At 40.9% G+C, this 72,089-nt stretch overlaps 1 long non-coding RNA gene across 1 annotated transcript; it reads right to left on the bottom strand.

Moving 5' to 3' along the window:
• Positions 1 to 40,535: 40,535 nt before the first annotated feature.
• LOC142070800 (uncharacterized) lies at positions 40,536 to 41,865 on the bottom strand. The gene is made up of 2 exons (XR_012666730.1): positions 41,762 to 41,865; positions 40,536 to 41,179 (listed from the first exon to the last, which is right to left on the bottom strand). It is a non-coding gene; the product is annotated as an uncharacterized LOC142070800 (long non-coding RNA).
• Between the last annotated feature and the right edge of the window lie 30,224 nt (positions 41,866 to 72,089).

Here is a 72,089-nt window from a genome sequence, read left to right as displayed (position 1 = left end):
TTTTCCATTTTCCCCTTCACCAATGAGCAGCTACCACTGATCACATGTAAAAACTCAGATTAGTTAACTATGGTAAGTAATGTCTGCAGTGTTGGTCTTAGGTTTTGAGAGACAAGGTGGGTGAGGTAATATTTTTTATTAGACCATCGTCTGTTGGTGGAAGAGACAAACCTTTTGAGCTACACAAAGCTCCTCTTCGGATCTGGAAAAAGTACTCAGAGTGTCACAGCTAAATACAAACTGGGACCGATTATTAAGGGATTAATACATATTGCAGGAGACCAGTTAAAATAAAGTGGGAAATTAGCACCCCTGCAGTCATAGAACAAAGGAGGGGAGTAGGTTACAAATGGTTGTGATAAGCCATAAAGCCAGTGTTTTTGTTGAGCCCGTGGTTTGGTGTCTAGCAGAGTTAAGTATTTAAGTTCCCAGGCTTGCCTGTGAAAGTGGTGTGCGGGTTTCCTTTCAGGACAAGGATTAAGCGATCCAGCAAGTCGTGACTGCTTTGTGAAAAGTGTTCACCCAGAGGTGATGGGGTGTTTTTGTCTTTTATCATTTTCTGTGAGTGCATCTGAGAGTGTCTGGTTTCACCCACATAGGCTATGGCTACATTGGCACTTTACAGCGCTGCAGCTTTCCCAGAAAAACCCGCCCCCCTGAGCACGGCAAGGGACAGCGCTGTAAGGGGCCAGCGTAAGCAGTAATCCCCTCCTGGAGGTGGAGTACCAGGAGCTCTCCCAGCGCCGGCGCGTGACCACGCTCGCACTTCACAGTGTTGCTGCGGGAGCGCTCCCGCAGCAGCGTTTTGAGGTTTCGAGTGCAGCCATACCCTGAGTTGTTGTTGAGGCATTTAGTGCACTGGATGAGGCACACCTCATATTGTGATAGACATGTGTAGGAGCCATGGATCGTGGGCGGCGAGTGACTTGGCCACTGGAGGAACCCCTGGCCCCGCCCCCTCCCTCTTCTGCTGTCTCCCCGCCCCGCTGCAGAAGCCCAGCACGCACGCACGCACCCACAGCCCCCGACCCCAGCCCAGCACTGGGTGGCGTGGCCACAGCTCCCACAGCCCTGGTGCACCAGGCAGCTGGGCAGTGCAGTCCAAGTGCCAACTGCCCTGAGTCCCTGCGAGAGGCAGGCTGGCCAGCCCCAGCCCCAGCCCCAGCCCCAGCCAGCCTGGGCCAGAACAGAGCACCAGGAACTGCAGGAGGGGGTCTGGGAGCGGAGCACGGGCAGGGCCACGCCAGGCTGTTTGGGCAGGCACGGCCTCCCCCAAGACTATGATACCCGCTACCCATGCCATGGATCTTGAAAGGTGTGTTGTGTGGGGGGTATTGATCATCACAGCAGAGGTGACACTTCTGCAGGTTTTGCAACTGTAGTTACGGCAGGGTCTGGTGCCACTTTGAACTGGTGTGTCCTGGTCTGTGGGGACCTTGCTTCTGATGATGAGCTTGCCAAAGTTGTTGGAAGGCCAGACGAGGGGGTTCAGAAAAGATTTATTTCAGGGTGTGGTCCCTTTCGAGTCGGAGTTGTAATTGTTTGATGATACCCAGTATGGGTTCCAGCGTGGGATGGTAAGTAATGTTATCTCAAGATTTTAGGTATCCCCATTAGTAACAACACAACAGGGAGAGTTAGGTAATGCTGTAAGTCCTGAATTAGCATCTATTTAAGTAAGGCAAAATGAGCATGTTTATGAGGCTGAATACTGTTGATTTTTATTCAATTTGAGAGCCACATGTGAATTACTATTATAAAAGCTAGTTTGGTATACATTAAACAAGTCACCCTTCACTATTTACTTCCTTGATCACTTCATTAAAAATGCACTGCAGCTTGACCGAAGGTAGGCCTATTTCAAAAAGACTGGCCTTTTAATAGGAACTTAAAATGTCACATCTGAACCCTCAGATTGGCATATGGGAACATACATTGCCATTTTATGGAGCTACATGCCAGTTTGTCCATCCAAAAAAGACTTGCACATTCACTTACAACCTTCCCTTGGAAATTGTACTAAGAAGGTAAGAAACAAGTTGTGCAGCACCCGTGGAACGGAGGAAGAACGGTGCCTATAAATCAGATTTTCATTCCCCTGATTCTGGGCTGAAGTTGGAGCAGCTTCAGAGTGGCCAACTTACACAGGTTAGAGTAGTTCTGAGAGGACTGCTTCATCAGCCAGCAATCTGCTCTCTCACATTCCTGGCCTGCACAGGAATACCCCTACAGCTATGTCGGCTTTACATCACCTGGCCATTCCCCCGTGTTAGAAGAATCCCCAGCTGCCATGTTAGGACAGGTATCTCCATTCCCTTGGTGTGATCAGATCATCAAAAAAACGACAGCGCTGGGGTCACAATTAGGCCCATAATCTTCCTGAAGAAACCAGTTATGATTTAGAGAAGGGCAAAGCCACAAAGTTCAAATCCAGATTTGAATTTTCCCCAAGTTTGGGTGTTGGGAATGGGATTGTAGGTTTGGTTTGCATCTCACTACAGTCTGTGGTGGTGATGGGTTCAGAGGTGAGGTTTCGGTTCAGGCCCTCCCTAAATTCATAGTCCAGAGTTCACAGTGTCTACAAAACGGGGCCATTATCTGTTGGAGATACATGGTACTGTATGCTGCATATTGTGCTGTATAACTCTCAATCTCAACTGGCCTAAATCATCAAAGAGCACTTAAGTTTTAAAATGAATTACATTAAAAAAAAAGGATTTCTGAGTAACATTATGCCAATGTAAACAACTGAATACCGAGATGTAGAGCAAAGTCACTCCTCTGAGGATTCAACTCCTTGCCTGTTTTACTTTGGTGAAAATCTGTGCACTTGTATGAACTTTTCCAACTGAAGGTTACATTAACATTACACAGAGAGAGTAAATTAATTTAGCAAATTATCAATTTGTGGAGTTTCTCGAAAATGCAGTAACATGCACACAAAGCAGCTCTTTGTGAGCCAGCAGCTGTCCCATTCTCAGTTCACAGCTTCATTAATCATGGGCTCTGCATGTTATTGTCTAAATTGCAGTGCCATTTGAGAAAGGGAAAACATTGGGAAAGAAATGTTGCTTATTCCGTGCAAACTGGTACAGATTACAGTTGACAGTAGGGCTAGAAATAGTTTATTGAATCAGTACAGCTAAGGTTTTATTGTATTTTTTAATGGCTTTATAATTCCCCAATTGAAAAATCTTTTTGGGGGTTGCTTTACAGATTTCAGTACCAGATGAGTTATAGGTGAATACAAGTGTACACAATATTGTGAGACCAGTTCACCAAAGGAAAACTGAGATTTGACATAGTCACATTCTGAAGTAGCTTGTATGACCAAGGTCTGGAAAGGAGAATGTCTGACCTATGTCAGTGGAAACACACACATCCACACACACTTCAAAAATATGCATTAAAATGTAAATGACAATAAAAGTGCTACTGCATTACTAGGATTACATTCAGGTTGTTATGACATAGCACACACTATTGCACTAAACCTAAACCCGTGCTGTATGGGACTCTACTGCAGACTCCATGTGATGTTTGAGGTGTGTGGTGTGGAGTAAGGGTTTGTCCACTTGGAAACTTAGTGCATGGCAAGCTAGCATGTAAATCTATAATGCAGTAGCGTGCTACACACTAAATCTCCATGTGGACCACAATAAAAGTTCAATCAGCAGTATGTCAAAGAGCTCTACAGAACTTTTAATGTGCGGTAGCAGGGTCCTCATGGCGATTGAGCTATGAGCTATTGAGCGACAGGCTAGCGTGCTGTAGATTTACACCTTGGCCTGCCGGGCACGAAATCTCCATGTAAAAATGCCCTAGGAGTATGGGCCTAATCCTACTTCCAATGAAGTGGGCTTTGGTGGCCATCTTTGCATCAAGGACTCCTGGACAAAGTGAAGCTCAGCTAGGCAAAAGCATTAGTTCATGCTGATTTTCACCATATTTGTGTACCAATGATTGTTGGTGCCAACTTTGTTCTCCATTTCCATACACTGGATACATTGGAAAACATAATCCCAATTATACATACAAAATGATGGGATCTAAATTAGCTGTTACCACTCAAGAAAAACATTGTGGATAGGTCCCTGAAAACATCTCCTTCAATTGCTGCAGCAGTGAAAAAAGCTAATTGAATGTTAGGAACCATTAGGAAAGGGATAGCTAATAAGACAGAAAAGATCATAATGCCACTATATAAATCCATGGTATGCCCACACCCTGAATACTGTGTGCAGGTCTGGTTGCCTCATCTCAAAAACGATATATTGGAATTGGAAAAGGTACAGAGAAGGGCAACAAAAATGATCCGGGGTACGGAACAGCTTCCATATGAGGAGAGATTAAAAAGACTGGGACTTTTCTGCTGGGAAAAGAAATGACTAAGGGAGGGGAGATACGATAGAGGTCTATAAAATCATGACTGGTGTAGAGAAAGTGAATGGGGAAGTGTTATTTACCCCTTCACTAGCACAAGAACCAGGGGTCACCCAAAGAAAATAATAAGCAACAGGTTAAAAAACAAATATGAGGAAGTATTTCTTCACACAACGCACAGTCAACCTCTGGAATTTGTTGCCAGGGGATGTTGTGAAGGCCAAAAGTATAACTGGGTTCAAAAAAGAACTGGATAAGTTCATGGAGGATAAGTCCATCAATGGCTATTAGCCAAGATGGTCGGGGCGCAACGCCAGGCTCTGAGTGTCCCTAGAAGCTGAGACGGGATGACAGGGGATAGATCACTTGATAATTGACCTGTTCTGTTCAATCTCTCTGAAGCACCTGGCATTGGCCACTGTTAGCCAATTGGCCACCTGGAAGACAGGATACTGGGCTGGATGAACCATTGGTCTGATCCAGTATAGCCATTTTTACTTTCTTATGTTATATTCACAAATAAATCAAAACATGACAGGCAGGTATAAAATGTGATATTACATACATGCATATGTGCGTTTGTTTGTAAACAAACAAACAGTGACATCCAGGGATACTTTCCCTTTATTTATGCAACTAGGTGATAAAACTGAGCTTATTCTGCATCTTTGTCTCACCTGCCCATATCAGGAATACATCTAACATTGTAAACCTCTGCGGTTTTCATTACAGCTTCCATTTTGTAATGAGGAGCTCATAGAAAATTGTCCTCTTGCACCATAACATGGCCTAAGGTAAAAAGCAAGGATTTAAAATTATATTTACTATATGTGGCCATTGTCAACTGAGGATGTTAAGGTCCAGTACTATCTAAATTGCCAATGTTAGAAATATCTGATATCTTCTTGGACAACTGTCATTCCAAGCTTTTTGCTCATATGAAGCATCTGAAGCCAGCCTTGGCAGTTTGCAAGATGATAGGTTTTCAGTGTGAGATATCCTGATTAATAAATATTGGAGATAACTCAGATAGGGTTGCCGATGAAGTCTATATATATATATATCGATCTAGCTCTTTAGATTTTTTCCCTATGATGTTGCTTTATCGTTACATGTTACGGTATCACAGACATTGCAATAAGCTTTTAAATAAACAAAATGTTCTCTTGAACTTGATAGACTCATAACCTTAGGACAACTAAAGCTAGTGGACAAAAGTAAGCACTTAGTCCTTCATTTGGGTCCCCATCCTTTTTTCTTCTCTCCATAGATCGACACTGATTAAAAAAAAAAAAGAAATGAAATGAAATAAAAACACTCATTGGAACTAAAACCAGGGCTGTGCAAAGAATTCCAGACAGAACGTGAAACCAGTGAAATGCATCTCAATGAGTACTCAATCAGAAAAAATAGTCCCAGAGGGTATATGAAGGCACTTTTAAAGTGAAAGTTGACTGCAACAAATCTAACATTGTCCATGTACAACAATAGTCCAGCTAGTTTTCTCCTGATTGATCATTATCAAACTATCACTGACTGAATCAAGCTGATTGAAATAATTATGCTCCACCACACTCAGCATTTTGCACAGAGTGGAGAGAGAGAATTGCAGCTATTGAGGAAGACTGGAATGAAATCAAGATGCCAGCCTGCATTTTGACTCCTGAGGAAGCCTGATGTATTTTGTGGGTGTCTCAATCTGATTATTTCACTCTGAGATGGAGGAAAAACTTAACATGGGTTGCAGTCACACTGGTACTTAGACTGGATGGGTATTTTTGCTGTGAAAATGCTGCTATCATGTATTAGTACTGCAGAAACACTGTTATTAGTTATTACAAAGAAACAGCCCTTAGTGCAACATTATTAGATTTCGATCCATTTTTTGTTTCTTTTGCTGTCAGTCAACCAAGATTGTTTCGCTTGCTGCATTCAGAGCCAGTGAAATATACAGAAAAGTGGCCATACATTTTCTTTTTTAAGTGCTGTGTATTCTGTACAGTGATTTACAGATAAATCCAGTACACAGTATGGGCCAGATTTCTTTTAAAATGGCAATTAGTTTTGCAGTAACCCTTTTACAACCTCAAACAGTTGAAGGGGCACAAAAATGAAGAATGATGGCCCCGATCCTAAACTGGGACTTATGGTGGTGTATCCCTTTGACAGCACAGAGTTTCACTGAAGTCAATATGGACGCCCATCTGTGAGCAACATATTGGCTAAAGACTAGCATTCCCCAGACTGGCATTACAACTCAGATTACATAGTATTAATCTAATCCATATTCCTACTTTCTCATATTTTATATAATCTCATTATAACTATAAGAGGGGGAGGTTGGAGGTGATGAAAGATAGAAGGTGTTAAATGTTGCTATACTCTGTTGAGAGCTGCACCTCAATCCCTGGGGTGGGTAGGATAGATGCAAATTATTGCATCTCTGTGACCACAGTGTTCTGTAACAGCCACCAAGGCACTTTATACAAACCAAATATCTCCTGAGTGCCTTAAATTCCTTCTCCCCGCATGCCACTGGCAGAAGCCAAGGATTATGGAGCGGGGATGGGGTGTACCTCATGTTGAGGAAATCTCCATCTTATTGTTAGGATAGCTTTGTCATAAACCAAGATCTAGCTCAAGATGTTCTGATGGATAAGGAGAACCTTAGAAATATGTGGATACTTACTTCAATGAGAGCAAATGTTTTGAAGTTTAAGCAGGTCTATGTCCAAATTGCTGATTGACCCACTCCTTGCAGTCATTAGGTCTCTCTTTCTCTTCCATGGCAATAGATCAGGTAATGAAAAAAATAAAGACTGAAAATTTGATTTGATGGTAATGGGTGTTACTCATAGCCTGCACTGGGATAAGAGGGCCCCAGGACATTGAATGTTATTTTATAAGTGGCAATTCCACACATTCTCTTCAGGTCCATGGATTTAGTTGCAGCTGTATCCGATTCTGAAACTGTGTTATGAGATACAGCATGTACAGTAAAATAGAACTCTCTACAGAGCAGGTTTCTATTATGGGATTAAAAAATTGTGCCTACACTGTAAAAAATTGCCAACAACTAAGAAAGGCAAATCTCCACAAAGCAGTATGGTAATTAAACTAAATCACAGACAAACAAAAATGACCTAAAATCAGCAAAAATATGTATATAAATGAAAAAAATATTGCACAGAAATGTATCTGCACCAAAATGTGTAAATTATTAAAATAAGAAATAACAAAACAAAAATTCAACGACTTGTTCCCATATGCACTATGTTTCTGCAACTGTTAATGGCTGTTGGATTGTAAAACTGCATGTAACGTGTGTATATTCATGAATTGCATATTAAAAAAAAATCTTCAGCTAAACCAGAAGAGGCATTGATGATTACTGACTGAAGTTGAAGGGTTATTTTAATATTAATGCTAACCTGCGTAGTCTAATGTGGTCTCTTCGGTTACTACAATATTACTCAGCCCATTTAAGGAACACAAACCTGAAAAAAAATTAAGTTCATTCACTTCCAAACCCATGCCAGGCCATTAATTTAATTAATCGTCAACAGGTGTGGAAAGACTAATCCCATTTAAAAAGAAGACAATTGTCATAGTACGGCCTACTCTTTGTTAACGGTATCAACCAGATATCAAGCTTTGCAGGAGAGGATAAATTCAACAACATACTGCAATAAAAAGTGCTCTACTGGTTATCCGCTCAAAAATTATTTTCACTTAAAGTATTCTCCCTTGCCCTCTCTTATTTCTAGGATCTTGACATACAGTCATCAGCATTCACACTGTAAGATTAGGTTTAACATGTTTCTAAAGACTCCCATTAACCTTTCAGAAAGTCTGACATTTCCTGATTCACCAGACAACTAAGTCTTTTTCTATCAGGGTAGACAGTCTCTTCTTAAATCACTTACATGTGTCAATAATGACTCCTTTCTTCACTGGAGAGCTAAATGAGACCTGGGCCCCTGCTTGCTATACTAAAGGGGTTTGTTTTCTGAACTGCTTATGTACAAGTGGAATTTAGAGGAGAAAGAGATGATGTTAGACACTCAAAGTTAATCCCCTGAATCTAAATCTCATGCAGCTAATATCAAATAAAGAGAGAGATGAATTCAATATTGAAAAACATTTTAAAAGAGACCCAGAGAGATCTAGAGCTTCAAGATATATATGACTGTTACAAAGACGACTCTCATTTTTGTGCTTCTACTCTGGCTGAGCCAGCATCTGTTTGTATTTTTTCTTTTTAAGACAAGCAGACCTTCTCACTTTGCATGTGATATTTCATCTGTTCTCCATATAGGTCAAATGAATTGACATCATTGGGAATTTGCTTGGCTTCAGGCCTCAGGATTTGGCTTTGTATACCCATACAATTAACTGGATCCCTTTTTGCAGACTCAGGCCAAAGTGTTCAAACCTCAGTCCCTAAGGTTAGGGTTTTTTAATTCATATATCGGCATCTAAATAATAGTAGCTAAATTTTCAAGGATGCTGAGTACATACAGATCCCTTTGACTTAAGTGGGTACATGGTACTTGTGAAAATCAGGTCACTCCCTTTTATTTAGATGCCTAAATGTTGATTCAAGAGCCTAACTTTAGGCACCCAGGTTGGAAAATGCTGGCCAATATATTTTCTGTGTCATTCAGCAGCAGAGGTTAAATTAAAAAACGAAATGTCAGGCAAGTCTTTAAAATTGGCAACAGTACAAGGTTATCTTTGGAACAGATTAAGGAAATAGTCCCTGTGTTGTCATATATTATGAGGCTGTGGTGGAAGTGACACCCAAGCCTCCTCCATATTAGACTTGAGGGGAATGGAAGAAGAACTCGGATCTTTTAAGCTCCATTTTTTCCTTTCCCAAGCCCAAGACAATTCTCAGGCAAATAAACTTTTAAGCTTTTTCTCTGTCATAGGATCAGCTACGGTAGCATATAAACTATATGAAGCACAAAATATGCTATCACGAATGCGAAGATCTCACAGGCAGACAAAAGCTGGCACTTTTGTATTTGTACGGGAGGTTACCCACAGGTTTTTCATAGGAAGACAGTTGCACCTTGACCATTGCAAACAAATGTAGCCACCTCTCCTTACATCATTCCCAATGTCTGGCCTAAGTTTATGCCTGCCCAACAGATGTGATACTGACATTGCTCTGCTGGCATAACTCCACGGGAGAGATGCAGCCTACACCAATGGAAGGGATTTTCCTGTCTGTTTGGGAATACCACCTCCCCAAATGTGGATAGACAGCAGCATTCATCCATTGACATAGCTGCACCCACACCTTTTCTTAGCATACGCACAATGTGCCTCAGGTGGCATGTGACCAGGATTCATCACCACATTTGGGCTGCTCTTTGGGTCATTACCTTCCCTGAGCTGGGCACTGACGGGGAGTGTGACATGAATGCTGATCCATGCCCCTCTTTATCCACACAGGGGGTTGGGTCAACAAAGCTATGATGCTCAGGCATGTATATTTTTCACACCCCTGACTGATATAGCTATGTCAACTTCACTTTAGACTGGGCCTTAGTAACAAGAGAAACTGAAGCATGAATCTGACATGTTGCAGCTTCACCTTTTCTTTTCTTTTCTTTTTTCAAGTGAGATGTGGAACATTAGATATACTACACAAAGTCCTCTCTCCAGAACAATGTCACTGGTACTGATAACACACTCTGAATGCACTGAAGATCATCGGTGGCTGTTGAAAACAACATCCAAAACATCTTTAACTAATTCTTTTCAAGCAAACATTTTTTCCAGACTTCAGACCTTGTAAAATATCAGATTTCAGCCCAAATGCCATTGTTCTGGCTGAAAAATAACTCCTCCAAAAGAAGGGTTAAAACGATAAAGCAAAATGCTCACAGACTTTTATTAGTTGTCCAATACCCAGCAATGTTAAATCTTTTTTTTCATAGATTATATTTTGCCCCATTACTTCTCAGAATGTTCCTAAATATAGTTATACAATATAGCCAAGAGAGTAATGCTAAAGCCATCAACTAAAGTAAAATGGGTAGCCATGAGATGAATCATCTACAAATCAATGCAATACTGTTTTCCCCCCTTGGTTTACTAATAAATCATGTCCAAGGCAGGCATGATGGCTTTTCTGATCTCTCAGTGCTACAAATTCTATTTGACGTTTTAGAGCAGATTGCATGGAATGGATATGGAGTCAAATTCTGATCTCAGTTACGCTGGTGTAAATCCACAATAAATCCACTGACAGCAGTGGAGTTTTCTACATGTGCATCAGTGTAATTTCGGCACAGGACACGACCCTAAGATAATCACAGACTACATATGCAAAATACAGTTATGCCTACTCAAAGGGCAAACACAAACTTCTATTGCTGAAAAGAAAACCACCAGACTGATTTGGGGATTTCCATTTAGGAACCATAAATGTGAATGAAAAATTGACAGTAGAAAATTTCTGAAATGTAGCTGCAAAATGTAGGAAGTACCACATCCCAGACGGGATGATATAGGAAGGAAGCATGCCATCTCCTGGAAATATACTAATAGCTTTGTGGGAATTCTGGGGACGACTCCCCTCCATTGTTGTATAATGCTCGGTTGGACCACTGTAAAAACTTTGCACAACAAAACTATATACAGCTTATATTATGCTGTATATCCTCCTCCCTGACCTTTCTTTAAACATTTTAGATAAAATAACACAATGTGACAAACTATTTGGTAAAAGTCAGAATTAACAATGACCACATAATTAGATGTTATCCAGCTCCCATTTAAATAGGACAAGAAGAAGTGTTGAAAGAAAATATACTACCGGTCATTGAATATAAACAGAAAAAAAACCAGTAAATTGGAATAAACTCCCAATCTCTCAGACAGGAAAAGTGGGAATAATCAAGAAAGTGATTCTGTTTTAACTGATATAAATTAAATGTGCCCTTATGACTCCCAAATACCTTCAAAAATTAATCTGAAGTGGTGAAATATCACACATTAAACATTCAACTTTAGTACCTCTGTACCAAATAGGGGCCTGGTTTCCTCCTAATATAAACAATCATATATTACAATACGGTGTGGATCCCACAGAGGGTCCCAACATGTAAAACAAGATTAAGTGCATGGTCATAATGAAATAGTTTGTTGGAATAAAATGGGTTGATGGGCTGGCTCACATAGTGAGGAATAAATTATAGATATGGCATTTTGGTGTAAAGCCTAACATGGGAAATGCCTCTATGAGATAATTTATGCATGAGTAGCACATACTTTCATTATTGATTAGCTAAAGGGATAACATTGCTACTACAAATGCATGAAAACTATCTTACTGGGCCAAATTCCATTTTAGTTTAATTTTGATAAAGTCATTTGGGTTAGACCAGGAATTTATTTGGCACATCAATCCATTTTATCACTTGTACCTGGATGAATCAGGTCCAAATCAAGATGGTGACCAATTTACAAATACCTTCAGATTAAAATTGTTCTGAGCCAGGCTAAGTATCCTCAAGAAAAGAATGATAGAGTTAATGAACAAAAACAGAGTACCCACAACAAGACGACTTAACAAGTCTATAAATCATTAACGAAACCTAAACTGGATTGTGATTCAGGGAACATTCTGATAAAAAAAACTGATGATGAAGACATTGGAAGCCAAATGCAAGAGAAAGGATAGCACACAGATTGTGTGCAAACATATCATTCTAAATGTCAAGTGTAGCTTGATATACTATAAAAGCTTACACAAAGATGACATGACTCCATGCAAACATCACCGACTTGAGGCAAACAGTTTGCCAGATGCCTCTAGATGTTGGCTGGTGCTTAATTGTATCAATACATCCGCTGTGAGCATGTCCCCATTTTAAAAAAATACTGGCCCATGATTATTAGTCCAACTGTTTAAGAAGCTCTAGTGAGAATCACCTCAAAATGACTATGCACAAACACTACGGAAGTTGGTCAAAACTCATGAAATATTTGGAGGAAGAAAGGTTGTGTAGGCCAACAATGAGTGCTTTCGTTTTATTGTAAATTAGGGGTTGGGTTTTCAAATGTACTCAGCAAAATCTTCAGTGGGATTAGAGTCCGGCCAGTGCAAAGCACTTTTGAAAAGTCCATGCTAGAGATATAAACATCATAGTCAGAGGTGCCCATGAGGTGCGTATTTCAGTTCCAGATCAGGATCGGAACTTTCCCAAATTTTGAGACTGTTGCAGTCTGGGAATTTGATTTTGGCCCATCTCTTATTACAGTGGAATAATCTAGGCCCTTTGGTTTTGGTTTTTACTTTGTTTTAAATTCCCAGGAATTTATCAGTGTTTCTTACAATTTTTTTTTTAAACAGGTAAAATAAGTCCAAAAAATTAACTTCATATTTTTCTGGGTAAATATTGGGGTTAATATTGGCAGATAGGAGGAGAGAAACAAAAGCCTCAAATAGAGAAAAGTCTGAGTATTGAAAGTAAAAACAGTTTTGTACATTTACAGTATGGACACGTATGCAAATGAATGAGTGCGTGCTTGCGTATCTCCCACTACATTATCTTACTTTAACAGACAGCTTCACATTTGCACTTAGACTAATTTATTATTAACACAAATACATCTATCTAATCTAATGTATTGGATTTTCTTAACATAATCAGTATTTTCATGTACTTGGGTGATCTAATATTTGGGTGAAAAATCAGTAAAAAAACAAATTACTTCTGTAAAACCTGGGGATTTTCAGTAGAAAACAGTAAGTGAAAATGAAGGCCTTAATTGTAACAGTCTGTAAAATATATACACAGTGGATATAATTTTCAAAAGCATCTTAGTGATTTAGCAGAGCCTAAATTCCACAGATTTTATTGGCTCCTAAATGCCTAAATCACTTTTGAAAATGGGACTTAGGTGCACAAGTCATTCAGATGCCATCGAAAATTTTACTTATGCTATGTAATGCTGAAATTATTGTTGACAGCTCATACCCAAACAAATCAAACCATTATTTTTAGCAAAAATGAAACACATATCCATCGAATCTATTTATTTTAGTTTCTATACCATGCCTCCCATCATATCTAAGCACCTTACAGAACATAAGTAAGCTTTGTGAGGGGTTTTGTCCATCAGTCTACCTAAGTAATTACACAATCCTCATCTTCATAGTATATGGGTGCCTACTAGGAATTTAAAAACACAAACAACAACCTCTCTTTCGTCCTTCCAGCAAGAAAAATAGGTTGGTTAGTTTATCAGAATTTTTTCATTGGCATAAGTGCGTGTCATGGATATGCTGTGTATGTGCAATAATGACATAATTTTTCACTTCTCTCTTTCTGTTCAGAGGCAAGGGTGAGTGGAATTTCATTTCTCTCATATTTTCATGTCCTGCCAATGCACCCTCTCTTGGACAATATGCTACTGGGAAAGAGGGGAAAGTGATACATATGGAAATGGAGTGTCTCAGAAACGAAAAAATGGCACCATCCCGTGAACTTTCATTTCAATGCAGAGCAGAAAGATAGAGGGAGAGATTTCATATAAATGTTTCATATAAACATTTTATATAAATGTTTATTGGTTACAAGTAGATCTTTCTAGGTAATTTCTCTACCTGGAAATTACATGGAGGGTAGAATAGATATTTGTTGAAGATATGGTATTATTGTTAATAATACTTATTGGAAAGAAGACAATACTGACTAAAGGATGTTCACCAGGGTTTTTACAGGGTTTTTCTTTCTTTCTTTCTTTCTTTCTTTCTTTCTTTCTTTCTTTCTTTCTTTCTTTCTTTCTTTCTTTCTTTTTGGCACTACAGAGATGAAACAAAAATAGGAACAAATGGTTGTTATTAGTTTGGATAGCTGCCAAGTCTCCATCTTTTGCACAGAGAAACCAGATGACTGAAAATAAGAAGTGGAGAAAAAGAGAGTCTACAATTAAAGAGTGGGAAAGGGAGATTGGGGATCAAGGCATCTGTTGCCACCACAAAATATGTGGCAGTTTTTCTCTTCACATAAGATTTCATTATTCAAGTCCCTAATGTGACCTAACTTTAAAAATTCTATTTCAGGTTGTGAAGCCTGTGAAATTATATTTCTTATATTCCAATTTTGTTTTCTAAAAAAGGAAAACAAATCATTGCAAGTAACCAGCACTCAGGAACAACCCTACAACAACAAACAAAAGCAATAAACTCAATCTAACTCAAACTGGGTTGGACCCTGCGTGCACAAGGTGAAAGAAAATAAAACATTAAAGACACTGATTTCAGTTTCAAGATTCTACGGTTCCGTTAAAAGCAATAGAGCAAATTTTAAAATAAAGGAAAAATACATTGATAGTATTCATTTCAGATAAAACATTTAAAAGAAGGGGGTATGAGAATTCTAATTCCTGTCTCCTTAGCTGTCTCTGTCTGAAATCCCTCACAGGACACCTCGCTGCGCAGAAATAATATTAGACATTGTCTAGCTGGTTAAATTAGCTACTACTAGTATCGGGATTTCTCTCTTTAAAAAAACCACTAAATGTTTGTATTTTGTAAGATGTTCTTTGATGATATTGAAAGCTTGCTAAAAGTGGTAACAATTACTCAATCCAAGCCTTGATATTATGCATTACTTTTCTGTGGTTTTTTATTTAATTATCCCCTTTGTAAGCTCCATTATTAAAGAAAATAAGTACTATCCTTCAAACAGAGCTAGGATGGCAGCAAGGGATGGGGGATCTCTTTAGCATTCATTTTAATAAGCCTTTCGCTCTTAAGCCTTGACCTTAATTTATAAGATAAAAATATGTTTGAAGCTGGGGGTCTCCCTGAGTTACTAGTAGCCAACTTATTCTTCCTCCCTCAGTCCTAATATTTTAAGATACGTTCAGATGAGTTATATGACCATTCTGTGCAGTTCTTGGAGCATTGCATGTAATTTACTGTTGTATTCTAAATGCAATTTTTAAAATGCTATATCATTTATTTTCTGCTATAGAGAGGTAAAGATTCTACATTATCCTCTAAGGCCAACCAGAATAGATATTATTCAGGTTCATATTCACAGAACAAAGACGAAAACTAGTGGACACCATTTCTCTCTTGATCTGCTTTGGGCTCCCAGTGCCATTCTGTTTGTACCATTCCTTTGGCCAGGCATCCACCACCCACACTGACAGTTATACACAACCATAGCACTTTTGTTTCTGGCCTAGTTAGTACTGTCGTCTGATACAAAGCCAAGAGCATGATGAGCCTATTGTCTTGCTATCAACAGTTGTTTCTTCATAATTTATTCAGCTTTCTGCAGAGAAAGTGAAGGTCAAAAAAACAGAACGAGCAGCCAAGATGGCACTTGGATTTGGGGCCCTGAACAAAACCTTAGAACTGTCCTAATCCTGTTCCTGTACACTTTGAGGTGTACGGCAATTGCACCGCCTATAAGGATAAATAAACAGAGGAAGGAAGGCCCAGCAGTTACAATGCTAGCCTGGATCTCGGGAGACCCTGATTCAATTACCTGCTCTGACACACCGTGGGCAAGTCACTCTCACTCTCTGTACCTCAGCTCCCCATCCGTAAAGTAAGGAACATAGTACTTCCCTGTTTCAAAATGGTGTTATAAGGTGCTTAGATACTCCAGTAATGGATGGCATATAAGTACCTTAGATAGATAACTGAGAGGTCCTGGATAAATAAAGAGGGGTTTAGATTGCTGTAGGAGCAGTTCAGTCGATTTGCTCTACAATATTTCCATTCATTGTGAGAAACTGAAAAGGGAAGAGAGAAAAACAAAACACACAGATTTTGAATATTAGGTCTTTGTAAAGACACTTGCGTGAAAGTCACTTGGAATTCTGCCTGGAATAATAACTCTATCTATAAAGGATCCCCTACTATTTGCTCCAGTACACACACACTATTTTCCTATTAAAACTCTTCAGCTATAGCCCAATACAGGGCTGCTACACTCTGCCCCCTAAATCCACTTAAGAGATTCACAATGACTTGTAGCTGGAGCTGCAACATATACCCGCGATAAGGCTCTGAAGACAAGTGACTAAAACACTGAAATCTGTTACAAACAAGCTACACAAACATTTTTCTTGTAATCAGTTAGACAGATCTGTTGCAGTTCCTGAAGGTGACCTCTGGAGCAGAAAATAGGTTTCATTGCAATAAACCTGTACATAGCAACATGGTACCGTAGATAGAGAAAAATATGGACCAACATTAACTAATTAAATTCACCAGAAACAGTAATTAAATCACTTCAGATTAAATTTGATCTGCATATTCTAGTTTTCATGTAAACCTCAGACTATTCTCACTGCCGATCAGGAGAGATATCACACTGAGGTACCTCATGAAACTAAAAGACATCCCTTTGAAAGATCATACAAGCATTGCTTGAGGGCTAGCGCTTTAGTTTCATTCAGTCTTTACTAAAGAGTTATTTATATATCAGTCTTTTCCATTAAGCTATTTGCAGCCACTAAACATCCCTGGACACATTTGTAAGATTATTATTATTGTTGTTTGTATTATAGTAGAGTTCAGAGGCCCAAATGGAGACCGGGGTCCCATTTTGCTAGGTTTGTGCATCTAGTTAGGGACAGTCCTTGGCCTAGAGAGTACAGACAACACAGACTAAGGGAGGGAGAGAGACAGGAATTTTTATTTTCATTTTACAGATCAGAAGCACCAAGAGATTAAGGGACTTGACTGAGGTAGAAATGGAGAGTCTGTGATGGTGCTGGGAAATGAATCCAAAGTCCCTGAGTTGCCTGAACCACAGGAACACCTTTCCACTCTGAGAAAGGGTGTTGTTAACCCATGCTTTGGCTAAACTGCATGGGTGTATCATACCACTGATCTCTGGACAGAGCTCTCCCATTAAAATCACTTGTCAATAAGACCCCCATTTTGGGTGATTACCTTCTGCCTTCCTGCAAATAGCTGCAAATACTAAAAAAGATTCTCTTTTTGTGCTGCAGTCTTGGTAGTGATGCTGTTAAACCGCTGCCCCGTTTCACTTCTAGTAATTTGATATTATTTAAAATTTTCAAAGGCCCATATAAAGATGTTGGATGGCAATGCTTGTTTTCTTATCCAAGTTAAACTGCTGACCTAGCAATGGTAGCAGGAGACATTAAAGCCGTTGCTGAAGTATGTCATCCATGAGGGGCTGTGCTGTTGCTGATCACCTGCTCCCTGATTCGCATACAATATAAAGTGTCACCATAAACGATGGCAGCCCCCCCGCCCTGATGCAGTAGTAACTGAACTATTCATTGCCCAGTGTGGCTCAGAGTCACTTCATCACTCCTTCCCACTACACCTGCCTGACCAGTACAAAGAGGGAATTCAATCATTTTGACTTGGCTTGCTTACCACTATATCTCCCAGTAAAGATATGTGTATCAGCGATAACACTTGTAATTTCTCTAGTATAATGTCTTTGTCTTTAATTCTATTTTCTAACCCACCCACCAGAGAGACTACGTTTTGTAGGGGACAATAATTCAGTCTCTGTTTCAGTTAGCTCCAAGCTCTTATGTTTTTTTTTTAAGGTGATTATAATCTATTAGGGACAGAAATGAAACTAACAAGTATATTTCACTTTGGACCTCAGGCTGAACTTGAATCATGGTCCTGGGTGAAAAAGAATAGCAGGATGCATTGCAGTAGTAGAACTCACACTTCCCCTTTGAGTAAGAATGCTTTGCCTGGACTCAGCAACATCCTAGCAAACGCAGTGCAAACATCTGGCATTTACCAATTTTATATGATAAAACATCACCTGCAAAAATCTTTTCTGGGGAAGAGAATTTTCCCAAAAGTTAGGATTTGCAAGTTTTATTCAGGGAGTTATCTTAAATGTTCCTTCACTTTTATTAACATTTACATTCCCATGGAAACAGTACATCCTCTGAATATTCTCCAGTGTCATTTGTCTTTCATCCCATTCCCTTCTTAATAGAGATAGCAATTTCAGCTTTGTTTGTACCAGTCCTTTGTACTATCTTGGCTTCTATGATTTGGGGATATTACCTTTCAATCGCCACGCTGCTTGGTTGGTATTTGAAATGATACATTTAACATTTACACTGGAGCAGTTGTCTAGAGGTCTCACTGAAGTCAGGGCCCCTTGCGCTAGGCACTGTACAAAGACAGTGAATGACAGTCTCTGACCCAAGGAAAATATATGGTTTGCTGTTGCAAGATGCTGAATGTCCTTAGTTCCCAGTGAGTGGAAGGTGCTCAGCAGGAGTTGCTGCTTAGCACCTTGCAGGATCAAACTCTTATAGTATAACTTCTCTCTCAGTGGCACAGGACCTGATCACACACTGCCTTGCACATTATATATTTGTTTAAACCAGTGAAAAAAGATGGCAAGGTGGGTATAAAGTGCTACCACTACAGAGAGAGCTGCTTTGCATTCACGGTACACAGGGTTAAATAAGCACATAATACACAAGGCACTGGAGAACCAGGCCAATAGTGGTCATGGGTTTGGGGTTTTTTTTTACTTGAAAGTGAAATCAGAAGACAAGTATTTATTTGTCTATGGTGAATTTAAGAGTCCAACATATCGTATAATGTGTGTGGGTGAAATACTAAGGACCTTACACAAATCAACTACATGTACTCAGGCACTGATGAAAATGGGATTTGCTAGAGTTAAAATGGCGTAAGGACTTCAGGGTCTGGCCCTGTGTGTGCAGTGCCTAGGGGAGACTGCTTGTCAGCATTTGGGCCAAGCCAACAAATTCTGTCTGCTTAAAATAAAGTCATTATTCTGAAACCCACAGCAGTGCCTGCTTCTGATGCAGTCTTTGATTGAAACCAGAATTAGGATAAGCTATTCTTGGTTCTTGCTTCTCATTTAGCTTCCCAGCCTTGTTATTTCTGACTGTTAACATTTTACTTTTCTGCATTGAGAGACAGTTCAAAGTTTTCAGCTGATTGGACCCAAATAAGTTTTTGGCAAAGAGCCTGCTCTACCTCATGATCTTGCAGATAATTGGGCCTGCCCTGTATTCTTTTCATTATTGAAGAGCACCAGAGAAAATGCTCTAGACGCATTTTTAGGGGTAATCACGGGGCAACCTGTCTCAGGATACTTTATCTGTTATATTTTACTTAATATTTACATTAGGATAATATCCAGAGGCCCCAGCAAAAATCAGAACTGTCACTGTACTAGGCATTGTGCAAACACAGAGGTTTACATGTTCCTTTCCCCAAAGAGCTAGCAATCTAAGAAGAGCTTATACAAGTGAGAATAATAAACCTGGATAGTGGTAAAGTCATGACTGCAGTGGGTAATCTTATTTGCTTGCATTTAACTTACTTTATTAATATCTCTAACCAGGAATATCTAGGTATATATCTACTAAGTTAGCATAGAAATGGATATTTTCTGTGCAAAACTCACAGGGGAGCCCTAACAAGATCACTTTTTGCAATGATTTTGGAAAGCCTGCTAAAATGATTAGTGCTTTAAATAAATGAGATCACCTACTGAATAAAAACACAACCAAACTACACTCTCATAACATGATCTCATATGGGCTTAGCTTCATGAAAGTCCCTCCGGGGAGTTCTATAAAATTGTTCATCCAATTGTTGCATGCAACCTCTGTTCAGAAAGGAAGTGTGGCTGACACAATCAACCTAAAAGGTCCCACAGATGCCAAAAATAATACACACACACACACACACACACACACACACACACACACATACATATATATTAAAAAAGTGTTTGTACCTGGGTACCTTAAAATATACTGTTGTGACACAGAGTCCCCTTGGCAAAGGTTCCCTCATTTTTTGCCAACAATTCTAGTCTCAGACCTGACAAACTCACTCCACCAAAACCCATGTTTTAGGGTATTTATGTATAAAAGATAGCACATAAGGTATTTACAGAAAACTCGTAACTTATCAAGGCTTATAATCATTGTGAGATGTGTGTATGGGCAATATTTAAGTATGCTTTATGGTCTTGGAGTAAAAGTTAGTCACCAGGGGATAATATGCCTGGGTGATGGCCCATTCAAGCAGCAAGGAGTTGCCACCCCTCCCTGGTTAAATGGTGATGTCATGTAAGGCTCAGTTGTCTGGAGGCACTAAAGGAGACAGAAAGTTACACAGACATGACTTTCTGGGACACAGCAGAGCAGTCCTACTCCCAGTCTGACAGCCTCTGTGCTGTTGAGGAGGATGAAACTTTTGGGGAAGGAGAACATCAAACTGGAGCAGACAGAAACAATCCCATAGTCCAGACTCTCCTTCCAGATGATGTTATGGTCTCCTCTCCCATGGAGGATACCCCTCCAGGGGAGGGAACTCCAATTATTAGGAAGAGACTGGTAATAGTAATGGAGGATTAGATCATTAGAAATATAGATAGATGGCTTTGTGATGACTGGAGAACTGCATGGTGAATTGCCTGCTGGGTGTGAAGCTTGTAAATCTCTCAAGGGATCTAGACAGACTTATGTGCAGTGCTGAGGAGGAGCCAGTGGTTGTGATACGTGTAGGTACCAATGACACAGGGAAAGGTAGGAGAGAGGTCCTGAAGGCCAAATTTAGGCTGTTAGGTAAGAGACTAAAGTCTAGGACCTCCATGGTGGCATTCTTTGAAATGCTTCCAGTTCCACGTGCAGGGCCAGTTAGACAGGCAGAACTGAAGGGTCTCAATGCATGGATGAGACGATGGTGTAGGAAGGTGGATTTTAGATTTATTAGGAACTGGGGAACCTTTTGGGAAAGGAGGACCCTATATAGGAAGGATGGGCTCCACCTAAACCAAAACAGAAGCAGATTGCTGGCATGTAAAATTAAAAAGTTTTTAGAGGAGTTTTCAAACTAAGGTCTGGGAGAAAGCAGAGGAGTATACAGCAGAGGAGTATACAGTATACAGGGACATCCCTTTGGGGAGGATCTCTTAACAGAAATACTCTATATCCTAGTAAAGAGAAGAGGATAGAAGTTGATTAAATACAAGTAGTAACTGAAGATATACAGTCATATGAAAAAGTGTCTGATTTAATTACATCACATGAAGGCAGACAACTAAATATTGACAAATTTTATAAGGGCTTGTATACAAATGCTAGGAGTCTAAATAATAAGATGGGTGAACTAGTAGCAAGTGCTGCTATTCAATGAGGATATTGATATAATAGGCAACAGAGAAACTTGGTGGAATGCTAATAATGAAGGGGACGTGATAATACCAGGATACAAAATATACAGTAATGACAGAACAGGTTGTGCTGGTGGGGGAGTGTCACTATATGTGAAAGACAGCAGAGAGTCAAAGATAGTAAAAATCTTAAATTAAGCAAACTGTATCATAGAATCTCTATGGATTGAAATTCCATGCTTGAGTATTAAGAGTATAACAGTAGGAATATACTACCTGACCAGGATGGTGATGGTGATTGTGAAATGCTCAAGGAGATTAGAGAGGCTATACAAAGAGAAAACTCAGTAGTAAAGGGGGATTTCAACCATCCGCATATGGACTGGGCACACGTCACCTCAGGATGGAGTGCAGCGGTACATGTCTTAAGCCCTAACCCCAAAGATAGAACATTCTATCTATGCTATGTGTATGACCCCTGTTACTGTACTATCTGAGCTCCTCACAGCCTAATAAATTTACCCTCACCACATCCCTGTGAGATAGGGAAGTGCTATTATTCTCTTTTTACAAATGGGGAATTTAGGCACATAAATACCAAGGGCCAGAGATGTAAAGTATTAAGGTTCCAAAAGATGCAGATAGGCTCCTAAAGGCATTTTCAAAAGTGCCTGTCTGCATTTGTAGGTGACTAAAAACCTTTAAAAATTTAGGCCTGAGTGACTTGCTCAAGGTATCCCAGGAAGTCTGTGGCAGATAAAGAATTTGAACTGGATTTTCAGTATCCCAGGCTAGTGCTTTAACCACTGGACCATCCTTCCTCTCATTTTTTACAGCTGAACCCAGGTACCACACAGCATTGACCTTCTGTCTATTTTGAGGAAAACTTTAATTCCTGTAACTGGCCATTTTCACCTGGGCAGTTCATTGCACCATGTTGTCACATTGCCAAAACCTTTCCGAAGTTAAAGACAAAACTCATCTGCTCAAGACAAAGTGAAGCAGTAAAGATATTGTTGCGTCTGGGAACAACAACAAGCAAGAATAATAAGAAGAAAAAAAAGCATGCCTGTGTATTTGGGGTAGAGGGAATGGGGGCACTAGCTTTGTACCCTGAGTTTTGAAAGCCTTTCAGCAGTTTGTCTCCAGAAGTGACATTTCAATAGGTAAGGAAAGAGTTGGCCAAGATGCTGCTGTAATATGCAACATATTTCATTCTGTAATGGATTTTTAGCAAGCCCATTGGAAACTCTCTTACTGTTTCAGCAGTAGATCAGCTCTATAAACTGTTTACTACCAGCCTAGTGGAGTTGTGAGCTACTGGCTTGTTTGCACAAAATACAATCAGATGACACTGTCTATCTAAAGTAAACAAATGAGTTTTTATTCTGCTCAATATTCTCCTAAACAAAATTAATCTAACCCATATTCCCTGCTGCAAATCCTCAGTGAATTACGTTGTCTCCCAATCTGCCTTTATGCTTGCTGACAGCATCACTGGCTTTTTAAAGGTCTCTTTTGTATTTCTGCTCCGTAGATTACATATTGCAGTAGCAATGCCAACCAGGAGCTCTCACACATTTCATATGCACCTATCATATGGGAGGCATAGCACCTGAAAATGCATGTACCTGAAAATGACAAAATGACATCTCTCACTCCAGTACTCATAACTAACAGCAAACGCATCAGGATCTTGTTGATTTCCCCAATATGCTGCAACCTGCCACAGCGGTATGCATTTGCTATGCACAATCACAGAACAGGTGGCAGAAGAGTGAACCTGCATGTTCTGCGTACTAATCCATGGAGGGATTTCTGCTAACAAAAGCACTGAACTGGGTTTGGATGATTTTCATTCTGTACCAGATGGTATGAAAATAAATGTTGGTTGTATGTGGTTTCAGCAGATATCTGTGTGTGTGTGTGTGTGTGTGAGAGAGAGAGAGAGAGAGAGAGAGAGAGAAAGTTGGTTTATATTTGACTTGACTGGAACAGAATCACCATTTTCTGTTCTATTCCACTCATTTAGACACTCACTACATTCAGCTCATACACCAGATCCTCAGGTGTAAACAGACGTCATTCCATGGAAGTAAGTGAAGTAAATTGGCATCAGGGAGAAAAGAAAATTTGGCCAAGGGCACTTGTGAAACCTCTACTTTTTAAAACTGTTCTGGAGTCTAACATCCATGCAGAGCAAACAGGAGGTCCCATTTTTTATCATTAATACATTTTACCCAGCTGACCCAATAGAAAAAAGAACAAACATGGTAAGACAGATATTCAGCCTGACTAAGTCCATTTGACTTAATATCACAGCTGAGAATCTTTCCTGATAGCCATCCTACGCTAGCTCTATGCCACCTGCTCCCATTGCCCCTTCATGGAGGAGACATACTGGAGGGAGGGAAGAGAAAAGAGAGGATGTGGCAAAGCAGAAGGACCATTGTAGCCAGTGTAGTTTAGAGCAGCCCTTAGGTGCCTTTAAGTTAAGCTAGAAGCAGTTTCAGCCCCTGGTTAGCCCTGGCATGGAGAGCAGAAAAGTGGCTTCAAGCCAACTCTTTCTCTAACCCCTGTTTTCCTCAGCTGCCTTGAATCCAAACATGGCACAGCTGAGAATCTGACCCCATTTTATTAATTTAGTCAAGTAAAGCTATAATTTAGTTATGAGCAGATTCAAAAATATATGAATGCCTGCAAACCTGAGAGTTGTTCAAACACATGCCGTGAGTGTCGTTATTTTACTACTTGTACATCCCCGGTCCACTGACACCTATTTGCTGTCACATGGTTTCAAATACAGAAGGTGGATATGAAAGTTAAAACCCACCTAAGCTGGTGTGGGATAGACCTGGGTAAACAGCGCAAAACATATTTGGGAACTTTTATTGTATTAAAACCTGAAAATTTGCTTTGATGGTAGCAGTGACACCCATTTTATTTATGAGTTAGTTTTTGCTCACAAGAATGTTTGCAGAAAGAGAGTGAAAACTTCCCATAAAGGTATTCAGAAGTGTTCAGACTGGATTTGTTTAGCTATATATAATTTGATGTATGTGTTGTTAGTCAATACATATATATTAGGTGTAGTGCATACTACATGGGGGCAGTTATGTTAATATAATTTGGTTATGTCTTTCCCACAAAGCTGTTTACTTTTGTTCACTCATGTTCACCCACAATACCCTGCAAAGCTGAAGTCAGCTTTGACACAAGTGAATACAAAACCTTGTCAAAGACAAGATACATGAATGTTCTGCCCTGGTACAAGCTAGGAAGTACCTTCACAGGCAATTGGTTTGGACTCTAGTGTCCAAAACAGATAAGAAAAGGTACAGCATGGCATCACAAAAACAAGTGAAAAACCTGATTGGTAAATGTTGGTCTTGGGTGACATACAGAGTGCTTTTAACAGCTATGATAGAAATATAGGTAATTTTGGAGGCCTGCTTCAGAGCACTCCTTCTCCGTAAGGTGTATTGTGCGCTGAGAGAAACAGCTTTCTGGAGGGAGTGGTATGTATAACTACTGTTCATATTTTATTTCTTTGTCTTTAGACAATAAATTGACTAAGTTTGGTTATTTAGTCTTTTGAACGTTTTTAATATTGAACCGCAAATGTAGTCCAAATAAGTTGGTTATACTTCAACATTATTGTGTATAAATGTGCACACACACAAGGGCAGGGTGGACTGAAATGATCTGGCAAGATTCCAAACCTGGCTGAAAGCAACTGTGTTCTAGCTGCCAGCCAAAGCTGAACTTAGGATGCGTCTTCACTACAGAAAGAGCATGGGCTCAGCTAACTTGGGCTTGCCTAGGCCCAGGTGGACCATCCCCATTGCAAAGTCACACCTGTGACAGACTCACGTAGCTGCCTGCACACTAGTGCTGCGTGTTGGGCTGGACTTTTGGCAGGATATCCTAAGACTCTTGGCTCCTGCACTAAGCTGGGCCACTCTATGAATTCACTTATCGTGTATTGTGGGAGAATTTGTCTGTCGTCCCTGAGCCCGTGTGCAAGTGCTCTCCGCCTGCCAACTCAATAAAATTAAGTCCTGGTGACAGGGCATGAATCTTATTTTGGCTGATTAACTGTTCCAGATGTTGTAAATGCAAGTCACATTTTGGAAAAAAAGAGGCAGACACCGGGTATGAGACACTGTGGAAAGCATTTTGGCAGCGGCTCATCACCCTGAGAAAGTGGCATAGTGCCTTGCTAAGTACATACAGGCTGTATGCAGACATGGAGCAGCGAAGACAGCTGATGCAAATTTGGGGTTGGCAGACAACAGCATCACAATGCAAACGCTGACTAGATCATTCCCTCACAAAGGAAAACCCATCAGGGCCAGCTCTGGTGAAGGAAGTTTCTGGGAGTCTTCCTCTTTGCTTTTTCCAGTGTATTAGATACATGCTCAGAGATTAGACCTCCTGTTTTCTCTCATGCCTGTGGAAGAGGCCACAAGGCCTGCCCACAAGTATAAAAAATTCCAGAGAACCCTCAATAAGTGAAGGGTCATTTCACGGGGAACCTGTGTTTCCACAGCTGCTCTGGCACTTAACAAGCCCCCACTTTCCTTCCTGTGAGTTTTGCCTAGTATCTGCTGTTCCTGCAAACATTTCTCCCTGTAAACTTGTTTAGTGGAGAATTCCAAGAGTGAATACAAAAGGGTCACAACCATAGCCAAAACAAACTCATTTATTCACGTAAGCCAATATTTGCAGACTATTTTTTAAATGGGATTTGCAAAACTCCAATTTTATTTCTGTACCCGGTGCAAAAGTAACTATGGAGTCAGTGCCTTGTTGACACCCGGTAACATAACAGGATGTGCTGCATCAACAAATTAATGCTGGAGAAAAAACTACCTAGGCCTAATCCTTCAAGATTCTGTGTACCTCCTGCATGGCTCAAGTCGTCAATGGGGGTTAAAGGACTTTGCAGGAGGCACTCAGCACCTCGCTGAGATAGTCCCTGAGCACTTGGTTTAGTAAATTCCACATGGCATGCCTGTGAGCTTTGGAATGCAATTCCCTCCCTTTAAAAAACAAACAAACAAAATTACCAAAATCATTCTGAAAAGAGTTCTTCAGCAATGCTAAAGCAGTTTAGATATGCCCTGCCCAAGAGGATCAGGTTTTAGGTTAAATATCTGCTGCATAGATTCCTGGTTGAAGTCTGAGTTCCATTCTCTAGGTTAGCAGTTGGGCATGCAGGGCAGGCTGGCACAGAGGAGAGAACAGGTTGGTTTTCACTCTTGACCCTGTATCTAGAGGTTGGTGTACCAAGCTTGACCACTGCTTTGCAGTATCACTCAACAAAAAATTCACCCCCCACAATGATGATTTCTACCTGCCAACGTTAAGCAGCTTGTGGAGTCCTTAGTGTGTATTAAAGGTACAATTTCAGAACAACGGTGTGAGTGTCCAAGACTGAGTCAGTCTGAAAAATAATTTCCTTCTTATGTAAAGCAGGATTTTTCCTTTACTTATCCCTCCTGCAAATATCATTGCTTTTCTTATGGACATGGTTCCAAAAAATAAGCCTGCTAAACCAGTGTCTAATGAGTCCCAAGGTAAGAATCAACTTCTACTTGTTATGGAAAGCTTTACGCAAGTCTGTGTAAAGTAAATGGCTCCTTAAGTATGAGCATTTTAGTAGAAACAAAGGAAATGCTCTCTCTCAGAAATGCCCCCAACGATTTCTTTTGAGAAAATAAACACAGAAAACATTCCATGCCTGTAATGTCTCAGCTAAAATCCTGTACGAAGCTCTGCTGTGGCAAAAGTTTATCATTCTTCCCACCACTCCCTCCTCCCGTTTTGGTCTGAGGTTTAAATAGATGCCTTAGAGAATATTGCAGGTTGTTTAGTGCATACGATTGCTGCCAAATGCTCTTCATGACTTGGCAAGCAGACGTGGGGTGAGGAGGGGAAAGATACTCTTTCAGTGACATGCCTCTTCCTCCAAAAATTCAATAGTAGGTGGCCTAAATTGTGCCAAGATAATTTACATGAAAAGCCCATCAGCTGTGTGGACTAATAGCACGTATGCACACCTAATCGACAATTGTATGGCTACCCATTGCACATATTTAGTAACTAGTTACAAATTGACACAAATGTGAGTGTTAGCATGCAAAAAGTTCACATGTTCATGGGTATATTCTAGACACCCTTTTCTGAACAATCTGGTCTTTAAGGAACCAGATCTGCTTTAAAAAAAAATATTATTGTTATTTAACTCCTTCATTTAATGATCATTTTCAGGTATTGTAAGGCGTCATAGTGAACCTCAAAAGATCATGAACTTTAGTTTGAATAACCACCCAAAAGTCACAAGGTCCAAGGGTTGTTGCGAAGCTTATCCAAACAATTTGTGATATTCTTGGGGCTGCAAAACAGAGTTAAGAAGTTTTCTGCACAAAAAGGTATTTTCAAGAAATTCCCTACTTAGGAACTTCCAGTCCCAGACACAACCTGGAAGTGCAGAAGATGATGTTGAAGAATAATTCTTAGAAAGTTAAATGAACTTTTCAAACCTCAAAAAATGTTCACTTTAGGTAAAGTTAAACTTTTAGGTGAAAATTCAGGCGGTTGGTTATTTATTTATTTACTTTATTGGGTTTGGGGCAGGGTGGCAGTCAATATTTTGTTACCGTCTTACTCCAGGAGTGGTCCTATTAACTTTGAGTAACATATCAAAAATTTGGCCCTTTTAATTCCTCCCGCCCCAAATTAGCCCATCCATCAATAATCACACGCAGATGGTCTAACTAATGGCTACCCACTTTTCCTCAGTTAAGAGTTCCCTCATTGTTTCAGTAGCTTGATTTGTTCAAGGGCACCTGGTCGTGTGGCTTTTTAAGAATGGAAGGAAAGTACTCCCACAATATAAAAGTTGAATAAAATTTGTAAAAGCGGAAACACAAAACCTTTGGTAGGACTCCAGCCTTCTTTAATAATCGCTGGTTTCAGAGTAACAGCCGTGTTAGTCTGTATTCACAAAAAGAAAAGGAGTACTTGTGGCATCTTAGAGACTAACCAATTTATTCGAGCATAAGCTTTCGTGAGCTACAGCTCACTTCATCGGATGCATACTGTGGAAAATACAGAAGATGTTTTTATACACACAAACCATGAAAAAATGGGTCTTTATCACTACAAAAGGTTTTCTCTCCCCCCACCCTACTCTCCTGCTGGTAATAGCTTATCTAAAGTGATCACTCTCCTTACAATGTGTATGATAATCAAGGTGGGCCATTTCCAGCACAAATCCAGGTTTTCTTTCCCCCCCCTTCCCCCCACAACAAACCCACTCTCCTGTTGGTAATAGCTTATCTAAAGTGATCACTCTTCCTACAATGTGCATGATAATCAAGGTGGGCCATTTCCAGCACAAATCCAGGGTCTAACAAGAACATCCGAGGAACAGTGGGGTGTGTGTGTGTGTGTGTGTAATAAACAAGGGGAAATAGGTTACTTTTTATAATGACTCAACCATTCCCAGTCTCTATTCAAGCCTAAGTTAATTGTATCCAATTTGCAAATTAATTCCAATTCAGCAGTCTCTCATTGGAGTCTTTTTTCGAAGTTTTTTTGTTGAAGGATAGTCACTTTGAGATCAGAAATCGAGCGACCAGAGAGATTGAAGTGTTCTCTGACTGGTTTTTCAATGTTATAATTCTTGACATCTGATTTGTGTCCATTTATTCTTTTACGTAGAGACTGTCCAGTTTGCCCAATGTACATGGCAGAGGGGCATTGCTGGCACATGATGGCATATATCACATTGGTGGATGTGCAGGTGAACGAGCCTTTGATAGTGTGGCTGATGTTATTAGGCCCTGTGATGGTGTCCCCTGAATAGATATGTGGGCACAGTTGGCAACGGGCTTTGTTGCAAGGATAGGTTCCTGGGTTAGTGGTTCTGTTGTGTGGTATGTGGTTGCTGGTGAGTATTCGCTTCAGGTTGGGAGGCTGTCTGTAGGCAAGGACTGGCCTGTCTCCCAAGATTTGTGAGAGTGTTGGGTCATCCTTCAGGATAGGTTGTAGATCCTTGATAATGCGTTGTGTCTGAGCTTCTCTTTGTGCAGATAGCAATAAAGGAAGCTGCATATGCGAATGAAGATGCCTTTTTGTGACAGAGAGACTAATGGCATCAAATTCATGACTTTTACAAGTGATTAATATCCTTTTCAAACTTTCAACAACAGAGGGATTGATAGTCACACAATATTAATTATAATAATAATAATAGAATAATAATTTACAAACCTTATTTCTAACAAATTGTGGAATATAGGATATAGGAAAGTATTATATAAGATATAGGGAAAATATTGCAAGATAACAGAGGCAGATGAGTATTTCTCATATAGGAATATACAACACTAACAACCACAATGAGTTCAAAAAGCCCCAGGTCGTGAACAAAACAATAAAATGCTCTGAAAGCAATAAATCCACAAGGTTATTAGTACAAGAACAATGATATAAATGGTTTCAAGTCCCAGTTGGCCTGGAGCATTTCCCAGTAGGTCACTGGTTCAAATAAGAGCTGGACAAACACTGCAGACAATCTTCTGCAAATATTGGTTTAAAATTTTTAATGGATTCTCTTTGGTTATGTTTGTTTCTCCATCAATATTCTAGCACAGTGGTTCTCAACCTTTTCCGTACTGCAACCCTATCTTTCCAGGGAAAACATCTAGCTAAAAAGAAAGGGAGGGTGGACTTGACCCCGAGGCTGAAAACTCATGCTGTAACAAACGAGATTTGTGGCAGAAACCTTCATAGAAATAATTCATCTTAAATTAATCTTGGCAAATAGTCAACAAAATCCAAATTGGATTTCTTTAACAGGGGTAATTGCAGCACGACATTTCAAGCTAAGAATAATGCGCATCCAAGCACGAAACATACCATGTGACCAGTGTGTCCCATCAAAACTAAACCACAGGACTTGAATTTCAAATATGAAATAAATAAAAATATAAAAAAAGTTTGTAAACAATGTCTAGACCAAAAATAATTCACAGATTTGGTGGTGGTGGTGGTGGGGAATTGGATGTAATATTAAATAAGTGAGGTAACTGTAATGTACTCTCAAATGATTTATGATAAGAAAGGGATGTTAATTTCTAACATCAGGAAATATATTTATTTGCCTAGTTTTGGTTCAAAGATAGCCCAAGTCTGCAGAACCTGGTGATCTGATGGCTATTGGCTAATGTGAAATTAAGTGGTGATTTCAGCTCAGCCTCTACTGGACAGTATCTGTCTCACAAAAACCAGCAATACAATCCACACTTATTAGCAGAGAAGCCGAGGAGAAAAGCTGAAGCCTATTTAAATATTTACGCCCTCTTCCACATGGCTACTAAATAATATACTGTTAAAATAGTCATTTTTAAATATGAGTTGAGAAGCCAGGAAATGTAGGTAGGAGTAATCTTGTGGCACTGTTATAGACTACATTTAAATACGGATGCAGTCCATAAAGGGTACTGCCAGATTGTGATGTAATACATTCTTTACTTTTCTTGAGCAGGGGAGTTCCAATCCAGTTTCAAGTTTAAATAGATCCAAAATTACCACCAGGCTTTGTTCCACCACCTGAATCATGGATTCTCACCCAACCAGTTTCCCTTTGGAATATCAGCTTTTACTGCCTGTCCTTCTCAGCATGGTTAAGTTGTCATTGCAAGTGGGATCTTTCCATGGCTGGAAAAAAAATGGTCGTAAAGCTGCTGTTAAAATAAATCTGGCTGTAGGCTATGAGTGCTGGAGGACGGACAGACTAATATCTAATTGTGGCCAAGATCCTGGGGGCACATAGCGGCAATACAACTGCAAGGAATATCCGGATAGCTATAACTTATATCATAAAATTTTAGTCAGGCCTTGGAAGCCGAAACAGCAATGGAACCAACCTTTTCGTAATTGTGAGTGGCCTGGTCATCATACTGGCTAAGGCAGGACTTTCATTACTGTTCTGAGAGCTAGTTGTGGTCCAAACGTTTCTTTTAAAGGTCACTTCCTATTGCCAAAAGATTGATTTTACCAAAATGGAAATCTATGTCCCAGCCTGTACAATAGTGGCTGTGTGGACTTGCCAGTATTGAAAGAATAATTTTTCAGAATAATGAGAGATTTCACGATTGCCATATCATCTGCTCAGTCTACTTGGAGATTGCATTGTTATTAATCACCAGGCAGCTATGTTCAGTATTTGCAGTGTAACTAACACGCTTACCCTTCCTTGTAAAAATAATGCTGTTTCCTGAAATCATAAAAAAAAATCCTTCAAATCTTAGGCGATGTCTACACCACAGAGTTAAGTTGACTTAAGTCGACAATCATAAATTACTGTGATTACAAAAAACACTTAAAAACACAATTTGGGGATTTTATTACTGTTAATTTTAGAGGAATGGAATTAAATGCTCTATTTACCATTTAAAAATATAATCATCTTCTTGAAGTGGCCTCTCTGCCACTTGACTATAGTGCAGCTTTGACTATAGACAAAACTCTAACTTGGATCCTTTATCTGGAAGATGGAAATGTTGAGTGAGCTGTTAATTTAATAGCTCTGAGTGTTGCATAGAATTGAGATTAAGCTAATTTTATTGTACTTCCCATTTCTCATTGTGGGACAATGGCCCAGCACCAAAGCTTCCCCTAATAATAAGGCACAGGGGACCTGTAGACCTGAGCGGCATTTTCATCGTTCCTTTCACAACCCCTCCCCTATGCTCCTGTGCCATGTTAACTTGGATCCAGCAGACCTTGAGACTCCTGTTGTCAGTAGCTACTATTTCATGTATTTTAGGTGTGGACACCTGTTTAAATCTCTCTAGAGCTATTGCTATAAAAATACCTGCATGTATAACAGATGGGCAGGTGCCCTTCAGGGTGAATGGGCTGTGGACATAGTGCTGTCATCACCTCTCTCATAACAGGAATTCTACATGCTCAAGTGGTGTAATACTGTGGCGGCTTGCCAGTTTTTTGGCCAGAGGTATGAAGCTCGTATTGCTCCCTTTCTTTATAGAGTTTAAATCTCTCTCCTGTCACCATTGCCCTCTTTTTTCTTTTTTCCAGGACTGTCAAATACTATGGGACAGATTCTCTGCTGCATTGAGATACACTCAGCACAGGTTCTCAAGCAGTTCCCTGATTCTCAGTGGCAGCTGCTTTGGCCCCAACATAAAAGTGAGCAGCTGAGCCTCTGTCCTCCAACCATCACTCCCCCTTTTCCGAGTTGGGTGGGGTGGTTGGTGTAGAAGCTGGCTTCACTGGCTTTCCACCAGGAATTCTCGGCGAGGCAGCTGCAGTCGGATTCTGGGCCCTTTGCTTCCCCACAATGATCCTTGTTAATGTGCTATGACTAGAGCTGAAGTCCTTAATAACTAATAAGTAAAGCTGGACAGAAAATGGTTCCCCCTCCCACCCCAAATGGAAAATTGCAACAATGACAACAAAACATTTTGTATTTATCTAAGTTTTCCACAGAAAAATCAATTTTTTCTTCAGAAAACTAAAGTCTAAAATCCACAAATTTTCAGTTGAAAACTGAAATTCATTTCACAGTTTAAAGACAATTTTCAAGATTTCTGTTTTCAATCTAAAAACCAGAAATTTTTTGAGGAAAGCAGACACTTTTCATGGAAATTTTTGGGTTTTTTTGAAAAAAACAGTTTTCTACTGAAGAAGACTTTAAACAGAAAATTATTATTTAGCATTTATGGTATTTTTTATTTGCTGCACTGGCTCTTCTATGTACCTTAAGTAACCCAAACCTGCTTTATTACCCAGGCCTTGGAATCTCTTGAAAAGAAATGCCAAATGCATAGCTTAAAGCTTCATAAGAAGTTTTCTGCCAAAAATTTGTTGATGAAAAGTTGTTTTCAACTAAGTTAATATTTTAATGAAAAGCATTTGCTTTCCATGGAAAATGTTAACTTTTGAGCAAAAAAACCCAAACACCCAGAAAACTAAAAGTTTTGGTTTCTGGCAGAAAAACTCCCAAACATCCCCAGAAATCTTTTACTGAAAACTGAAAGTTCTGAATTGGAACTGCCATGGCAGTGCCTCATAGGAGTTGTTGTTCAGGTGCCTCAAACCCACAGTCTCTTCTGTGGGTTAGGCTCTCTAACCAGACTACATTTCCCATGATGCACTGTGGGAACTCAGAAGGCATGGGACTGTATTGTATCCTGTGTAATGTAATGATGCCATGGAGCCTCCCCCACAGAGGAGACTAGAGGGAGGAGGCACCCAAAACTATACCTCCCATGAGACAATGCAGTAGTTTCCTAAACTGAAAATTTTAGGTTTGGATTGTCTGCCAAAAAATCAAATTTGCCTGTGAAAGATGTTCCTTAAAATAAATTTCTCATTTTTGCAAATTTTCCTGTAGCAAAATATCCAATTTTTACAAACAGCAAGGTTTTTGCACCAAAACTGATTTATTGGTATGAATGTAAAAGAGTAACTCCTGGAGTATGAGTGACATGTCTATCAATGTGTTATGGAGGGGAAAATCTTGTCTTCTCTGATTTGAGTCTGAATTTCTATAAGTAAATAGCTGAGTTGGTGCAGAGCAGAATATGTTTAGATTGACATTAATGGAATTAATCAACTATGAATTATTTAAAATCTGTTTATGAGCACTTCAAGAACATCAACATGTCATTGCTGTACCGCACACGAGAAGACTTCAGAAAGGTTTTTTTTATAGCTAGTAAAAAAAATGACACATTTTCATAGAAAAATTGATTATATACATTCAGTAACTCCTCAAAGTAGCTTAACACCCAAGTTTTCATAACTGGGAGCTATAAGAATCTTGTGTTAAAGAAAATAATTTTTAAGAGTCTGATATTCTTTGCTGGAAATATTTTTGTAACTTCCACTGATCCTAATAGATGGGTATCTATGGAAAAGACTCAAGGAGTGAGATAGCTTTAAAAAAATCAAAGGTTTTGACAAAGCAGTCAGAAAAAAACAGATTTGTATTGGTGAAATTTACAAAAATGGGAAAAACAACAGAAGGAAATGGAGAAAAGTATTCACAAACTGAAGAACAGATCCCCAAAAGAGAAAATAGTTATAGAACAAGGTTATGTGTTCATCTGTTCATCATTCCTCCAAAACTAGTCCTCAAAATACCTTCAGTGGACCACAGACCTTGAGGTGATCTTTGTACAAAGGTGAGATTCAACACCAGTGTGTAGCATAGAGCACAATTCTGTCAAGTCTCCATATGCCACAAGTGCCTAAGCCGGGGAGGGCTGGAGAATCCATCACTACAAATGTCCTCTGTTTCTCCCCTGGGGCAGAGGTACATTGCTACCACTAGGGATGGGTCACTATGAATATCTCCTATGAACATGAAGAATCAAAATATAGGGCCAGATCCTCAATTTGTATAAATTAGCTTAATTCCTTTGATGTCAAAGGAAAGCTCTACCAATTTACTGAGTATATAGTGGGTAGGTCTTACCAATCCCTGTGCAAGCACCTCAGAAACACAGCTAACTTTCTGAAATATTACCCCATCCTTGTCGTACAAAATCTACCCACTTCACTCCAATAATTCCATTGATTCACTTAGTTTCTGTCCTTGCCTTTTTCTTCCCTACTCCCCAAGTTACCTGACTTGTGTTAAATCTTGTTAATTCCCTTTTCTCTTTGTTATGCCTAATTATATAGTTGTCAATCTGAAAACACACAAAAGAGGGAAATTTGAAAACATTCTTGGATTTGTATTATACTACTGAATGAACTGTTGTTTTTCCTACTGCAGGAAAGAGACCACTTTAAATGAACTTTTCACAGACAAAAAATGGATGAGTCTTTAATAGGAAAGAGAAGAATTGACAGGTGTATAATTATTGTAGTGCATCTACCTTTGTTACTTTCCTTCCCTACTGTCAGCCTTCAGCCACTCCCCAACCTGGTTAAAATATTTTTTTAGTTAAGGACCCTTTTATCATGACAGCCGACTGCATGGGAAAAATAAATCATATTGGCTTTCTTTGCAACCAACCGCAAGTTAGCTCAGGACTGAATCCTGCACTGAGCACAAGTGAATGAACACTGCTGCGTGATGTTCTTCAAAATCTCAGAGGCCTTTCATCAGAAGTGTCACCAATTAATACAGGGGAATCACCAAAGGCATGTGTAGGGAGCTCCCTCTGACCAAGATTACTAGCCAATAACTATGAATTAATGGGCAATACAGCAGAAGCTAGTTTGAAAAAAAAAATAAAGAAGCAAGTATGAAACAATCAAACAACAGATAAAAACCTTCCAGCATTGCTGGAGGAGGCAATTGAAGAAGAGAACTTGTATTTACCTGTTCTCTTCTACTACTGTCATATCTGAGTAACTTCTAAGGTCCTCAGATGCCACTACAATGAATACAGTATAATAGAAAGTGAATATGAATGTATATAATGGCGTCAAAAACTGTAAACTGCACCAATCTGCCCTTCAAATCTACATGAACCTGCAATGTGTGTAGCAATTAGTAGATGTGGTTTTAATAAGGGTGGACAATCCATTTAAAGAGGTAATGTTCACTCTAATGCTGCGAAAGCATCATCTTTACAAGTCCAGGAGCCCCAAAAATACAACAGACTTCCTGTAACTACAGCAAATAGCTCTGATGCAAGAGATCTTGATTATACATAGCACAGATACACAGGCAGCTGATTGGATCGTCTGAAGCCGAGAGACAGACAGTACAAGTGTGGGATATTGAGAATGCAGCCTTGAATCCTAGGAGCAACAAGTTATAACAAATGAAACAAATCAAAGATGTACGGGAAAGAGAAGCTCAGCTGACTCAAAGGTAAGCATGTACACTAAAATATATACACATCATATCCAAAAGTGCTTCACGTTAGTTTAGACAATAGTACAGTATTATTTCTGCTGAGCTAATGCATTACTGTCTGCTCTGATACGTATGTTTTAAAAATGCAATGGATAATTATATTAATCAAATCATTTCAGCAGCACAATTAAATGAGCAGTAATCCTATCTCAAATAGAGATCTGCCCCCATTCGCTTGGAAAAACCTGAACACCGCACATGGCTTTCATCCCAATGGGTACAAGATACCACTATTGAATAAAGCCACTATGACAAATTCATCTTAAAACTGGTTGCTGGTATATGACAGGAGTGCCAAGAGCTCTCCATGGATCCCACACTTGCTTTGAAAACATTTCTGATGGATGGGACAGGGAGTGAGGAGTTGAGTTCATGCATGCTATTTTTTAATTTATTTATTTATTTGCTATCAGAAGAAATACAAGACAAGATTTATCTATATACATTTACACAGTACAGAGTACACAAATCCTATTGTGTAAAATCAATCTATAACTAACACACTTTATAATATAGACTAGCAATTGATTCCTTACAACTTGTATATACAGTGGTGTTTATAAACATCCTCTAGTCTCACAGAAACAGAAAGAGAAAAAAGGAAAGGGAAGTTTGTAGAAGCATTATGGTACTATATTTAAAGAATGCTTACCTAGCATTATCTAACGTTCCATATTTATCCTGAGTATGTATCTATGTAAGCCAAACAGAGTACTTTTGTGGAATTCACTCTTTTGGACTGCAAAGAAAGATTTGGCAAAAGGCAGCCATATCTGATGGCATGCTGCTCATGTGTATGGCAACTGGGGATGGGCAAACTGGTCACTATGGCCCACTGAAATCAACGGATCTCAAGCACATGCTTAAGTGCTTTGCTGAATCAGGGAGTACAAGAGCTATCTCCAATCCTACACTTTTCTCAGAGGCAAAAAGGAAGACAAACTTCTATCATGGATTCTCCCTGTGCTTAACACTGGGTCAGTAAGTAGTTAGATATGGGTTAGTGATTGGAGCAGCAGACAAGTGTCAAGATGAATGTTTTCTATTCCTACCTCTTCCAGTAATTTGGTGGGCATGATTAAATTTCTTAAATTTTCCAATGGCCCAAGATGAAGGAAATCTATGAAAAGCCAGCTCATCTCTAAAATTTTCAGACTTAAGGGATCCAGCCTTTCTGGAGTATTTCAGTGAGATTTCCAGCCTACCTGGGCAAGTAAAGTTCCGTTCAAGTCAGAAAAAGGATAAGGTATCAAGAGGGGGGCAGAGAGAGGATATATGAGGGGGATAGTGATGGCATTGCACCTCTGGTGCCACACTAATTTGTCTGATAGTAAAGCCCTTCCGAGAATTGTTAACACTAGAGACCAGATTCTCATTTATACAAAGTCTCTTTACACCGCCAGAATAGTATGAAAGGGGCCTTAAAATAGGCATAAGTTATATTTGCACCACTTTGAGGGACTTTTACACTGCCAGAAGGTCAAAGAAAATCAGGCCCCATGTCACCAAACTACTCCAATAGTTATTTGGGGGTTCCCACCTTTGCTCCTCTCTTTGCCTGGTAAGGATAACCAAGATACAGAATGGAAGCTGTCTCACCTTTTAAAAGGAGCGATTTTTGGTTTATAGCTGCTTATTTCTTCCCAAAGTATTTATTTGTTTAAAAAAATCTTTGATTTGATACTATTTAAAAACACCAGGCTTGTGTTTGCTGCGGGATTTGTGGTTTTTAGGGATGGGGAGAGAGTAGTTTAAGTTGATTAAATCCCATGTTCACTCCTCAGATTTGAAACTGTTAAAACCAGTTTTAAATAAAGAATAATTATTGGAAAAGAAACGATATCTTCAAGTCCTGCACTGAGTTTTTCCAGCACACAAAAAGGGAGGTAAATTCTAAGAAATACATGACTCAGAGAAATCAATCTCTTCTGTTTGGATCAGTTGTACTGAGTTTACAATACAGTGAAGTGAATTGTGTGCAGCACTCCAGCTTTGTGCAGATGTCTACACTACAAAATTAGGTCAAATTTATAGAAGTCGGTTTTGTAGAAAGCGGTTTTATACAGTCGATTGTGTGTGGCCCCACACAAGTGCTCTAAGTGCATGTAGTCGGCGGAGTGTGTCCACAGTACTGAGGCAACCGTCGACTTCCGGAGCGTTGCACTGTGGGTAGCTATCCTGCAGTCTCCACCGCCCGTTTGAATTCTGGGTAGAAATCCCAGTTCCTGATGGGGCTAAAACATTTGTCACAGGTGGTTCTGGGTACATATCGTCAGGCCCCCCTTCCCTCCCTCCTTCTGTGAAAGCAAGGGCAGACAATCGTTTTGCGCCTTTTTCCTTGAGTTACCTGTGCGGACGCCATACCACGGCAAGCATGGCGCCCGCTCAGCTCACTGTCACTGTATGTCTCCTGGGTGCTGGCAGATGTGGGACTGCATTGCTACACAGCAGCAGTTTATTGCCTTTTGGCAGCAGACAGTGCAGTATGACTGGTAGCCTTCATCGACGTAGTCCTGGGTGCTCTTTTAACTGACCTTGATGAGGGAAGGGGCGCCTGGGCAAACATGGGAGTGCCTCAGTCAGGTCATTTCCCTTTTAAGTTTCGTCTCATGGCGATTGAGTCCTACTGGCAGTGAACTGTCTTTTAATCAGCAGCCAGCAGAAGATGATGGCCAGCAGTCATACTGCACCGTCTTCTGCTGAGCACCCAGGAGATGACGATGGCTAGCGGTCATACTGCACAGGCTGTTGCCAGCAAGATGTATAAAGATAGATGAAGTGGCTCAAAACAAGAAATAGACCAGATTTGTTTTGTATTCATTTTCTCCTCCCTCCCCCTGTGAAATCAACAGCCTGCTAAACCCAGTTTTGAGTTCTATCCTTGAGGTTTTGAGTTCTATCCTTGAGGGGGGCATTCAGTTTCTCACAAAGCCACCCCCTGTGTTGATTTTAATTCCCTGAAAGCCAACCCTGTAAGCCATGTCGTCAGTCGCCCCTCCCTCCGTCAGGGCAACGGCAGACAATCGTTCCGCACCTTTTTTCTGTGCAGACGCCATACCAGGGCAAGCATGGAGCCCGCTCAGATCACTTTGGCAATTAGGAGCACATTAAACACCACACACATTATCCAGAAGTGTATGCAGCACCAGACCCTGGCAAAGCGAAACTGGGCGAGTAGGTGACATCAGCAAGAACTGCTGATATCAAGGGTAGTGATCCTGGGAAATGTGCAGGTCATAGTGGATGACTTTGCTGCAATGGGATTCCCTAACTGTGGTGGGGCCATAGATGGAACCCATATCCCTATCTTGGCACCAGAGCACCAAGCCGGCGAGTACACAAACCGCAAGGGGTACTTTTCAATAGTGCTGCAAGCACTGGTGGATCACAAGGGATGTTTCACCAACATCAACGTGGGATGGCCGGGAAAGGTACATGATGCTCGCATCTTCAGGAACTCTGGTCTGTTTCAAAAGCTGCAGCAAGGGACTTTATTCCCAGACCAGAAAATAACTGTTGGGGATGTTGAAGTGCCTATAGTTATCCTTGGGGAACCCAACCTACCCCTTAATGCCATGGCTCATGAAGCCGTACACAGGCAGCCTGGACAGTAGTCAGTAGCTGTTCAACTACAGGCTGAGCAAGTGCAGAATGGTGGTAGAATGTGCATTTGGACTTTTAAAAGCGTGCTGGCGCAGTTTACTGACTCGGTTAGACCTCAGCGAAACCAATATTCCCACTGTTATTACTGCTTGCTGTGCGCTCCACAATATATGCAAGAGTAAGAGGGAGACGTTTATGGCTGGGTGGGAGGTTGAGGCAAATTGCCTGGCCAGTGGTTACGCACAGCCAGACACCAGGGTGGTTAGAAGAGTACAGGAGGGTGCGGTGCGCATCAGAGAAGCTTTGAAAACCAGTTTCATGACTGGCCAGGCTACGGTGTGAAAGTTCTGTTTGTTTCTCCTTGATGAAACCCCCCGCCCCTTGGTTCACTCTACTTCCCTGTAAGCTAACCACTCTCCCCTCCCCCCTTCGATCACTGCTTGCAGAGACAATAAAGTCATTGTTGCTTCACATTCATGCATTCTTTATTAATTCATCACACAAATAGGGGGATAACTACCAAGGTAGCCCAGGAGGGGTGGTGGAGGAGAGAAGCACTAGGAGGGGTGGTGGAGGAGGGAAGGACAAGGTCACACAGCACTTTAAAAGTTTAAAACTTATTGAATGCCAGCCTTCTGTTGCTTGGGGAATCCTCTGGGGTGGAGGGGCTGGGTGGCCAGAGGCCCCCACCACTGCGTTCTTGGGTGCCTGGGTGAGGAGGCTATGGAACTTGGGGAGGAGGGATGTTGGTTACACAGGGGCAGTAGCGGCAGTCTGTGGCCCTGCTGCCTTTCCTGCAGCTCAACCATACACTGGAGCATATGAGTTTGATCCTTCAGCAGCCTCAGCATTGAGTCCTGCCTCCTCTCATCACACTGCCACCACCTTTTAGCCTCAGCCCTCTCTTCAGCCCGCCACCTCTCCTCCCAGTCATTTTGTGCTTTCCTGCACTCTGACATTGTTTGCCTCCACGCATTCGTCTGTGCTCTGTCAATGTGGGAGGACAGCATGAGCTCAGAGAACATTTCATCACAAGTGTGTTTTTTTTGCCTTCTGATCTTCGCTAGCCTCTGGGAAGGAGAAGATCCTGTGATCCTTGAAACACATGCAGCTGGTGGAGAAAAAAGGGACAGTGGTATTTAAAAAGACACATTTTATAGAACACTGGGTACACTTTCACGGTAAACCTTGCTGTTAACATTACATACATAGCACATGTGCTTTCGTTCCAAGGTCGCATTTTGTCTCCCCCCAGCACGTGGCTAGCATCTCCCTCCTCCCCCCTCCCTGTGGCTAACAGCAGGGAACATTTCTCTTCAGCTACAGGCAAACAGCCCACCAGGAACAGGCACCTCTGAATGTCCCCTTAAGAAAAGCACCCTATTTCAACCAGGTGACCATGAATGATATCACTCTCCTGAGGATAACACAAAGAGATAAAGAACGGATGTTGTTTGAACGCCAGCAAACATACACTGCAATGCTTTGTTCTACAATGATTCCCGAGTATGTGCTACTAGCCTGGAGTGGTAAAGTGTCCTACCATGGTGGATGGAATAAGCCTGCCGTCCCCAGAAACCTTTTGCAAAGGCTTTGGGAGTACATCCAGGAGAGCCGCGAATGCCAGGGCAAATTAATCATTAAACATGCTTGCTTTTAAACCATGTATACTATTTTAAAAAGGTACACTCACCAGAGGTCCCTTCTCCGCCTGGCGGGTCTGGGAGGCAGCCTTGGGTGGGTTCGGGGGGTACTGGCTCCAGGTCCAGGGTGAGAAACAGTTCCCGGTTGTCGGGAAAACTGGTTTCTCTGTTTGCTTGCTGTGAGCTATCTTCCTCATCCCCAAAACCTGATTCTGTGTTGCCTCCATCTCCATTGAAGGAGTCAAACAACACGGCTGAGGTAGTGGTGGCTGACCCCCCTAAAATGGCATGCAGCTCATCATAGAAGTGGCATGTTTGGGGCTCTGACCCGGAGCGGCCATTTGCCTCTCTGGTTTTCTGGTAGGCTTGCCTCAGCTCCTTAAGTTTCATGTGGCACTGCTTCAGGTCCCTGTTATGGCCTTTGTCCTTCATGCCCTGGGAGATTGACAAATGTTTTGGCATTTCGAAAACTGGAACGTAGTTCTGATCGCATGGATTCCTCTCCCCATACAGCGATCAGATCCCGTACCTCCCAGTCGGTCCATGCTGGAGCTCTTTTGCGATTCTGGGACTCCATCATGGTCACCTCTGCTGATGAGCTCTGCATGGTCACCTGCAGCTTGCCACGCTGGCCAAACAGGAAATTGAAATTCAAAAGTTTGCGGGCCTTTTCCTGTCTACCTGGCCAATGCATCTGAGTTGAGAGTGCTGTCCAGAGCAGTCACAATGGAGCACTCTGGGATAGGTCACGGAGGCCAATATCGTCTAACTGTACCCCAAATTCGACCCAACAAGGCCGATTTCAGCACTAATCCCCTTGTCGGGGATGGAGTAAAGAAATCGATTTTAAGAGCCCTTTAAGTTGAAAAAAGGGCTTCGTCGTGTGGATGGGTGCAGGGTTAAATCGATTTAACGCTGCTAAATTCGACCTCAACTCCTAGTGTAGACCAGGGCTTAGATTCAGGCTAACTTGAAGGTAGTTTCTATCGGCTAGAAGGCACCAAACCAGCTTGAACACTGACCTCAGGACTCCTGCTCCACACTCAAACCCCTGCTAAGCAAGTGAGAATAGCTACATTTGTACTGCAGCAGTGACATGACAGGCATTGCAATATATTCAGCAGTCCATTCCAGGACTGGCTGGCCCAGAACAGGACTTAAAGATCCTTGGTATCTGTGTGGTGAATTTAGGCAGCATAGACAGTGTTTAAATGTGGAACTATTGAGCTAGAAAGCACAACAGGGTCATGGCTGTGTCCAATTGCGGCAATAAAGAATCTCCTTACTACTCATTGCAACTGAGTCCTGTCTCTTCTCTACCCCAAGGGAAAATTCAGACATTTTCACAGCGAGAGGGTAAGGCCTGTACATCCTCCCCATGCTTCTGCTGCCCATTTCACCAAATGGCATTTCTGATGGCCTTTCAGGGGCAACTTATTATTGCCTGAAAGGGATGTGCCACAATGGTCACTTCAGAGGCAAAGGGATAAGACAGGAAGGGGTGAGCAGCTCATTCAGAACCATTGGGAGTAACAGACCCATCTACAAAATGCTCCTTTTCATAACAAATGTACAATTCAATGTCAGAAGAAGGGTAGCTCAGGGTTTGTCTCCTTGTGTGTTCTCAGGGTAGAAATACTGAGCTTTTCCAGATTTAGATTCCTGAAAATAAAAACTTAACTTCATTGTATACCTTGGACTCTATTGGTTTATTTTGTTATCTGGCTTTGTGCCCCCCCAACTATTACAGTTTCTTTCCTGATGGGTCAGATATCTGGGGCCTACAGGGAAGCCCATTGCTCTTGTACTGAAGCAAAACTGCCAGCTGACTGAATGCATGCACCGAGGCTTATGCAGCTCTTTACCCTGGGCTGCTGTTTGGCTGAGAATGGTCAGATTCCTTGATTTCCATGGACACAGTGGGCAGAGGGCCTTGTGGATTCTCCAGTAGCCATGTCCAGTAGTTTCCACTTCGAGTCCCTGAAATTAGTGAAACCTGACTGATTCCTGAAACATGCCTGAAATCCTGCTTTATCTTTGAAATGCAGACATTATTGCTCTCCAGACAATGCACCTTATGTAAGATAATAACCAATAAAGTCCCTTTCCACCAGTAGATCTCAAAGCCCTTTACAAAGCAGGCAATCATTAGCCCCATTTTACAGATGGGAAACTGAGGCACAGAGGTCAAGTGCCTAAGGTCACACATAGCTGGCCAGTAATTGAACCCAGATCTCAAGTCCCAGTCCAGTGCTCTATCAACTAAGCCACACTGCCTAAGCAGATCATGGCTACTGCTCAATAACCAATCTCATTTCCCACTGCTTATCAATCCTGTATGAGGCTGAGGAATTCAATACTGGGAGATATTCATTGTATTTTATTGGTGCTCATTAATTACTGGCTGGTCAAAGCTCCACCAAAGTAGTTTGCCTCGGGTAAAAACCAGACACAGCAGTAGTAAGAAGCAATGAAAATTTTAAGAGACACTAGATTTATAAACTGTGTCCACTTTAAACTGTCCATATCCCACAATCTGTTATCTGCAGTTTTACAGCTCTTACCACTCAAGTCTGTTTAAAAAAAAAAAGAAGAAAAAAAAGCAGTTTTTAGAGAAAACAAAAAAGACTAAAGACATTTATTGGCCTATGAGGTTACGCTCACAGGAAACATTTTAATAGATCAGATTTGTCAATAAATACTTGCAGAACAAGAATGAGGTTTTGTTGATAAATTGTCTGAGTCCACATCAGATGTATTTATATCAATGGATGCAGAATAATGAAAGTATACTTTGATCGAAAACCAAAGGCATTGTCAAAATTACAGAACATAAAGATGAATTCAGTATTATTAAAAAGTTGTCCTGATGGTCTGGTAACTGTGACAACAGGATACCTGCTCTTTGACCCCCTTTTGTCCTTCTTGAGTGCAGCCCTCAGTTGACAGAACCTGCGTCCTTTACTTCTCTCTGGGTGGAACCCTGGAGACCAATCGCTCTGAGACTGGATCTTCGGGCTATAGTCTCTCCCCCATTTCCTAACCCAACAATCTCAGCTAAGTTTGGCACCTGTAAGCCCTTTACTTCTGGGGACCTGTGACAACAGTGAAGTAGAGTCACTAAAAAACCCAGCTTCCTCAATACACAGCATTATTTATTCTTTCACCCAAAGGTGGGCAGAGCAAAGGGGTACACATTAAAGCTCTAGACACAATTTTTTTCCTTGCAAGCATTTATAAGTTCCCTCAGCCCATATAAACCCCATCTCTGGCCGCGAGAAAATTGACTGTCCCCTGCTCTGTCTCTCATCTTGCCAGCCTGGCATCTCTCACTGACTCTCCCTTTGCTCACTCAAACCCCCTTTTTGAAGCCCAGGGTCCTGTAATGGTTTAGTATTCCCTTTGATCTGTGTGTTCTCAGCCTTGGGAAAACAGTTATGTCACCAGGGTTGGGAAACAGGAGTCACCTCTTCACAGCTATAAACCTGGCTATTGCATCTGAGTGTTTGTTGGGATGTTCCTTATCTAGGCCTGACTGAGTTGCCTTTCCTGTTTGGTTCCGCTAGTAACCTCTTTTGATCTAACTCCACAGCAAGTAACCCTATCATAACCAAACACACAAAAGCATAAACAATATTCATAAAAAATAATTCAGATATTTCCCAGTTTGTCACCCCTGTGTAAGGCTCTTTAATTGGTATTTTGTCTTCTGTACCCTTTGCATGCAGCTAAATTGTGTCCAGTGTCTAACTCTTGATTCTTAGTTACCACACACACATACAGTGTGAAATTTCTATAATTAGACCGTCAAATTCTCCACAAAATTTGCATGGACTCTTGCTGTGTCAGCAAACCCTACATTTGCTCATGCTACATAAGTAATTGGATGTGTGCACACAATTTTATTCACAGTTACCTGTTTGCACATGCATTTCCCTGTTTGAGCTCACAGATGTAGGATTTGCATATACCAGTTTTCTGGGTGCCACTTAGGTGGCCCAGCTTTGAAAAAAAATGGCCCCTAATTTTAAGTACTTATTATTGAGCTAAAGCCAGGAACACCTTCAGGAAATCAAAATACAACACCCAAACCAAACTTAAGATTTATCAGAGCTGTGTACTTTCAACACTACTTTATAGTGCAGAATGCTGGGGAATGAGAAAGTATGACATGTCCAAACTGTCTTCATTCCATACAACCTGCCTCAGAAAAATCCTCCGAATCTTTTGGCCTAGAACAATCTCTAACCAAGATCTATCGACACAGTGCAGCAAAGAGGATCTGAACACCATCATTGTCAGGAGGCGTTAGAGATGGATCGGTCATGTGCTTTGGATGGAAACTGATTCCATCACCAGAGTAGCAATAAGATGGACACCTGAAGGCAAGCGAAAATGAGGCCGCCCGAAAACAACATGGCAAAGAGATGTGGAAGCCAACCTGAAAAACCTGGGGCACAGCTGGGAAACCACTGAAAGACTTGCCAGAAACAGACAGGAGTGGAGGAGCTTTGTCACTGCCCTAAACGCCAGAGGTGTAATAGGAACATGATGATGATGATGATGATATTGAATTGCAAATAAATGTAGGCTGTAGAAGTAAAATGCAGCAATTTGCTGGTCTCTTGCTATCTTGGTCAGCAGAGTGTGTGGGGAGCTATGAGGAGGGGTATATCAGCCCCTGAAACAGAGGGAATTTCTAATGCTGCTCAGTCACTGATTATGAAGGGGCATGATGGGTTCTGTTAGGATGTCCCATCCATCTTCGTCCTCATCGAGAAAGATTTGAGCCATAAATTGTGCAGTTTGCTGAAGGTGGGAAATGGGTGAGGGTGAGTCCTTAGAGCCCTGCAGGGATGCAGAGGAGATGAAAGCTTCAGGGGGAAAACATGCACTTTTGTTACTGAATGAAAAAGGCCCGATGAAGACTTAAGAACAGTGATTATTTCTGAGGAAGGCCACGTCCATACACAGCCCTGGTCTACACTATGAACTTGTGCTGCTATAACTATGTCCAAACTTCCAGTGTAGAGCTTCTCCCATCAACATAGCTCCTGCCTGTCGAGAAGGTGGAGTAGCTACGCCGACGGGAGTTCTCCCACTGGTGAAGTTAGTGTCTTCACTAAGCACTACAGCTGCCACTGCAGTGTTGTAAGTGTAGACAAACCGAGAATTAGCCCCGATTCCAGCCATCGGTGACCACCATCAGTGTAGCTGAACAGTGCAGATCCCTAAATGAAGGCAAAGAATGCAGTAATTTTCACAGATTGAGCCTTAGCCTGGCTTGAAATTGGAGTTAGCTCAAATCAGTGCAAATTATAAACTTTTCTTGCCTACACTAGGAATTTGCTCTGATGCAGCTAGACCAATTGCTGGCCTCTTGAGCTTTCAACTGGGGTTAATGCCCCGAGTAGGCAAGGCCTGAGTTACCCAACAGTGTTTTAGTGATGTGAGAATAATATTGTATAATGCACTGTGATTATTACTAATTCTTTTGAGCCAAATCTTGAAGTCCCCACCTCATTCCTTCCTCAGGCAAATCTTCTATTGGCTTCCACACTGAGTTTTGCCTAGTCTCACTACACATATAGGTGTTACTTAGAGGACTGACAGATCTTGCCATTAGTAACCAAAGATTTAATTTAAAGCAATATAAACGGTGCTGTAGAGTTGAGCTTGAAGAAGTGGCAATTAAAATGCATCTGCTATGATGGAATTAACTTTAACAAAGATCTTAATGATGATATTAGAAGTCATGTGTGAAGTTTTATTCCCTATGTGTGGAGTAACAGTAAAAATGATTAAAAAAAAGTCACAAAAACCTTGACATAATATTAAACATGACATTTGGGAGCCTGATAGAATCACCTCTCAGACATTTTACCATAATGACAAAGAGAGATATCCTCCTCGTCTGCCTGTGTGTCATTTGAATCAATTTAGCCTAAATTTGCTTTTTCTTCTATTAAAGGTCATTCTTTTGTAAAGTGATTGTTATAATTGTTATCATTCTAGATCATTTATGTCAAATTTAGACTTGATTAATTTTGAGAGAATCACTCTAATAGATGATTAGCTAATAGATTTGTGCTACAGTTCAGGCAAAATATGCAGTCAGAGGACTGTCAGCTGAAGAACATATGAATTAAGCAGAAGTTTGTCTTGCACATCTCTATATTATTTTTTTGTTCAAGGGTTGGGATTGGAGCGATTGCTATCCCCCTGCCCAGTCTCTCTCTTCACCAGTTATTCACCACTGATTTTTGCTTTTAACCTGTGTACCAGAGGCAAGACAGCCTCTGAATTGTTCTAGGAACAAACAGAAGGGCAAATGTTTCACAAGGTTGAAAGGTTCAACCAGTTCTCTGAGCCGATTTCCAGTTTTAAGTATTTATCAGTACATCATAATACATCAAATAGGAACTCCAGGAAGAGCTGAAAAGCCAAACAAAACTGAATTGCCATCCTCTGCCTGCCAACTTGATTCCTGACTACTGGTTACTTGGCAGAGTCTATTACTTACAATATCTGAGTATTTCAGTACAGAGAACAAAAAGGAATGGAGTGTAGCAAAATCATTAGAGCACTGGCCAGAGAGCGAAGGTACCACAGTACTAATTCCAAATCTGCCAGTGATTCTCTCCTATGGCCCCGAGAGAGGAATTTAATTTCATGCCTCACTTTACCTATCTGTAGTATTAACACAGTTAAGCCTGTATGGCTGCCTGCTAGCCACAGTAATCTGTTTTAAATCTGCAAAATCACAGTTCCTGCGAGATTTCATATCCCCTCTAGATTAACTTGTCTCATGCTTGGATGCCATCTGGTGACCCATCCAGTGGTTTAATTGCATTGCAGTCAACTTGCTGAGGTAGCAGCAATGGGAAGCCACTTCAAGATTAAGGTTTCTCTTCTTCTACTCCATATATGAAAATTGCAATTTTAAAATGAAGGCAATTTAATTTCCAAGTAGAGATCTGCCTATTTTTATTTGTGTTTTAAACACACAGGATGCTTTGGAAGTGCGTAAAAGGAAATCACCTTGAGAGTATAATAACCAGCTGCAAAATATGGTATCCCGCTGGTTACCATTATTAAGCAGATTCCATCATGTTAGCAGTACCTGCCTCAGAGGACTATGGCAAGGCTTAAACAAGTAACATTTTAAAGCAGTCTGAGGGCTTTAGATGAAAAGTGCTGTATAAGAAGTCTGGGGGCCTGACTCTGATCTCAATTAGGTTCTGGTCCAATCAGTGTCTTCCTGTTGACTTTAGTGTAAAGGCCTGATCCAATGACCACTGAAGTAAGGGCCCCTGTCCAGCAAAGTACTTAAGCATGTGCTTAACTGTCAGTAGGGTGACCAGACAGCAAGTGTGAAAAATCCGGACGGGGTGGGGTGTAATAGGAGTCTATATAAGAAAAAGACTCAAAAATCAGGACATCTGGTCTCCCTAACTGTAAGCAAGTGAGTAGTTTCATTGAAGTAAATGACGCTGATTGCATGCTTAAAGTTAAATACTAACTATGTGCTTTAAGTCCATCTCTATTGAGCGAAGCACACAATGTGCTTAAGTGCCTTGCTGAATCAAAATCTTAAACTGAGAATACAGTATTGCCAACCTAAAGCATTCAAAAATCATAGTCAGGTCCCCCTAAAAATCTTTTCCTTTGCCTTCTGGTTTTTGAGTCTTTAAGGTGCACTCAGGTCATGTTTTCCAGCTTCTCTTTGCAAACACACAGATCAGAAACTGACAATACTGCTAGTGATTCTCCTAAAAAACAATGGAGTTATGACTATACAAAACTGTTACGAGAACATGTGGGCTGTTTCTTTTCTACCCCTATTTTTGATGAAGCTACCATATATATGCCATCAGTTTTGTTTGGGTTTGAAATCTGTTTGGCACGTCAGCTTTTACCAGTAGTGAAACAGTCCTCCCTCAATCATCAACTTTGCCTCACCCCCTCCCTTTTCCTCTGTTTGAAGAGGTCTCACAGCTTCCCATCCCTGTACTGCTATCCCTGTACACCTTCTCCAAAACAATGAATGTGAGGCCACAATCTGTAAATCCAGCTTGAATTGGAAAGAGAAGCCTCCTGGCCATGCAGATTGCATTGGTTTTGTCTGTCTTCATTTATTTTTTACTGGAGTGGACAATGTTGAAATGCTGCCACCTTCTGTTAGACTCTTGTGCTGCTAATAGGCTGCAGCAGCATGCTTCCCCCAGCTTCCCTGAGACTGGTAAGCTGATTTATCCTGATCCTGAATTGCACTACTGCCATATAAAACATGACAAGTTAAACGCAAAGCCTGCCAAAAAATCTCGATAGGCTCAGCTTTTGTGAAGCAGCACTTGAAAAGACCATTACTACCACCATCCAACTAAAGCATGCTCGATATTTTTGACAGTGAATTATCTGAACAGCAGTTTATCTCAGTGTTCACTTGGTGTTATAACAATTTAAGGATTCAACAAATGGAAGATAAAAAAAAAGGTGCCATTGTTCTAACTACAGGTAGTTAGTGCGAGGTTTCTCTTTGAATTTTGAGATGATTTGGATTTACTCCCAGCTACATTTCATACGGGACCCATGAGCAGTTAGTTACTATAGGTTTTGGATGTGCTTAGTTTTTGTCATAAGGCCCCAGGAATACAAATACAGGCTCACACTGGTTCCTAGGCTGGTGTGAATTGTCACTGCTTCCAGGACAGGGACTGCAAGATCATGTCGGAAAGAACAGGCACTGTAAAACTTCCCCCTTGTCCTCCATTCTGGACCAGCATTTCTCACACTGATACCCCTTACAAGACACAGAAGCAAATGCATAATGGCACCCATCCCTGCACAGGAGCAAAGGTTTAAAATCCCCCTGAAACCAACATTGTTCTAGTCTAAGCCATCTCTTAAAAGCAAGATGCTCAGCAATGTAGCATCCATTTTCTCCAACTCCCTCTCTCCCCTCCATGCCCCTCCCTCTCTAGAGGGCATCACCTACATCCTTAATTTGCAAGCTCCTCGTGAAGTCATCCTCAAATCTAGATCTGGACAACAAAAAAGACTTTCTGAAGAGTTATGTGATCCTGTAATAATCAAACTGTTTGCTTTTTGCGATGTAAGTTTTGGCTTCTTTTTAAGACCAACCATTCCACAGAGAATATCTCATTCCTTTCAGAGCTTTGAAAACTATCTAAACTGTCCATTATGTTTATAAAGGCACCTGTTACCTCAGTGTCTAATCTGAGACTAGTCTCATAACAGGATTGAAAAGCATTAATATAAAAAAAGTATGATGAGAGAGTCATTTCCAACAAAACCCATTCCCTTCCACCCTACCAGAGCGCTGACTACACATTCATATGCACACAGTAGTAATTTCTCCAGTGCACTGAACATATTCTTGCCTTGACCATAAGCATCACTCACTGGAGATATAACGTAAATTACTGTTGCAATAGATGGGAATACAACGTTCCTCTGAGGTTACCTTGCTTTTATTTTCCCTATTATAGTATGCTACGGACATCAAAACTGAAACATAGTAAGGCTTGACACATCCGTGTTACCCCAGCAAGTGATTAAAGTACCTCTGCTCTGCTTTTTTACTTAGCTGTGGAGACACTGTAATTTCCCTCGACCAGAGGTGTCCCAAAATACATTGCATATTCTGAAATGGAGGAACACACATAATTTGATTAAAATACAAGACCTGAAGGGCCTTCTTTAGGGAATTCCAGAGCAACTGAGATACTTTGATGGACCTTGTGGGACATCATATCACCAAAGGCAAAGGGGCCTGTTTGAGTTCAGAGAAAAAGAGGAAGGCAGCACTTATCTAAACCAAGAAGTTTGGGGCTCATTTTAGCCTGGGCACTAAGGTTTCCCAAGGGGATTCTTTTATTCTGACTCAGCTCACTGGATGTTTGCTGTATTTATATTTTAAATAAACAGCAAGTGATCATTATCATTAACACTGCAGTATTTTGATAAGGACCACTCTATCCTCACTGGCGAGGATGGTGATGACTGGCTAGGATATACCATGTCAGACTCTCTTCTGTTGGTGTAATCGGCATCCCTGCAGTGTAGTCAGTGGAGCTATGCTGATTGACAGCAGCTGAGGATCTGGTCCAGTCATTTTAAAGTGTACTTTTAATTACTGGTGTTATAGATGTGAGAGGAAGTAGTGGGCCCTCCCCCCACCAACCTGGCAGGATAATCAATGGTATTGCTGCTTGAAAAGTGCAAACGTTTCTGTCCAACATTTTCAAGAAAAATTGGCCCCTGTGTTTCACTGAAAAATTTCAGAATGTTGGGGATTTTTAAAAGCCATTGCTAGCGAGTAGGTGAAAGGCGCCTGGTGTTTCCCATTCCCTCCAAATCTATATAAGTTACTCTGTATAAGTTACTCCTTCATATCAGTGCTCAGTCGAAGAGAGTTTAAACAGAAAAGGCTGTATTGGGGCTTTCTTTTCAGCTACTGTCCACAGTGGGCAGTGATGAGGAGATGCACTGTCCCCTGGGGAGCTCCTGAAGGCATTATCCCTGACTCACTGGCAGTGGTGGTCCTTGCTCCAGCTTTTGAAAAGGTGCACCGTGCGCTGCCTCTGAACAACCCAGCTCTTCTGGTGAGTGCAGAGGGGGATGTGCCCATGATCACACTCTCCCTTTATTCCTGTCTTTTGGGAAACATCTTGCCACTGCTCCAAGCTAGTGTTGACAATATTGTTAGCTAGAGATAGGTCTAGGGACAGTGGACATCTTCTTCCGTTCTCTGCCTAATGTGTTTATAGGCTGTTCATTGCCGACTACTGTTTTCTCTGCATTACTAAACATTATAGGTTTCCATTTTGTAATTCCAACTTTTCCCCCTCATGCGCTATCCTGAAGTGCTCAGTTGAATCAACACTTCCCCAGTTATTTGGTGTGTTCTTTTTTTGAGTAGGATTTGTGGTTCTTTGACCTTTTTTGCCCCAGGCTTTTCCTTGCTGACCCAGCTTCACTGCAAGAAGCTTCTTAGAAACTGAACTCAGTGCCCTGAATACAATTATAAGCTGGCCTTTCATTTCTGAAAGATGTTGGGCTATGGTATGTCAGCAGTGAACTGCTGCATGATCTACACTTGGCCTTTGTTGGCTGCCCTGAGCAATATTAGCACTGCTTGCAGATTTTCTACTTGGGCCCATTTTTAATTTTGCAATTCATGAATGCTGGAATACATTGCTAGAGTATAAAATCTGTTATCAAAATCAACTGCTATTCCATTCCCTTTGTAACTCACACACTTGTTTTCTTTACATAGACTCTCAGCAATTGTAGGTTTGATGGCATCATTAATAAAGCATTGTTAATAATAATACTACTTTATACTTTTCGTCTAAAGAGCTCCAATTACTTTTTAAATGAAGTCACAATCCTACAGTGAGACACGGGCCACCTGCATGCATCTCATTTCAGGGGTGGGTCCTAACTAATTAAGCTTCACCACTATAAAGCAGATTGGTATTATACCAATTTTACACACAAGGAAACTGAAGAACACAGACGTTAAGTGATTTGTCCAAGGCTAAAGTTAATCAGTGGTTGACCCAGGAATATAATTCAGTAGTCACAACTGCTCTGCAATCACTTATATCCTTCCCAAAGTCAACATTATGTTTGACATTTGCTGTTCAGTTGGAGAGGAAAGATGATTTAGTGTATAGGGCATGAGACTGGGACTCAGGAAACCTAGGTTCAGTTCCTGTCTCTGTCATAGAATTCCTATGTGACCTTGGGATAGTCATCTAATCGCTTTGTATATCAGCTCCTTACCTGTGAAATTTTTGTCCAACTTCCGAATGAGGTGGTGTGAGGCTAGGATTTATTAATGATTGTGAGGGCTCTGAGTTACTACAGATAATTCTTTGTCAAGAGTCTGGCTGGTGGGTTTCACTGCATGCTCAGGGTCTAACTGATTGCCATATTTGGGGTTGAGAAGGAATTTTCCTTTGGGTCAGATTGGCAGAGACTCTTGGGGAATTATGCCTTCCTCTGCAGCGTGGGGCATGGGTCACTTGCTGGTTTGAACTAAAGAAAATGGTGGTTTCTCAGTAACTTGAAGTCTTTAAATCAAGATATGAGAATTTCATTAGCTCAACCAGAAGTTATGGGCCTGTTACGGGAGTGGTTGGATGAGGTTCTGAGGTCTGCGATGTGCAACAGCTCAGTTGATCATGATGGCCCCTTCTGGCTTAAAGTTTATGAAGTGCTCAGGCTTAATGTAATGAAGGGCATTAAAAGTTGATAGCTAGAGCTGGTTGAAAAATCTGGTGGATTGGTTTCCCTCCCCCCTCAGAAAACTTTGTTTAATCTCTAAATCATAACTTTGCCTAGGAATGTGGCCATTTCAACAAAATCTGACAGACTTTTTTTAAACAATATGGAGTATTTCATTTAGACTTGGTTTCATCTCTACTTTTACTTAAGATTTATATTATGTTTCAAACTTATTAAAATGAATAAACATTGAAACATTTCATTAAGGCCTTTTCAATATTTCTAAAATTGAATATTTCCAAATTTCCATTCCAAAGTACATTTCAAAATGTTGAGTTTTTGTCCCGGTTCAGGAATAAGAGAAATTTTGAAATATTAGGGATTGAAGCTCTGTTTTCCAACCAGCTCTGTTAATAACTTTTATATCTATATTTTAGAATAGAAGAATGAATTTAATAAAAACTAAGAAAGAGCTTTAGCCCCAAATTGAAAATGGACCAGACAGAATTTCTGGTTGAAAATTTGAGACATTTGTTTTTTAAAATTAGAACATGTCTCTGCAACCCTGCATTGCATTCAGGATGAGAAGCACTGGACTGAAGTACTCAGAGAAATGAGTGCATTTGGCTCTAAACTGGCTAGAACCAGGAAGTGGAGGAGATCTGTGAGAAAGCCTGATCTCATGAGATTTCCACAATAGAGAGAGTTGAATACAGTTGAATGAGCAGCAAAATTTTAAGGTAGAATACGTCAGTAGGGTAAATCTGAACAGAATAAACTACAAGACAGAAAGTTTGCTACCCCTGTTTGTCTTAGTTGAACTGTGCTTTTAATTTTCGGTCAAGTCACCAGAGTAGGCTTTTAAAAATCCCTCTAGGTTGTAATGTAACTAAAAGAAGAAGAAGAAGAAGATGCAAACAAAGAATGGTCTCCTAATGAGTGTGATGTTCTGTACACACTGTAGCACTGACAGGGTTAATAGATACGAAAAGCTAAATACAAGGTGATTTGCACAGCTCCAAAAATACCAGCTAAGGATCTGGCCCTACACATTTAGTGCAGCGAGAAAGCAGAGCTCGCTGGATATCTAGCATCTGATTCCCAGCAACTCTTCCACATTCTTTTCCTTTCGTCTTTCACAAATGCAGAAAGTAACACCTTTTCCATAGAGATGGCTCAAACTTCATGCTATGTATTCATTCTTCCCTTCCCCTGTGACACACTCCTCCCAAAGAGTCAGGCAGAAATGATTAGCATAGCTTCCCCATCCCCCAACATACAGCAAGGGGGAAAGAGGGACATTAAAATTGATGCATTTCTTTCTCCCAGCAGCTGACAGAGAGCTGCAGCCAGCCTCCCATTAGAAGTTGGAGAAAAGGTGAGCTCATCTTATTTGATTAGGACTGTCACCATCAGACAGTGTTTGCAATTAGTCCACGCCAGCCTTATTCAGGCTTTGGATTCCTTTCAGCAGTGAAAAAGGGAACACTTGAGCACCATTGAATTGGAGCGTGGCATCTGCTGCACACTGAGGGGAGAGGTTGGGGGTCAGCGCTTGATTTTGATAAAGCGTGCCAGATTAATTGTCTTCGGTAATCCTGTTTGTCATGGTAGATGTGCAGAGAAGTCTTTGTGGCACAGCCTGACATATGGGCTGGCCTGCTGCTTGCCTATTCAGTCACTCCCAGCACATGCTCTTCACAGTTGGCCTAGTTCCCAGAGCCTTGTTTTCCAGGGGAGTGGGCCTCCTGCTCCTATTCAGCTGGCCCCCGTCTCTACAAACCGGCTCCCTAATCTTCAAGCCTGTCTGGACTATTCAAAGCAATTGCATTATTCAGAGAGATCGGGGGTGGGAGGGTGGGGGGGTAGGGAGACAGAGAGAAAAGGAGAGAGAGAGAGAGAAGAAAGAGCAACGTAATTAAAAAAAAAGAAAAGCATCCAAGGACTTCAGGCAGAGCACTTCAGGAGGCTGATTATCGTGCTTCTCCAAATCTGAATCAATCACTAAATTATACCCTACCTTTTCTGTAAAATAAATGCTAATAAGAGGTAACTTGGACCCTGCTGATTATTAACGGCAATGGAGAGACTTTGTATGTGTGTTTTTATTATAAAATCTTGGATTCCCCCCCCCTCAGTACAATTTACACTCAATGGCAGAACATGAAACAAAATGCTACGAGGCCTCACTTACGTGCCTCAGAAGTAGGGCAATTCAGCGTTACAGTCACAGTGAAAAATCTAGGCCGACAATCTGGCCTGGAGTCCACTGAGGGGACAAGAATGGCTTTAATGGCCTGAGATCAGGCAGAAGCATCACCCAGGAGATTTAGCTTTTGCTCTGTATCACTGTGATCTCATTGGTTGAAATGCAGGCCACTTCATGTACCTACAAAGTCATTTTATGTAAGTGAATTTCCTTCAGGAGCTGGGAGTCTATATATTATATGGGCGAAGGGGGAAGAGAAAGAAGGGCATTGAGATGTGTCTGAGCCAGGCCTTTTAAAAGCCATTTGATAATATACTTAGCTATGAGTCCATGAACATTAAAAGGTATTATACTCTCCAGATTAGGCTGAGAGAGCATTTAGAATATGTATCTTTCACACCAAAAGTAGTCTTGACAGTTTAGCATATAAAGCAAAGCCTACTTAGAGATTTCTAATGGCTTTACCCTGAACTCCCTCAAAATTCCTACTGAAGTCAATGGGGCCAGGATTGATTTCACCCCCAGGGATTTCAGTAAGTAGGTGTGCATCCACTGGAGCAAATGGGAGTCTTTCTATTGACTTTAATAGTTGCTGGATCGGTGCCCCAATGACCAGATCCCCCATTCATTGTGAAACAAAATTATGCCAATTCTTAATTTTGTAATTTGCACCTATATAACACGGTGATGGCTTATGGAGAGAGAAAGATGTAGAAACAGTCAAATGGATTTAGTTTAAAGTGTGAACTGCAAAAATCAGGTGAGAACATATGAACTGGACCAAAAACAAACACTTGAGAAGCAGAATATGCACATGATGGCTGACCTCTTTTGCAAGAGTGTAGCTGCATGGAGCCTGGTTTCATGTGTGTATTATTGCCGCTTGAAACCAAGTTATGTGTAACATTTCACAGGACTATTTAAAGTCAATTCTACTGGAGGAAACAGCATATGCGGAATTGCTAGTTTTGCTTGTAAGACTCTGTGTGTGTAACACATGACTCTTGCCTGTAAAGCTGTGTAGAACAACCCTGAAGTTTCACTTCATGGTTATATTGTGTGAACTTTTTCTGTTCTGATCCATGTGAACTCATATCCCCTGAGCTTTGATTTCAAGTTTGGCATCTTAAAAGTAAGTCCAATTTATTCCAAACCATCTAGTTCCTCACAATTTTGACCCTAAACCATGACTTGGGACATCCTATCTTCCTTGTATACTCTCTCTTCAATATGTCCCAGGATCATTCTCCTCATTTACTTTTAGCTGACTTCTGGTGAGGGCAGAGGTGACCTGACAATCCATCTCCAAGGACCACCACCTCCTCCCAATGTCTTCAGGAACATACAGCTGTCTGAGGCTCTCTCTGAAGTCTTGGAATAGAGGTCAGCATGGTCAGGTTGACCACAATCCACAGAAATTATCTCTAAGGGAGCTATAAGAAAACTGACTGCCACCAGATGGAAAGATTTAGCCTGCTTCTCCTAGATAGAAATATTTTATAGCTACTTCTCCTCTGTCTATAGTATTTCCTCATTCTCCTTTGGCTTGAACCTGAGAGGGTCAACACCTCCACCTCATACCAAAGTCATTGGTAGTTAAGGACAATTGGCACCTCCCAGAACTGGGACCCTATTATCTTGCTCAGTTACACTTACCAGGTGAAGTCCTGGCCCTATTGAAGTCATTGGAGTTTTCCATTAACATAAATGGGGCCAGGATTTCACCCTCAATATCTTGCTCCTCATCACCATTAGTATCATTATACTCCTAATGCAACAATCATCAGTAGAGCTGTCCACAGGATGACAATTCTGTTTCATGGTAACTTTTTAAGATTATTTGCATTCCACATTAGAATGAAAAGAAAACCTGAATGTATTTGGGAAAAACCCCTAAAAACCAAACAGGGTGCTCTGGTCTGAGAGACTCTCTCCAACATTCGATTGCCTGGTGGTTGCACCATTGGTCTAAGATGTGGGAGATCTATGTTCCAGTCCCTAATATTTCCCTGAAAGTGTTCTGACCATCTCTAGTCATCAGTACGTACGGCAGCTGTCTTGGAAGTGTCTGCTTCATGGCTGTTCTGGTACCCGTAGGGAGTTAAAATACAAATTCCCATTTTAAATAAAACAGCCGTTTGTCTTATGGAGTAAAAGTGACTGGCTGATAAGTTAACAAGGATGAAGACTGCTCCCACATCAGGCCAGAGCACCCTGGTTATACAACATCTCTCTGACAAATATATTGTGTATTTTTGTATGAGGGGCAGCTCTGCTATTTCTGCTGATGATGCTTCTACTGATTGTCCTCTTTTTGGGGGTGGGGGCAAGTGTTATGAAATAGATACTGCAATATAAATAGTACCAATCCTAGCCATACGGGGAAAAGGAAAAATTCTTAGGTTTCTTCTTCTGTGTTGATAGGTGGCCCAATAATGAAAAAACCTTGGCCTGTAAGACAGCATTCAAATTTAATACTTTCTACTCAGATGAGTTTTCCTACTGATTCCAGTAGGCAATTTTGGCATCAAGTCTTTTCCTGAGGCTGCTGGTCCTTCAATAGAAACAAACAGGGTATTTGAATGATTCTAATGCAGTTCTAGAATTTCCACTAGGATGGCTAGCCAAACACAATACAATTTTCTAGTGAAAGCGTCTGAGACCTCTTCACTGAGTTTGTGTATGGCCTAATAGAGAACTATGGCCTGCACAGTAAAATAGTGTATCCACGGGATGATAGAAGGCCACCAGTAGCTTTTTTCCCCCCCCGACTCTTTCCCTATAATACTATGCTGCTGTTGGCCTCCCTCCATGTTCTCTGGAAGTGGAGAAGGATCAGGCCACTAAATGGTTCTCTCAGTAAGAGAGAAGTTATTACTTCTGCAGGCAATAAGCTAGACTTTATTAGCTTCCCCCACGTTGTTGCTGAGCCTGCAGTGTAAGATCAAAAGCTTCTCAAACACCCGACTCAGCCGAGCCTGGTGGCACTTGAACATATGTATCTTGTATGATCTTTCCAGACTGATGAATTTAAGGCTGTGATAGACTGGCAGAAATAGAAATTCTACCTTTTTATGGCACAGGCAACCGACAGAACCTGAGAGGGCAATGTTACTGAGGAGATATGTTGGGTGATTTGGAAAACCCATTCTATGCTTACAGTCCTGTGCCTCCAGGTCTTTTTGATAACCCTGTAATTAAAATCAGTATTTAGAATGAAGCAATAAGCTAAGGTATTATCACACTTTTTAGCATAATACTCAAGAATGGCACTCAAAAAGAACCAAACTAATAATCCAAACCCCTTGATAACCACAGTTATCACTTTTCAAGAGATGGTAGTGGCTGGTCATTTAAATTTTAAAATTGCCAAAGAACTATGTAACATCCTCCATTAAAAATGCATTGCCTCTTTTATATCTTCATAAAAGAATAATGATATTTTAATTATATATGCTATCCGTATTTACACAAGGAGGAACAAACATGAACTGGCCTCATTCCCTCTCTCTTCTTCCATTAGCATGAATCTGTTTCCTCATGAGTAGCCAGGAGATATGTGCTCTGCTGACTGAATTTTGGTCAGCCCACAGATCACATGGTGTTGAAAAGCCACTCATATACCCATTCTCACTTGTCAGTTCTTGAGGCAGTCAGAGGACTTATGGAAGGGTGAAGAGGAAAAGCATAAAGCTAAAGGGAGAATAAGCAGAAAAGAGAGGTAGGTACAACACAGAGAAACTCCTTTTACTGGTGCCACTTCCTGTTCTAGCCAGCTGGAAATCTTGACATGAAAGTACCATCATGCCATTTCCTTCTCTTGTTATTGTCTATGTGAGAGGGCTGGTGTATTAGGGTTTAGGATTGGGCCCTGAACTGTAAGGACTCATATGTTCAATGAACAGTAGTGTAGAGCCAGCTTAATTTATTATCTATTTTAACTGGCTAGTTTTCTTATTCCCGTTGCTCTGCTCCTTTATGATCCACAGCAACCTTGGAAAAACCTAATTGTTACAGTACATAAGCAAAAATACATTAGAGAACAATGTACACAACAGGTTAACTTCACCCAGGGTGAAAATTAAATACAAAAATAAAATGGAGGGTGACACACTGTAAACCCATAGACCATTATGGTCTGTCTGGCATGTCTTTCTCTTGTTAGTACGAGGACAACTCCTGAGGTCTTTTGGACATCAATGGGACCATCCCTCATCCCCAGTTAAGACATTCAGTATTTGGGACAACCATTATTGTTAATCATTTCAGTAATGCCATAAGGGTACAAGGAACTTTAGAAAATATAGCGTAATACATAGTCCCTCTGCTAAAGAGTTCCTCTGCTAAAGAGTTGACAATTTGACAGGTCGTACCTTGCTGTGGTCATGGATACCTCTTTACTCTTCCCTTCTTTGCGCGGTATCATAGGATATGAAGTTTACTATATCAGAAGACACAGCACTCTGTTTATTACCAAATGATGCTAATATAAGAAGTATGTGGAATGTGTGTAGCCTCCCTTCAAGTTCAAGGGGATCATGTGTATAATAAATCCTACCAGTTGCAAAGGCATTTAAAAGGAAGAGTAATCAGCTGTCTCTGGGAAAAGTGGTCCCTTTGGGGCTCTAATCCTTTGCCCCTCTGCCTCAGCATCCATTGCACCATCACTATTTCCCATGTTGGCAATCGGATAAGCAAACTGTCCCATTTCTCAGAAATCTCCCTGCAAGCAATTGGCTCCCTCCTTCCCTGCCCACACATACAATGTGCTGGTGACAGGTGGTTGCTGGTTTCTGTAATTCTGGTTACAGCCCAAGTCAGGCCCAGTGGCCTGTAAAGAGAGCTAGACTTTCTGAAAAGAGAAAGCTCTGGCGCTGAAAGTGCTGAGACAGACTGGTACGGGGAGTCAGGACAAAAAGCATTCAGTGCTAAAAGCCAAACCCAAACTAAAAGAGCGGCTGCCAGGATCATCACGAGGACCTCTGCTGCGCAGATGTCTACTGAACTAAGCTGAAACTGATAAAGGCCCCCCTTTTCAGACAACCCTAGCAAGACTCAGCTGTCTTGCTTGATTAATATTAGTCCAAGGGTCACAGATACGTGATAGACATCGGACACTCAGAGCACACAGCCTAGCTGGGAATGGCTGGCAAAAAGTGTTTAAGCTCAGTCTTAGCAAACAAACGGAGCACCAGATTTGCAGGAATGAAAGGGGTTAGTGCTTTTTTTGATAGTAGAAAACTCTGCAGAAGTGACATTTGTTTTAAGTGTCATTCGACCAGGATTGAGCTAAATGAAAAATAATAATAATAAATAATAATAAGAAAGAGATAGCCCAATATTTTAGTACTTGCAGTAGGTATCCATGGACTATAACATTTATATTTTACTGCTCACCTCAGTCTACTTTCACATGCTTCAGGAAGCTAGAAATTGGACTTTGTTAACAGTGTGTTAACAGGCACAGTCTGTGACTTCACAAGGCATTTTATCCACTTACCCCACCGTGCGTTTATGTAAGCTTTCCCCACAACATGCTGACTCTCAGGTTGTGTTCAACACCTCACAAGGCTCTGATTCAGCAAAACACTTAAGCCTATCCTGAAGACTCATTGGGTAAAGTCAGTGAGACTTAAAGCACACACTTTATTTCAATAGCCTTAAGAATATGCTTTAAAGGTAAATGCCTTGCTGAATCATGGCTTATGTTCTGAGAGGTCAGTGCACCTGCCAAGCACCTGTTAATCCCACTGAAGTCAATGAACACAGAAGCCCATAGAGCACTGGGAATTGTGGGTGCTCAGCACCTTTTTGAAGGCCTGGCCATACAGACACTCTTGGAACATGGAAAGTAAATGAAAGGAGAGATGCTGCTGGTGGTGGTTGGGGATTTCTTGTGAAGAACATTCAAAATACATTGAAAAGGCAAAAGGTAATGATTTGGTTTGTTTACATTACAATGGAGGGCATGGCTGGCTTTTCATTTTAACCCTCTGTCTTCCGGAGTTTAACACACCGCCATAAAATCCCACTCCCTAATATCTGTTTAGATCACTAGGACACACACCTCTTTTGGAAGCCAAACAAAACACACACCCTAGGATAACAACCTACTGAGCAAAAGACCTGCATTTCAAAAAATGTGTACATGATGACTGACTGCAACTTATTTTAGAATCTTTTGCATTAGGATTTGTAAGGGATGAGTTTCAGAGTAGCAGCCGTGTTAGTCTGTATCCATAAAAAGAAAAGGAGTACTTGTGGCACCTTAGAGACTAACAAATTTATTAGAGCATAAGCTTTCGTGAGCTACAGCTCACTTCATCGGATGCATACAGTGGAGAATATAGTGGGGAGATTTTATATACACAGAGAACATGAAACAATGGGTGTTACCATACAGACTGTAACAAGAGTGATCAGGAAAGGTGACAGATTTCAGTTTTCATGAAGTTGATAGATTTCCACTCCAAACGGCTAAATTCAGTGCCTTGCATAATGACAGTGAAGAAACAGATTGACAAAGCCAGAAGAGTACCCAGAAGTCACCTACTACAGGACAGGCCCAACAAAGAAAATAACAGAACACCACTAGCCATCACCTTCAGCCCCCAACTAAAACCTCTCCAACGCATCATCAAGGATCTACAACCTATCCTGAAGGACAACAGATCTTGGGAGACAGGCCAGTCCTTGCTTACAGACAGCCCCACAACCTGAAGCAAATACTCACCAGCAACCACACACCAGAACAACTAACCCAGGAACCTATCCTTGTTTATTTCCTCCCCCCAGCTGTTCCTCAGACATTCTTGTCAACTGCTGGAAATGGCCCATCTTGATTATCACTTCAAAAGTTCCACCCCCCCACCCCAGCTCTCCTGCTGGTAATAGCTCACCTTAAATGATCACTCTCGTTACAGTGTGTATGGTAACACCCATTGTTTCATGTTCTCTATGTATATAAATCTTCCCACTGTATTTTCCACTGAATGCATCCGGTGAAGTGAGCTGTAGCTCACAAAAGCTTATGCTCAGATAAATTTGTTACTCTCTAAGGTGCCACAAGTACTCCTTTTCTTTTTTCAGGAAAGGTGAGCTATTACCAACAGGAGAGCTGGGGTGGACCTTTTGTAGTTATAATCAAGGTGGGCCATTTCCAGCACTTTACAAGAACAGTAGGAGGGGAAATAAACATGGGGAAATAGTTTTACTTGGTGTAATGACCCATCCACTCCCAGTCTTTATTCAAGCCTAAGTTAATTGTATCCAGTTTGCAAATTAATTCCAATTCAGCAGTCTCTCATTGGAGTCTGGTTTTGAAGTTTTTTTGTTGAAGAATTGCCACTTTTAGGTCTGTAATCGAGTGACCAAAGAGATTGATGTGTTCTCCGACTGGTTTTTGAATGTTATAATTCTTGATGTCTAATTTGTGTCCATTTATTCTTTTACGTAGAGACTGTCCAGTTTGGCCAATGTACATGGCAGAGGGGCATTGCTGGCACATGATGGCAGTGTCATTGTCTGGTCAGTAATCTACTGACTCCAGCACGCAAGGATGAATTTAATTTAAAAGGGAACTGCAAGCTCCATCGTGTTCAGTTATGTTAACTTTAAGAAGCATCCATGACAATTATCTAAGCCTTTTCTTTTTTTGAGCCAAACATTAAAAACCAAACAAAAAGCTAGCTTAACCGAGTATTGGGTTAATTTGAGTTAATTTGGGTTAACTATCCCTTTGCCTTGGAAAACCTAGTTTCACATTTTGCTCGGCTCATAAATGAAAGTGAGTTACTTGCTCTGTTCTCCCCAGTGGATGGTTGAGCACCTAATTCATTTCTGCAGGTGCACTCTTTTCAGGGCAGAACTGGATTTGAAACGATATTATGGTAAGAATGGCAATGAACTCTATTTCTACAACTATCCCACTTGTTTTAGTCAAGAAAGTAGAGCTTCAAAAATGGGACTAAGAATTAAACAGAAATCATTGCATCTCAGATCACCCACTCTTTGGTGACTCTCTGGGACGTCTACTTAGACTGTACACTCTTAGAAGTTGGAAGATACTGCCATCTATAATACAACTTGCACCCTGGGGGTGCGTAAAAAACAAATAAATAATAATTCCTAGGCTCTAGAACATTAGATATGGACACATTTTCAATCTCAGTTCTGGAGTTGGTGGGGGGGGGGGGGGGAAGAGAGTTTGTTAGCTGAATAGTAGTAATACTCTGCAATTTCATAACATGTTTCACTGGAGAATCTCAAACCACTTTGCAAACCTCAACACTCCTTGGAGGTACATTTCAATTTAGACAGCAAGGTCAATGTCATACAGCCAAGAACAGAACTTAGTTCTTGACTCCCACTGTTTACCCACACTGTTTCCTTTCATGTATTTAAAATTCTGTTTTGTAATTATCACATGAAGTGGGGCATTTGTCATGCAGTGGTTAGGGTAGGGGGCTAAGAGAGTCAGTAATCCTGGGTTGCACTGTTTTCACTATGTGACCCTGTGAAAGTCCCACAGCCTCTCTGTGAGGAAAATAAAGCTTACTCATCTTTGGAGAGTGCCTTAAGATTAATCGGTTTTGAAAAATGTTAATAAATACAATTAGTGCCAAGACTGAAAACCACAGAGGGATTTTCACTTCAGAAAAACAAAAACAAAACCAAAATGGCTAAATCCAAACTTTCTAACCCCAAATGAAAAAGTCTTGTTGTTTTGCCCATCTCTTTTTTCTTTTGGCCAATACAACAAACAAAATTAACTCCAGCCATACAGCTGCGGTTTTCTGACTGCCTTCAGTTTCTGCTTAGATAGCTCTGACTCAAACAATGCTTTGAGACACTGGGCCACATTCATCCCCAGTTTAACCCCACTGACGTCAATGGTATTACACTCAGAATGAATTTGCCTCATTGATATTATTTTCTGAAAGTTCTATCTACTCCCTAAATGAAATTAGTACCCCACTTCCTAAACCTTTATTTTGCAGATAAGTAGCCTGACTGTTATCAGTTATACTGGTATAACACCAAAATAACTCTACACAAGTAGATTAAGTGGGAAGGGAACCAGGCCCGTTGGTTTTACATCATTGAATTGCAGCTATCTGTTGGTATTGTGACATTAGTCCACACCACTAGATTTGCATCATAGTTAAGTGCCCTTTATTTTGTTTAGATCATTTTTGTTCATCTCTGCAGCTTGAGTACAACAAATTAACTCATTTTACTGAGAATTTACGTGTGGATCTCAACAATGTGGCTCAGACATACTGCAGTGCCATTACTCAAAGAATATTGACTTTCTGTATGCCATTACAGAGGATTACCTAAACAGACAATATTGAGCAAATGTTTATTATATTAGGTTTTAACAGTGACTCTATTAATCAATGTACTAGCTGGTCCAACACCCACATCAAAACCACATATGGTAGACCTAAATGTAAGCTCTTTTAAAGGAACAACAATTTGAATGTCTCACTTTGAAATTAGTTTCAAAACACTCATTTTTGTCCCATCTCTTCTACTAATGCACAGATTTCTAACAGGGTCATAAGAGAGATTATTTCTTCCTATATGATCAGAGTTCAAACCTAAGTATGCTTTCCACATAGTGGCTTATGCTGCAGTGCCCACAATTTCATGGGAAGACTATGCTGTGATTTTGCTCATAAATAGAAGAACTCCCACAAAGTTAAAAATGTTCACTTCAGGCAGATAAAACATAAAAAACATTCCTTTATAAAAGTATTCCATGCCCCAATGCCTCTGGGTATTAGATATATTGTACCCTGTCAACTTATAGCAAATATTACACATAAAAAAGAAACATGATCCAATGATAACCAGGAAGAGGGTGCAGATGGAAACCATGAGCAATCTATTCTTCTTTAAAGTGAGAAACCACCCTACCAGCTCACACAGGGCTTGATCCTGCTTAGGAATACTCAGGAATATTATTTTCATATGCCCAGTAGCAGGGCATATGTGTACTATGTTAAGGGTACTCACAGGTTACCCATTGTAGCAGCAGTTGCTCTACATGTTGCAGTGGGTTGTGTAGCTTTACTGACCTTTACTACACACACTGTAAGAAAAGAGAGTATATTGGAAATGGGGCGAGGGTGGAGGGTGGATGTGGCTGGCAGGCCACGAGACCATGTACCTCACATGTGAAGTATGTAATAAGTCTGCAAAACAGTGTGTGTGTGTGCACACGTATATACATCACTACTTTACTACCAGCCCCAGCGCTTTGGGTTGGTGACTGATATAAAGTGCATCATATGTAGGCAGGATAAATGCACAGAAATCCCATCATAACCCTCCACCTTTTGTCAATTTTAGTTTTCTTGAGCACTTCCCAGCCACTTCTAGTCACAAACACTTCTCTATACATTCCAAAACAATGAGTGTAGCCGCTGTAGAGTACATGCAGAGGAGTGGCCAACTCCACAGCCTTTCCAGCCTGGGCTGGCATCCTAGGTCAGAGTGTCTATAGAAAAAGAGGAAAGCTAAAGTACAATGGAGTAGTTTAACTAAATGCTATTCTCTTTTACATAATATGGCATTTTTTGGGGCATCTAACCAGATGCTGTACCAATCATCCTCCATTATTCCCTCCTCCAGCTCTCTACTTCACATTTCACATAGCCTGAGTGCCACCCATGCATCCCTAACTGGATCACAATAAAATTTAGACAAAGTCTGGACCCAAAGAATCCCACAGAAGGAACTAGAAATCTCTAGTTAAGTCATTTGGATATAAGTGCAAAACCCAATTTCTTGGCCTGTAATTACCGGTAGTTAAAATAGGGGTCAAGCTAAAAGAGTTATTGATTTATTGAATGAAATATATCATGTAATGTAAAGACATGATGGGGGAAAGGTCCACTGGAGAGAGAAGAGTCTCAATTTTGATAAGCTTTTTCTGATTCTATTCTGTAGCAACAGACTAAGAATGGGGCTAAGAATGAAAGCACAATGATAACATAGGACCAGATTCTGATACCCTCACTCATATTGAATAGTATCTTAGTCCATGAGAGGCCCCACTGACATCAAGGAACTACTCAACATGAGTAAGGATGTCTGTCCTTCACAGTTTGCCAAAGTTAACTCCCTTGATTCTTTTCTTAATGCATTTACTAAGGGGAAGACTTTTAAAGACACAAATGGGGGTTGGGTTCCTAACTTCCATCGATTGTCCATGTAAGTATGGTGCCTAACTGTTTGCCTCTAAAAGTCTCCCCCTAAGCTAATTCAGGGTTTCCATTCCATGTGGAAAAAGTCCCGTGTAGGCTCACCAGAAGAAAAAAAAACAAAAAACTACTGGAATGTGTTGAAAGTACAGAAGTGCTGGAACTGGGGGTGCAGGGGTGCTGCAGCTTTTTATGTGGGGATCTGCTCCTGGCCCCGTGCATGGGGCCCTGGCCAGACCCCTGTCCGTATCCTCCCCTCCCAGAGACATGGCCCTGCTCCCAGACCCAGCTCGGTCCGGTGCACGGGGGGGAGGGAAGGGGTGAACAAGGGTAAAGGGCTGGCTTTCAGCACTCTCACTATTAAAAGTGTTCCAGCACCACTGTAAAAGTATAATAATTTAGGAACTGGTTTATTTAGCCGATTGAAAAATAGGAAGCTCAGAAGTGATCCAAGGTCAAATAGTTTTGATCCCTCAAACTCTAAAATCCTCAGAATCTGTATAAGGATGATATTAAGTGACTTTTAAAGCAGCATATTTTTATATCACATACAGATTTGTATTGATATTGTTATTCGTTGCTTGCTTATTGCAAGAGTAGGGACACCAATCAATGACCAGGCACCCATTGTTAGGCACTGTACAAAAAGGCTGTAGAAAGACAGTCTCTGACCCAAATAGCTCACAGTCTATGCTGTTACACATTTTGATACATAAACCAAACTCTACTGCTTGAGTCATTGACTTGTCATGATTTAACATTATTCATATGCAAGACTTTTTTATATAATGTTTTCTAAGTGTATGTAATTTGAAGAGGCTTTTGAACTGGCATATGAGAATTTGAGAAATCCATTTTTGCTTAGTAATTATGCTGCAGGTTAATGAGATGCATGAATATGTTCTGCTTTAACTACATTTGATATTTGTTGACTGCTTTGGGAAAATAGGTGAGAGAAAGAACCATGAAGACAGGGCCATTGCTTCAGGGCAACTCAAATGTGTATTTTTTTCTGTAATCACATATATATGCTTTGGGAGAGCATAAATGAGTCTATTCTTCAGTTGTGTCATGGGGCCAGTACCCCTCCTTGCCATGGGGTGGGGTACATGAGTGCTAGCCCCATGGTTAAGTCAATATGGTTGCGCTCAGCCACCAGGCTGCATAGTCCAATGGCCGGAGTCAAGAGGACTCCCCTTGTCTTCAGGGAAGTGTGTCCCAATGGCTGGAGTCAATATACTCACCCTCAGAGGCATGGTAGTATGGCCTAGCAGCCAGAGTCAATACAATCACCCTCAAATGTAGGGTAAGGTGCCCAAGTGGCCAGTTCCTGGGGGCTGTCACCAGGGGTGGTGGTGGCCCCAGTAGGGGGCCTCAGGCCCACCTGACTCCATTGGGCACTGACCCAGGGCCCTAACAGTGGAGGAGTGGTCCACAACTAGGTCAGCGGGGAATCCCACCGAAACACACTGACCTCATGAGGGTGAGAGGTACCACTCCCTCACCCTTCCTGGGTCACTTCCTACCGGCTTTCCTGCAGCAGTGGTCCATGGGGTATCGGGGCCTCCAGGACCCTCAGTGCTGTACATTCCCTGGGGTTCTGATAGCGGCAGGCCTCTGGTTCAGGTCTCAGGCTCTTCGGCTCCTGTAGGTAAGGGCTGTAACAGCCCCTGGGCTGGAGCCTCTACCAAGCATCCTTCCTCCTTGGAAGTCCACCCAGACTGAGCTATGCGCTCCCTTTTATACTGCAGCAGCAGTTGGAGCATGCCCAGCAGGGTCGAGGGGGTGTGGCTTCTGCTACTAAGAGCGCTGCCTTAACCCTTTCCACTCCAGTGCGGAGCCAGTCCACCCCGTCACAACTTGATACACACATTTAACTACCATTGATTCTAAAAGGCTCAGATTCATAGTCACACATTTTCACTATAGTCCCTTTCCCTATTTATGTTGATTAGCTTCTACTTTGCACAATGCATCCTGACATAAGCACCTAAAACTTGCAGTCCATACTCTGGCAAGACTTTCTCATCCATCAGTGGGTGTTTTGCCTGAGTAGGTATTGCAGGATTTTTTCTACTAAATGTATATCACCAAAGTCCCTGTCAAACTCTGAATTATTGGGGACCCGTCCCTGATATTTTTCCTCAGGAAAAATTCCCCCTGATTTGGAAGATTTGCCCGTGTAAGGACTGGTTAAAAAACTGAGTATGAATTTCAGAATTTGCCTCATATACAGTACATATATCTCTACTAACTCCAGATTTCCATCATCCATCTATACAAAACAAAACAAACAAATAAACATTACTTCCAAAAAATACTCTTGATATACTCTGTACAAATAGCCCTCCATAGAGCAGTCACCAGCTTTTTCTGAGTCCCGGAACAAGACTGTACAGTGGCATCAGTACACGCAGATGAAAGCCAAGCCGCTACCACCTCTCTGTCTGCCATTTATTCTAAAAAGTGCACTAACAATATTTGTACACATTTTGGAAGAAATGCTGTCTATATTTGAGGCTAATCTATATCTAATCTGTGGAAACACACACACGATGCATAGACACACACAAACACAGACTCTAAATGTCATAGCTATATTACACTCACCTGTCTGGCCTTTGGGTTACATTGTCAAACTTCAGCCCTTTTCATTCTTATTCACCCTCTCCATGCTATTTTCTGGCCCAGCTCAATTAAAGGACAAATCCATTCCAGAGTGTATCCTAGGGGCTAAAATGAAGTCAGCTGTCAAACTGCCATCATGCAGCTGCCCTACTGCTGTATCTGATGGCCACTTGTCAGCTGTTTCACCCAGTCAAATGCAAACAAAGGGCCCTTTGATGCCCTGCCTTTCTCTAATCAATCTACACCTTTTCCTGTTGGACTTCAACATCTGCTTCAGTGTAATTTGATTTTACATTCAGTACAGCCTGACCCTATTGATAAATTAAATCTGTCTGAACCTGATATCCTGATGCCACCATGGGGTAAATGACTCTGCTGTTTAATTTTTGATTTTTCCAGAATTGAAGTGGTCTGATTTTTTTTTAATAATTCAGGCTTCATATCGCTGTTAGGGTAGGGGATAAGGGACCCTCTTCAGAAACACATTAAAAGTAAATCAGACAGATTCTTACACAATTTTTGCATCTCCGTGCAGCATTTGCCAGAATTAACATTTTCCTGGTAACCCATGTCTTATCACTCTGACTTTTAAATATAACCTCCCTACAGAAATCTGATGTTAAATATTTGGGAGTATTTTAAAAACAATGATGCCTGGTTAGAAGGCTGGAGCTGAAATTCATATTATTAAGCTATGTAGTAATAAAACAACCATGCCAGAAAAAGGGGAAGAGAAGAAGGAGATTAGACTCAACACAGCGTGTGGACTGTTTAAGAGCAGTCTGGAGAAAACACCAGCTCATAGTGCAATATCACCACACTTCACAGGCACCATTATTTCTGACATATCCAAACTTTGGAGTGTTCAATTTTGCCACCTTAACAGTATTCTTTTAATTTTAATGTATTTTCTTTATACCTAATTATATAAGGATTGCTGTAGAATTTTTGCACACAGCTAGATGCATTCCATTGGCCAAGAGACTAATCATTAATTTTAATTTGTTTTGCATTATGTTCCAGAATAGAACTACAACTGTGCAGGTGCACAAGGGAGAGAGGGTGCAAGCTTTCCTCTCATTTCCGTGTAGCGTCACACAGTCCTTGCGCATTCCCTGAGCACAAACATTGGGTGAGCTTATCACTCAGCTGTGCTAGCCTCCCTGTAGATTCATAGATTTTTAAGGCCAGAAGAGACTATTAGATCAACCTGACTTCCTGGGTATCATAAGCATTCATGTTTCACCTAGTTACCCCTATACTGATCCCAATAACTTGCATTTGACTAAAGAATATCTACCACAAAGTCACTTAGTTTTGATCCGAAAACATCAGGAGATGGAGAATGCACTTCTTCCCTTGATAGTGTGTTTCAATGGTTAATTATCCTCAGTGTTAATTTGTGTACTTTCTAATCTGAATTTGTCTGTCTTCAGCTTCTAGCCAGTGGGTCTTGCTATGTCTTTCTCCACTAGATTAAAGATTTTGACTTGGGTTGCTAAAATGTAAACTACTTCCACTTTAACTGGAGAGAAAAATGTCAGTGTAATAGAATATCTTGAAGAAAACCACCCTTCTTTATTTGTGCTTGATCTCTAGTTACTCAATGGCATTTCTCATGTGTTGTGTGCAAGCTCTACAATGATTAAAAGAATTATTTAAAACATTAGTCCCTTTCTAAGCAGGAGAAGTTTCTACATTGAAGCCTTGCCACCACAAACATTTCAGGTACAGATATTGCTCAAGAAACTGACTGCATTTTAAAACAAGAGAGGGGGAAAAAGACCTGACATTTTGTTTGAGTGTCTCTTTTGGACTCTTCTGTTTAAAAGAAACACTAGCATTGTGTTTAAAGGAAATGGAGTGTCAAAGTCGCATGGATTGTTAAAGCAATTTGAGCCAAATTCAACTCTTGCTTACAGAAGTGGAAGGCTGGAGTAATTCCACTGAAGTAGATAGTTCCTCCAGCTTTGTGCCCGTATAGCAGAGCAGAATGTAGGTAGTCTTTTATACTGCTGCTTTTTTCCTTTTATAAAATTAGTACTAGATTTAGGTCTCCCGAAAGGTCTC

Source organism: Caretta caretta, chromosome 2, assembly GCF_965140235.1.
Source record: "Caretta caretta isolate rCarCar2 chromosome 2, rCarCar1.hap1, whole genome shotgun sequence".
In the NCBI taxonomy this organism is placed as follows: Eukaryota; Metazoa; Chordata; order Testudines; family Cheloniidae; genus Caretta; species Caretta caretta.
The sequence above is the reverse complement of the archived record's forward strand: the minus strand, read 5'-3'. Positions and strand labels throughout refer to the sequence as shown.